The 72,089-nt window shown below is 38.1% G+C and overlaps 3 protein-coding genes across 4 annotated transcripts; 1 reads left to right on the top strand and 2 right to left on the bottom strand.

Moving 5' to 3' along the window:
* Window positions 1-16,383: 16,383 nt before the first annotated feature.
* Window positions 16,384-50,982, bottom strand: LOC134745722 (transcriptional protein SWT1-like). Its single transcript, XM_063679818.1, has 12 exons — window positions 50,738-50,982; window positions 50,422-50,569; window positions 49,346-50,055; window positions 48,754-48,919; window positions 39,454-39,612; window positions 39,130-39,233; window positions 37,423-37,608; window positions 21,212-21,398; window positions 20,817-21,015; window positions 20,009-20,146; window positions 19,384-19,530; window positions 16,384-16,723 (listed from the first exon to the last, which is right to left on the bottom strand). Exons 1-12 carry the CDS (start codon window positions 50,864-50,866, stop codon window positions 16,639-16,641), a joined length of 2,358 nt encoding a protein of 785 aa, XP_063535888.1. The 5' UTR covers window positions 50,867-50,982; the 3' UTR covers window positions 16,384-16,638.
* A 109-nt stretch (window positions 50,983-51,091) lies between these two features.
* LOC134746275 (acylglycerol kinase, mitochondrial) lies at window positions 51,092-52,755 on the top strand. 2 transcript variants are annotated; one of them, XM_063680632.1, is made up of 3 exons: window positions 51,092-51,364; window positions 51,459-51,700; window positions 51,908-52,755. In XM_063680632.1, exons 1-3 carry the CDS (start codon window positions 51,255-51,257, stop codon window positions 52,729-52,731), a joined length of 1,176 nt encoding a protein of 391 aa, XP_063536702.1. In that variant the 5' UTR covers window positions 51,092-51,254; the 3' UTR covers window positions 52,732-52,755. The 2 variants fall into 2 exon arrangements, with proteins under 2 accessions (XP_063536702.1, XP_063536692.1); XM_063680622.1 differs by having other exon boundaries at window positions 51,459-51,757.
* A 5,291-nt stretch (window positions 52,756-58,046) lies between these two features.
* On the bottom strand, window positions 58,047-68,562 carry LOC134741629 (uncharacterized). Its single transcript, XM_063674486.1, has 7 exons — window positions 65,658-68,562; window positions 64,615-64,677; window positions 63,753-64,089; window positions 62,996-63,673; window positions 59,588-59,742; window positions 58,884-59,057; window positions 58,047-58,472 (listed from the first exon to the last, which is right to left on the bottom strand). Exons 1-7 carry the CDS (start codon window positions 68,390-68,392, stop codon window positions 58,325-58,327), a joined length of 4,290 nt encoding a protein of 1,429 aa, XP_063530556.1. The 5' UTR covers window positions 68,393-68,562; the 3' UTR covers window positions 58,047-58,324.
* Window positions 68,563-72,089: the final 3,527 nt, after the last annotated feature.

Below are 72,089 nucleotides of genomic sequence, written 5' to 3'. Positions count from 1 at the left end.
TCCTTCTTCTTTTTCATAGCCTTCCGGTATCTGCATGTACAGATCTTCAGTTATCTCTCCGTAGAGGAAAGCAGTTTTTATATCCAGTTTCATGATATGGTATTGCTTATTTGCAGCAATAGCTAGCATAGTTCTGATAGAACTGTTATTAATCACAGGACTGAAAGTCTCTCTCACCACCAATCGAGCTTTGTACTTTCCATCACTTTTTTGTTTCAGGACCCATCTATTGCTCAAGATTTTTCTTGTTCCAGCTTCAGCTCTATCAACAAGTTCCCATACTCTGTTGTCTTTCAATGATTGTTTTTCAGAGTTGATGGCTTTTATCCATTCTTCTTTTTCAGAACCGGTTGTGGCTTCACTGTAGGTAAGGTAAGTGAAATAGTCGTTTAGTTTTGCTGGCTGTTTTCTTATTCTTCCAGACCTTCGAATTGTTTCAGGTGTTTCTTCTTCGTCAATGGTTTCTTCTCTTTTCTGGAGGTTTTGAGTTTTGCTTCTTTCTTCTTTGTTTGGCATTTCTTCTCTTCTTTCTTGGTTTAGAGTTTCTTTTCTTTCTTCTTGTATTAGGTTTTCTTCGTTTCTTTCTTCTTCTCTTCTATCTTGGTGTAGAGTTTCTTTTCTTTCTTCTTGTCTTAGGTTTTCTTCGTTTCTTTCTTCTTCACTTATATCTTGGTTTAGAGTTTCTTTTCTTTCTTCTTGTCTTGGGTTTTCTTCGTTTCTTTCTTCTTCTCTTCTGTTCTGGTTTATTACTTCCAGTTCTACCACAGGTTGTTGTTTTATATTTTTAGGTTGGAAAGATCTTTGTATTAGATTTGAGAAAATTACATCTCTTCGCTCTACGATACGTCGCTTTTCTTCATCCCAAAGACGGTATCCAGTAGGGGAGTATCCGACCATAAGGAATTTCTCAGATCTTTTGTCTAATTTACTCAGGTTTCCAAGTATTTTACTGTGAGCTTGACTTCCGAAGTAGCTCAGATTCTTCAGATCCGGTCTTTTACCAGTCCATAGCTCTGAGGGTGTAACCTCTTTTCCATCTGTAGGTAGTCTGTTGATTATATATGTCGCGGTTCTTGTCACTTCACCCCATAGATATTTAGGTACGTTATTCTCATACAGCAATGCTCTTACTTTTTCCAGAATTGTACGGTTTAATCTTTCACTCTTCCCATTAAGTTGAGGTGAATATGGGATTGTGTAATCCAGTAATATTCCCTTTTGTTTTCACCATTCTTTTATGTTATTAGAAGTGTATTCTCCACCATTATCACATCTTATCATTTTTACTTTCTCGCTGTGGGTTCTTTCCGCTTCTTGTATATATTCTTTCAGGTATTCAAACGCTTCATTTTTACTTTTCAGCAGGTATATTTTTGCAAAATGGCTATAGTCATCCATCACAGTGAGTATATATTTCTTTCCATCCCAGGTGTTGGGTGTTATGGGACCACATATGTCTGTATGTATAATTTCCAATTTTCTTTCAGCTCTTTTTCTCTGGGTATTAAATGGTAAACGGGTTTATTTGGCTTCTAGGCAAACTTCACTGTTGATGAGTTGATCTATGTCGTTTTTAGTTATATTTATGCCATCTACTTTGTCTAGCATTTTTTTCATTGTTTCTTTGCCCGCATGACCAAGTTTTATATGCCAGTTTAATGCTGTATCATTTTTATGTGTTAATAAAGATGTGTCTTCTTTTTTAATTTGCAGTTTTATGAAGTACAGGCCATTTTTATTTTTCTCACCGGTTAACACTTCCTCATTGTTTTTAGAAATTATTACTTTGTTTTTAGTGAACAATACTTGTCCATCTTTTTCGGTGATTTCATTTACAGAGATCAGGTTTTCTGGTAGTTCAGGAACATATAGTACTTCTGTCAGGTTTACATTCTCCGAATTAATTACACCTTTTCCAGTGGATATTATCTTCTCATTTTCTTTAGCAATTTGGATGCTGGTTTCTTCTTTTTTAATCTCGGATAACATATTTTTGTTTTTAGTCATGTGTGAAGTACAACCTGAATCAACGACGAACTCTTCGACGTCAACGGACTTCGACGGACTCGGATCCGGACCCAGACCCGGACCCGGAAATGCTACTAGAAAAGTGGGTTAGTTACTGGGTGGGTTTTGAACTGCGATTCTCACAGAACAGAACTGCTATCAGAAAAGTAGGTTAGGTTAGGTTAGAGCTGTGACCCTTATAGAAACGATTGACCCTTACAGAAGCTGTCTTTTTCATTTCATTGTCTGGAATCTAAGAGTGCACCATCAACAATAAGTGAACTTTCAGCGGCATTAACCCATTGAAGTCGGTTTTTTTTCTTAAAAATTATTATCTATAAAAGGCTATAAGTACGTTGCCATAAGTGTCAAGTCGGTACACATTTTTAGCTTGGTCGGAATCTATCAGTAAATTCGTAATCGCTCGTTGGGTCTCTTTCTAATAGCAGCGATACGTGGCTATCAAACTGATGCGAATTCGCACATCGCATCGTGCGTATATAGCGATGTCCCACTCACACACCGGAGCGGTGTTCGAACTCGCTTCCAATGTGAAAGCCGCCATAATAGTGATAGTGCATTAGTCAACCGACTTTTTTCATTAAGATATGTTAGAAATCGTGTAGTATACCCTTTACATGTATTGTCTATTAATATATACAGGCAACACCTACTTTGTTACTCTATGCTACCCTCATGCTACCGCTCTATGACCGTATCCGGTTTGTCTTTCGTTGCCCTTCTTTCGATATGTAGCTCTGCATAAGTCTTTCCCAATTTTAAAAGTACTTATTATAATATGTGACAATTTCTAATCTATTTTAATCAATCGTTGACAAGAACGAAATGTAGTGTGATTTATGGCAAATTAAAACTAGGTACATATTTGTTAAGCACAAATACGATTTTAGGTACCTTCTTTTCTGTAGGTAATTTAACAAATTTTCAACCGGGGGGAAATGACTATAGTAGATTGTTTTGAATGATTCACGGTTAGTTTCACTAGACTTATATTGACCGGGATATAGACCGTGATTACCTAAGCAAAACAACAAGCAAAAGGTAATCACGGTCTATATCCCGGTCAATATAAGTCTATAGTAGATTGTGTCACAAGGGAGCAAAAAGACATATTTACGGCGAAGGCGTATATTGAATCCCGAATGAAGCGAAGGATTTTAAAATAGAATCTTAAACGTAGTGAGAGATTCAAGTGATAACGCCCAAGATAGAAAATTTTGCTACCATGTGACACATACCGTTTTTCACATCACCTATGAGGAAATTATTATGTTCCTAAATATTAATTTACCAAAAAAAAATAGTATGCAAAAAAGAAAAAAAATCGTGTCCTAGAACAGAAAAGTGCCACTTTGATCCCTCCTAGCAGGAAAGAAAAGTGCCACTTTGATCCCTCCTAGCGGGGAAGAATAAGCCCTTTTTTGAACAGATGATGTGAAAAAAAATTGTTCTCAGCTATTGCGGAAATATTGTCTTTTTGATAATAGACTGGGAAACATCAAGTTGTAGGTGCTTCCATGTAATGCGCCGGCAATGGATTTTCATACAATATTGCTGGCCTAGGCCGGCCACTGGAAATGGCTTTCGCGGGGATGAAAGCTGGTGATGGCTGATCCAGAACATAGAGGCAATTGACGTTACAGAGGCTCCATGATGACCATTTTACAAGTTATCACCTTTGATGGAATGATTAACGGAATTTATACGAGGCCCGGGATCTATAAATAAGGTAAAGGGTCAGCAAAACAAAAAAACATTCCCAATCCTCTTCTGTTCACATTTATTTACGCCATATAGGAAGAATATTGGACGCTTTATGAGCTAACATTTAACATTATTTTTAACATCTTTATACAAAATTTTACAAGGGAAATATGTATCGAAAGCATAAAGAGTGTAGTTTGGTGGATAGTTCATTACCAATAGACAAGTGATACAAAACCCAAAAAAATTGTGAGGTTTTATAAAGTTTACTGCCCAAAAACAACTCGTGCTGAAGTTGCTACAACGAGATATAGCCTGTCAAGCCATTTCCGTCAATAGAAAAAAGCGGCAAATTTAAAAAAAAATTAGACGCGAAGGGTATCCACTTATCGTCCCATAGTAAATTTGATTTTGCGCCTTTTTCTACTGGCAGTTGTTTGACAGGCTTTATTAACTTTTTTTTATCATTTAGGGTTTAGGGACACAATATTGTGACTATGTGGTTAACAGAGCCCAATTACAAAAAAACGGTCCAGACATAGCCTAAAGGGGCCCACTGACTATCAGTCCGCCGGACGATATCGGCCTGTCAGTTGTTCGGAATTGTCAAATTTTTGTTCTAACTGACAGGCCGATATCGTCCGACGGACTGATAGTCAGTGGGCCCCTTTAGATACGGTATATATGGTCGACCTTCACCTATACGTCTGACGGATGAAACTTATATTTTATGAAAGAAAATACGTTCCTGAGCATAGAAAAACAAGGTTGCCTAAAGAATTATGGTCAAGGCTCTTATTAATAAATTTTAGAAAAGAAAAAATTTTTTTTTTTTTTCAAATTTCACCGAATTGCCTGACGAACGAAATGAGTTCCAATGGAAAGTATACAACTTGTACAACATGAATCAATTAGGTTGCCTATCTTTTTCCGGTCACTATTATGTGGTTGCCGTGTTTAAACAGGTGAGTTTTTATCGATAATTACACTCATATGTCTGACGCTTGAATTATATATCAAAATGATGGTAATTTTATTGCGAATACAGTGGTATAGGGTTGCTTGCGAAAATCCGGTCACGAATAAGAGTTGCTAGGCTTTTAAAAAAAATAAGAAGGGAACTTTTAGCGATAACTCAAGAACGGCTTAACTGATCAAGTTTGTTTTATTTTTATTTAAATGTGTTTATTAAGCACTATTATAAGCACCCTCCCGTAGCCTTAAAGCTTTCCATTCCCCCTCATCGCACTGGTTTCCTGACCAACTCCTATACTGTTCAGGCGACACGCCTGTGGAACGACCTTCCACTCAATATCAGAAAAGCTCAAAGTAAATTCACGTTCAAGCGTATGCTGCGCAAGCATTTGTCTGAAAGATGTAAGTAATGTTTCACAGTAGGTACATGTATAAGTATATATGTAGATATGTATGTAAGTGTATCATACAAAGTATATGTTTAAGTTTATGATTTAAATATAATAGGTATACTATAATTAGTATTTAATTTGTAAATAGTAGGTAGTGATATCGTTTAATTATTTTCAAATACAGTACAAAGCCTGCACCAACAAACGTCTCTTTTTGGCCCAGTGGTTGACTGGTAGAGAATGCCTTAAGGCATTAAGTCCACCATTTGTACTTATTTTATGTGCAATAAAAGTATTAATATTATCATGATATTTATTTAAAGAAAAAAAAATTTTTTTAATTATTAAACAGCCTTGACCATATTTCTTTAGGCAACCCTGTTTATTTATGTTCAGGAACATATTTTCTTTTATAAAATATAAGTTTCATCCGTCAGACGTATTGGTGAAGGTCGCCCATATATCACGTATCTCCTACTAACAGAAAACAAAAAATAATACATGCAGCAAGAAATTTCATTGAATAGTATTACTGTTATTACTAAGCCATAGATAAGCATGAGTAATGATATGAACAGAGAGAAAGCAAATTCATTTAGGTGTTTTCCAGACTTTCCAGTCAATCAACGGGTGTGTTAATTAGTAAACTTTCTCTACGGATTTTACACTTATTATCTATTTTGCGACAATGCCATAAACTACATTATTTTAACTAAACCAAAGTTACTCATGTATACCGTATACCTTATTTTAATCATCCCGGTAGCATTTTGTAAATATCAATGCGCTGTGGCTGTAGAAAATGTTAACATTGTAGTAATATTACTTGTTTACACTATAAATAATATATACTTACAGGTCAATTCATACTTGGCTTTCGTCTAACACCTTTAAGCGTAACATACAAAAACCAGTATTAACAAATTATTTATTAATTGGATTTGTACAGATTTTACCAGTTTTATTTAATCTAACGGCATCCACTGTCCAGTCTGAGATTTTTTATATCTAAAGTATCTAAAGAAAGTTAATATTATTCACAAATATTTACATATTCTATATCAAACAGTTCTTAAAAGTCCGCAGCAAGCTCGGTTTTCCATACAAACGTACTTACGCTCTCGGTTTAAAACGACTAGCTAGATTGCTCTGAAACTTTGTACTTACAATGGGATAAGGTATATCTATGCCTGTAATTAGTTTATTTAGCTTCAGTTACCATAGTTAAAAAAATACAGCAATTTTAAGTTTTTCATACAAAGCTTGTTTTTGCTCTATTTTGTTTGTTTTATAAGCTGGAGCTATATAAACTAATTACAGGCATAGATATACCTCATGTCATCGTATGTGCAAAGTTTCATTACAATCCAACACGTAGTTTTAATTTGAGAACGAAACTCCGCTTGTATGGAAAGGTGAAATTCGACCGAGCTTGCTGCGGACTTATATAATAAGTAGCCTTATTTTATCTAAATTATTATTTTAAACGTGTACTCCGCATAATGCGTAGGTACTGTAATAAATTAATTTATGATTTAATTTTATACCTATAATACAACAAAACATATTACAGTTGTCAATGTTACATTGACCTCTTTGATATATTTGATGCAGACTGTACAATTACCCGTAACACTGATATATTCAATTTATATATATTTTAATGGGAAATTCAGTAGTAGGTACTAGACTTTACTTAGATAGTATAATAGTAGTTTATGTGACTGCTACATAATGCCTAATTATGTACAGTTACATACACTGCTTTATCTACACACATATTATAAACTTTTTATGATATATTCACTAACCTCATATTACAGCCGATATTGGGGCATAGTTGCTCTCTGGCGGAATTCGCGGATATGAGGTGGCGTCTCCGAAATATCTTTATCGCACATTTTACACGAAACTTTTACTAGGTACTTTAAAAACAACAAAACAAATTATTTTTTACTTAAAACTAATTAATAGACGTCTGCACGTCAAATGGCGGCAAAGAAAACTTTTTTCACGCATGTCACGCATCCGTAGTTTTTTTTTTATTCTGAGACAAACTAGAGTGGGGGTCGATTGCCATATCGTTCGATACCAACTAACCATGGAGACTGTATAAAGGAGCCAAATCTCTATGTATGAAAAGTTTCCATCAAAAAACAGTAATTAGGCGGCGCCACCATACACCGAAATACTACCAAAAACAACCTACGTAATTTGGTCGGGTTATTTGTTGCCTTATATTGTTCATGTTATACTCATGTCCCAGAGCCTAACTAGCGCCACCGGAGAGATTAGGAACTATTATTTAAAGCTTAACGCGGTCACTTTTACAACAATTCTGCCATAAGAGATTGCGATCCTTTCTATACCATCCATACAACTAACAAGCAAGATTTGTCAAATTTGTATGCAATTGACATTTCATTTCGAATAAAACGTCATCTCGACTGATATTAGAATAGAGGTCAAATCAAATTTCTTTGTTTTTCAGAGATGTTCGAAATTTGAATAAAATAATATTATCGAAATCGATGTTATTATTTAGCAATAATAACATTTTCACAGATAAAAAATTTGCTGTAACAAAACAGTTTATCTTAATATTGGCCATTATTTACGGATTTTGAAGGCATCATAGAGGGTTTATGATATGTGTGTAGATAAAGTATTTTGTACAAAGAACAAAAATCGCCAAAACATTAATCGTACATACATTTTGATATTTTCTCTGGAATCTGAAAACACGAATAGCACTTCAAAATATGTAGTGGGAACAAAGGTATCAACTTCAATGATGAATACCATGATAATCGCAAAAAATACCTACAATGTTATTTACCACATAGTACAGATTGTGTCCTTCTCTTCTTGGTATGAGATTAATAAGCAATATTATTTTATTTCTTATAATTTGCCAAAATTTGTTGGTACAGTCGCCATCAGATATGTACTCGTAAGAGTGACCAAGGTATTCACTAATATTTGAACAAAACCTCTATTGTCAAGACGTTAGAGTGCTTGTTCAGATATTATTGAGCACCTTGGCCGCTCTGATATATCTGATGGCGACTGTACATACAAGCGTATAAATAAAGTTTTTAATAATTGTAGAAGGTATAATATAAAGTCTAAGAAAAAAGAAACCAGTTACCAAAAAACACATAGCGTAGCGCCATCTGGTTCGGCTGTCACGGCACGGGGCACGTTTTTTTCTTATATTTAACACCTAGTATTATCAAAAACTTGTTGATAAAGTTTTTGATAATACTCATAAGCATTAGAAGATACAATCAGAAGGCAGACGAATGTTTATTCCGTTTGATTGTTTCGAAGTGCAGCGTAAATTCCAGACTCGATACTATACGAAATATTTTAGGTACTAGAGTAGAAACTTTCTAGTACCTAAATTATTTTTAGGCTAAGTATAATATACTAAATTTCGCATTACCTGGCAAAGCCTAATAGGAGAAATGGATTTTCATAGGGCTATATAAATAAATGTTCATAAAAAATACGTATTTTCTTGCTTGCCTCGTCATCAAACCCCAGTGGTTTGCAGTAAAGTTACTTAGTGATACAGTTACAGTTACATATAGAACATTGTGATACAAGTGTGCTAAGTAGGTTATTACACACGAGGCGATATTATGCGCGCGAGCTGTTAGCGAGCGCGCAATAAGAAAACCGATGTGTGTAATGACCAATGCACACGCGTTTCATACGACGTTTTTCAACACACTTGCACACAAAAAAAGAAACTTTCATATAAATCAAATTTTAATTGTTAAAACAGTTAGTAAAAGTCTTGCATCTGTCATACTGCCGGCTGCCCCTCGCCCCGGCCGCGGGCGGCGGGCGGTCGGGCGCGCCGGTGCCCGCCAGTCCGACCAATTAAAGAAGGCTCCGTTTACATGCATATTATTAGCAATCAGTTACCTTCTTAACTCAGTCGGATAATATAATGAAAAAGCACGAGTGTTATAATATACTGAAAAATCACGCGTGTTTAATATCTAGGATTATGAGCCAAAAATCGGTGGAATAAAAACGTCGTTTTGAGCAAGTGTGTTGAAATAGTTATTTATGATACAAGTGCGGAAAAGAGGAAGTGGCGATAAATTAAAACACGACCGCAGGGAGTGTTTTAAATCGACACGAGTTGCGAATTACCTATTCGCACGTGTATCGTACAACGTTTTATAGTACATATGGCCCTTTAAACATTCGACATATGCACGAAAAGTGCTCTTTTACGCACTAGTGCGAGAAAGTAGCACCATATGTACTGTAAAAGTATTTTATTGCACTATTCGGCATTAATAAGTAACGCTCGAATAAGCAAAATCTGAAATAAATGTCAAAATATAACGATTAGTCAGTCTTAGAAGACATTTTGAAGTACCTTTCATAAGTTTTAAGCAAAATTTTAGTCGTTTCAGATTTTTTTAGTACATCTATGTAATTAATAATCCTTTCTGACACTATCTCAATCTTACAAATAGCATATAGTGTCTTCTCACCATTATTTTTTATTGTACTACAAGTGTAAAGTCTAAGACAAACACGTGCTTCGAATTTGACTACTAAAGTAGATGGCGTTGTACAGCTGAATACATTATGCTGTAACTTTGGCTATCAAAAGTTGAAGTTTGACAATTCAACTAGGGAACAAATCAAATTATTTTATTATTCTATTTTTTGAAGACGCGGGTTTGATTCCCGCCTCGGCCACCAGTGGACTTGGTCACTTTTTCTTTAGTGTATGATATCTATTTCAGTTTATAATTTGACAATTTAGTTACGACAAAACATAATATGTTTTGTGCTATATTGCTATATTATAGCACCTGCAGCGCCATCTCCTGTTGTCAAACTCAATTTATATGAATCCCTTACTCATAAACGCGTTACAAGCCTCAATTACTTAATTTATATTGTATGCCTTCCTTACAATTGAATAGAAACAATAGAAATATTTAATATTGTCTTCGGTTACCGCGATAGTTACTCATGAAATAAAACTATGAAAAACGGATTATATCGCGTATATTAAATTTATAATACATATCGACGTTTCGAACCGTTTACAGTGTTCGTGGTCAACGGGTGACAGGAAAAACTACAAAGTGCAAAAATACCATACAAGTTTATAGTCTATGATGGTTCATTATTTTTTTGTATGTGGGTATTTTTGCACTTTGTAGTTTTTCCTCAGTCACCCGTTGACCACGAACGCTGTAAAGGGTTCGAAACGTCGGGAACTCGGGATGTATTATAAATTCAATATACGCGATATAATCCGTTTTCATAGTTTTATTTCATGAATAAAAATATTTTTTTACTTTATATTTTTTTATTTACATAACAATCAGTTCTTATAAAATTGTTAGACAACACGTGCTGAATAGATGCAAAATATTTACAAATACATTAAGTCAAAATGACAGATTAAGATTAACTAATTGATTATTAGCTAATTGAGGCTTGTAGTGTAGCGCGTTTATGAATTTATGAGACCCCCTTGGGTTAGACTTTACACAATCAATTAATCTTCGGTTCCCACGTAAGTAAAATTTACAAATGTAATTCCGGACTAACTAATATATTGTATGTACTAAAACTTATAAAAGGAATCTTCAATATTTTGTTTATACTTCCTATATTGATACAATTTTGTACAAATTGCGGACTAGACTTAAGTACAGTCGCGGTCAGAGTTACTTCATTTTTATTACAAGAATGCAATTAAATTATTTATCTAATCATTACAACGTTAATTAGACATTTAATGATTATCAACTATTGTATATTTCTTCACATACTGAGACTTAAAACCAAGCTTGATAATATCCGAACGATTAGCTATGAATCAAATATAACTCTAGTATAGATTACCGACGAACGTGCAACTCTTCATGATCTATGATTAAACCAATTACTGGGATTACAGTATAGAATAGTCGCATAAAAAAGTTATATACAAATTGTATACTTACACAAAAACTAAATGCGGCCGTAAAAATAAGTGCCGTCAAGGCGGGCTATTTGAAAGTATTGGGATCAAAAGCTTTAAGTTCGTATATTTTATATTATACCATCGCCATAGTAGAAACAAATGTTATATGTATAAAGCATTTATTATTAACGTGCGTTTAGATCTGGCGAAGGCGCTTAACAGGCACTAGCAAATACAGCAATAAACAATTCGTTTTTAATACAAATACCTCGGCCACAAATCGACGAGTGGCATGGGAGGGAGTGGCGAGGGAAGTAGGCAGAGACGTAGTGTGGCCGCGCTACTCGTCATCGGCCGCCATACTGCCCTGCATCCGCTGCTCCCTCACTACTTCCCATACCACTCGTCGAGTATGTGGCCGGGGTAAAAGAATTTACGGAGACAGTTTATTGTTGAAAATACATACATTACCCTTAGTTTCATAAAAATAAGAACGGATATTTGTCTTTTAAAACTTTCGCGTTTTGAACACATATTAAATCACATTTAAAATCGGGTCTATCGCGAATTTATTTTGTTACCTTTATTTACCGACGTTTCGACACAGGTTTCACTGGTCGGACGTAGACCGACGTGCACATTCTCACCCCAAACAAGCAACACAGGAGCTGTCTTCTCATGCCTGCGAGCTCACTCAGCACAATCGCTGTCGTTAACGACTATGCGTAGGCGGGTGGCGTCACTACGTAGGGGTAAATGTAGCTGGGTGCGAGCAAGGGAGCACTGCGAACCACCCTAATTTTTATTTCTTCCCACACAAACAAATAGTGCATGGAAAGTTTAAAGTTAAAATCCAACACCGCGCAAGCGGCGAAGCGACCCATCAGGGAAGAAGTATGCGAGGGCGGGAGATCAGCTAGTGAACCCCCGACCGAAGTATGGGAGGGGTGGAAACCAGTTGATGGACCCCCGATCGTTGAAGGTGGAACTCTGAGCTCTGATAAGGAGGCGCAGAAGAGGAGAACAAAGGAGTTAAGAAGAAAGGCTGCGATTGCTGGGGAAAGGGTTGGTGTCCCAGTGGGTAAAACCAAAGGGGATGTCAAACCTGGCCCGAGCAAACGACACCAACATACAAATGTATGCCAAGTAAACCTCCAACACTGCAAGGATGCAATGTCCGAGCTTGGACAATATGTTAGGAGAGCCAAAGTTGATATAGCACTGATGCAAGAACCTTATGCGTGGAAGAATCAGGTGGCAGGCCTGGGACATCTGGGGGGAGCTCTCTACTACGACAGGAATGGTGAGCTACCTCCCAGATCATGCATATATGTGAGCAATAATATAAGAAACATGGGTACTGTCATGACCATATGTTACAGAGACCTCGTTGTTGTGGAGACACACTTCATGACGAAAAAAGGGATAAGATACAAGGTGGCGCTGGGGTTCTGCTACCTGCCGGGCGACGGGGTGGCACCTACAAAAGAACTAGAAGATACGGTACTGATGTACAGAGGGAAGAGAATACCCCTAATTATTGGCTGCGACGCTAACGCACATCATGAGGTGTGGGGTAGCACCGACACTAATGAAAGGGGCGAGTCCCTAATAGAATTCATAATTAGCAACGACCTAGAAATTATAAACACAGGTAACACACCAACGTTTATAACGAGGGCAAGGAGAGAAGTGCTTGATATTACCCTAGCAACGAAAGAGATGCGCGACAAGGTAAAGAACTGGAGGGTGGATGAGGGGGATAGCATGTCTGACCACCGCAGAATACTCTACAGTATCGAATGTCGCTTAGAGAAGATGAGGGTAAGAAATCCACATAAAACTGACTGGACGAAGTACGAAGAGGAGCTAAGAGAATCAGCTATCTCGGGAATCAGATATGAGAATGTGAATGACCTAGAAAATGGGGCACTCAGACTGAAAGAGATCATAATAGGAGCATACCACAAGGCGTGCCCGGAGAAACTAGTACAAACAGGGAAAGGGCAGCCTTGGTGGAACAGAGAATTGCAGAAGGAAAGGAAGAAGGTGCGTAGGGCAATGAGAGTAGCAACAAAAAGGGATGACTCTCAGAGCTGGGACGCGTACAGAGAAGTCAGGAACAAATACACCAGACTGAGAGAGAAAGCTAGACTAGAGGGCTGGAGGAGGTTCACGGGAGACATAAACAGCTATTCAGAGGGAGCGCGAGTAGTGAAACTGCTGGCGGGAGACCGAGCGTTCCAACTGGGTAGTCTGAGAGTGAATGGAGACTTAGTCACGGAACCGGAAGAGATACTAAGCGTCATGCTGAAATCACATTTTCCGGACTGCGAAGAGGTGACGGAAATAGAGGAACAGGAAGGTCGGGAGGAGTCCGACTGGGCGGCGGCATTGGAGGTGGTAGAGGAGGAGAGGGTAGAATGGGCGATTAGCTCCTTTGCGTCCTTCAAGGCTGCGGGCCCTGACGGAGTACTGCCGGCACTACTGCAGAAAGGATATAGATACATAAAAGATGACCTAGTGGAATTATATAGGGCAAGTATAGCACTAAGCTACATTCCAGAGGTATGGAGAGAGGTAAGGGTGGTCTTTCTGCCAAAACCGTGTAAGAAATCGTACCAAGAAGCGAAGTCATTTAGAAGCATAAGTCGGACGTCGTTTGTACTAAAGGCTTTAGAGAGGTGATAGATAAGCATATAAGAGAGAAAGTGGAAAGCAGCGGAGACCCGCTACACGGGAATCAGCACGCTTACATGGCAGGAAAGTCAACGGAGACAGCCCTACACAACCTAACGGCAAGGGCGGAAAGGACATTAGAAACGAGACAATTCGCATTAGGCTGCTTCTTTGAAGTAGAGGGGGCCTTTGAGGCCTTTAAGGCAACCTTTGAGGCCGTAGAGGAAAGCCTGAAGAGAGAGGGTATCCGACCGACAATAGCGCAATGGATAGAAAGAATGCTCAAAGGCAGATCCATAACGGCGAAGTTGGGAGGAGCAACAAAGAAGATCAGTCCAAGAAGAGGGTTCCCACAAGGTGGATGTCTGTCCCCCCTGATGTGGTGCCTACTGCTAGACTCAATGGTGAAAGGGCTCAACAAAGGGGGCGTGTACATGCAGGCTTACTCTGATGACGGAGTGCTACTAGTGAGAGGGACGGTTCTTAGCGTCATAAGAGATATAATGATAAGAGGTCTCAGACAGGTTCTGGGGTGGTGTAGAGAGAGAGGATTGGATCTCAATCCGTCTAAAATAAAGCTAGTGTTATTCACTAATAGAAGGATAAAGGAGATAAAACCCATAAAGATACAAGGTATGGAACTAGAAATGGTGGACGAGATGAAATATCTGGGCGTTACTCTAGACAGTACACTCAGGTACAAAACTCACATCAAGGAGCAGACGGCAAAAGCTATAAAAACACTGTTTCAATGCAAAAGGGCAGTGGGAAAGAACTGGGGGCTGAAGCCAGGAATGATCCACTGGATCTACAAGGCGGTAATACTACCCAGGGTGCTATATGGGGCCGTGATATGGTGGCATAGGGCACATATTAAAGAATATCAAAAAGACCTAACCAAAGTACAGAGAGAGAGAGCGGAGAGATTAGCGTGCCTCATGATGACAGGGGCTATGAGAACGACCCCGACACATGCAATGGAGGTTATGCTAGGTTTGAAGCCACTCTGGATTGAGGTGGAGAAAAGGGCCACTGAGCAGTGGTATAGAATGAAAGCATGCAAGGAATGGAGGGGAAGCTGCGTGGACAAGAGACACGCGCTGATACAAAGAGAGGCATTATCAAAATTTGAGATGTTGATGGCCAATAACGACCTTATAAAGAGGCAGGAGATATCTGATAAGAAATATAGAGTACATATAGGACAGAGAGACAACTGGAAGGTGGAAGTCAGACACCCGACGACTATCTGCTTTACGGATGGCTCAAGAAGAAGCTCGTCGAAACTAGCAGGAGCGGGCATAGTGATCCCTAAACTGGGAGAGAAAGTATCAATACCACTGGGTAGATATGCTAGCGTGTTCCAAGCAGAGGTATGTGCTATATAGCGCATTGCGCACGTATAGTAAAATAGAGTGTGCAGCAAGAGGGTGCTGTTGTAATATACACAGATAGCCAAGCAGCACTGAAGGCACTAAAGAAAATATCGGTTACCTTCCTCTCTGGTGAGAGAATGTCGAGAGGAGCTTAACTCGATAAGCAAGTAAAGAAGCGTTACGGTGGCATGGGTACCAGGACACCAGGGAGTAACGGGAAATGAGAAAGCGAACGAGCTGGCGAGGATAGGGGCGGAGACGGGATATATAGGTCCGGAACCGGCTCTGCCCATGTCAGCGGATGTCACGAAGGGAGTCATAGAGAAGGTAAAAGAGATAAAAGCACAGAGAGTATGGGAAGAAGAGGCTGGATGTAGACAGTCGAAGATGATGATTAAAGGTATAGATCACAGGAGAACCAGGTATCTTTTGAAACTAGGTAAGAGCAGTCTAAGACTATTGACAGGTATCATTACAGGTCATAACACTCTCAACAGACACCTTAAGATAATGGAAATTAGCAGAGACGCCTCCTGTCCACATTGTGGTAAGGAGGAGACTAGCTTTCACTCACTAGCAGAGTGTATTATGTATGCGGCATCGCGATATAATACATTCGGTAGAGACACGCTGAGAGGGAATGAACTAAAGGACGTCGAACTTAAAGATGTCCTTCTGTTCTGCAGGAAAACAAGAAGATTTGAGGAGAATAGTGTGGGAATGACGCCGGGACAGTAACCTGCAGCTCCAACTTCAGGGAACTGGGCTGAATGAACGCGACACGTGATCGACAGCCCGCCTGCCTCCGGCCGGGCGTCCCTACACTACATCTACATCTACATCTACATCTACAAATGTGCTCTAAGAACAAATTAAATTATTTTCTATGAAAATATTTTAATATGTGGTTTTTCAAGTAGACACACTACTATTTAAACTATAAACCGAAATAAATGTCATATACGAAGGAAAAAATGACCAAAACCTCCAGTGTCCAGAGCTGGAATCGAACCAGCGTACCCCGTTTACCGGACAGGTGCCTGAACCGCTCGGCTATCCGGTCACGGTGGCATGGGTCGAAATTTCCAAGCCATTTGCCAGGGGGCGCCACAAGCCTTCGGGAATTGTCATATACTTGGAAATTTCGACCAATGCCACCGTGACCGGATAGCCGAGCGGTTCAGGCATCTGTCCGGTAAACGGGGTACGCTGGTTCGATTCCATTTCTGGACACTGGAGGCTTTGGTCATTTTTTCCTTCGTATATGACATTTATTTCGGTCTACAAATGTGATTTAATATGAATATTTATCATTGTGTCTTTGTACATTACTTTAATGTAACGTGCAGCTCGCGTGCATTAAATGAGAAGTTTGAGAATGGCGCACTAGTGTCACACCCGTCAGATCTGAACGCACCTATGCGATTGCCCTGGCCCTGGTGAGTCGTGAAACATCCAAATAGCCCACCACGGCGGTGATCTAACACGCTAGACGGAATATTCGAGTAACTGACCACGACATTACGTTCTACTTGCACGCGACGCGCTCCTTGCACAGGTCGAGCAGCTCCTTCAGCTGCGCGAACTTGGTGTGAGCCTCTTCCAGCATGTTCCTGTCAAAATTTAAGACAGTTTCAAACTGCTGATTGGGTTGGTGATACATACCTAGTTATACCTCATAAATAATAAAACTTTATACCTCAAGGTAAACAAACAAACCAATTTACCTTTATTACTTCGTAATCTCGCACTTTTTAAGGACAACCAAATTAATATTTCAGAGAAAATAACAAATAAACAAATTTGTTTACATTATTATCAATCTATATTAACCTCCACTTTATGTATCTAAAGTAAAATGCACAGAAAATTATCGTATGTATTTTATACTATACTACAAAGCTGTCAGGCATTTATTCCACAATTAATATTGCTACTAGGTCAAGAATCAGTAAACCTCACGATGTTTTAAGCCGCATGGTTTTACTATTATATGATTGATATACAGTAATGTGACGTCACGGCCAATCCACAACGATAAAATATCCTCAGATTGTGCATGTGCATCTGACGACTGTCGCGGTTGATAATACCTCACGGAGTCTTTGAACAGCACCATCTCCCAGTGGAACCAGTGCTCATCGCTCGGGTCTGAAGGGAAGTACTCAACGTATGTATACCTGCACTAAATGCAGAATTTCTTTAAGCTGTGCGTGTGGATCTGGCAGCTGTTGCGGCTGATGAGGTTCAAGGAGTCTGAACACCATCTCTAGATGGAACCAGTGCACATCGCTCGGGTCTGAAGGGAAGTACTCAACATATGTATACCTGCACTTGATGCAGAATATCCTCAGGCTGTGCGTGTGGATCTGGCAGCTGTTGCGGCTGATGAGGTTTACGGAGTCTGAACACCATCTCTAGATGGAACCAGTGCCCATCGCTCGAGTCTGAATGGAAGTACTCAACATATGTATACCTGCACTTGATGCAGAATATCCTCAAGCTGTGCGTGTGGATCTGGCAGCTGTTGCGGCTGATGAGGTTCACGGAGTCTGAACACCATCTCTATATGGAACCAGTGCCCATCGCTCGGGTCTGAAGGGAAATAGTCAACATATGTACGTATATACATAACACTTGATGCAGAATATCCTCAGGCTGTGCGTGTGGATCTGGCAGCTGTTGCGGCTGATGAGTTTCACGGAGTCTGAACACCATCTCTAGATGGAACCAGTGCCCATCGCTCGGGTCTGAATGGAAGTACTCAACATATGTATACCTGCACTTGATGCAGAATATCCTCAGGCTGTGCGTGTGGATCTGGCAGCTGTTGCGGCTGATGAGTTTCACGGAGTCTGAACACCATCTCTAGATGGAACCAGTGCCCATCGCTCGGGTCTGAATGGAAGTACTCAACGTATGTATACCTGCACTTAGTGCAGAATATCCTTAGGCTGTGCGTGTGGATCTGGCAGCTGTTGCGGCTGATGAGGTTTACGGAGTCTGAACACCATCTCTAGATGGAACCAGTGCCCATCGCTCGAGTCTGAATGGAAGTACTCAACATATGTATACCTGCACTTGATGCAGAATATCCTCAAGCTGTGCGTGTGGATCTGGCAGCTGTTGCGGCTGATGAGGTTCACGGAGTCTGAACACCATCTCTATATGGAACCAGTGCCCATCGCTCGGGTCTGAAGGGAAATAGTCAACATATGTACGTATATACATAACACTTGATGCAGAATATCCTCAGGCTGTGCGTGTGGATCTGGCAGCTGTTGCGGCTGATGAGTTTCACGGAGTCTGAACACCATCTCTAGATGGAACCAGTGCCCATCGCTCGGGTCTGAATGGAAGTACTCAACATATGTATACCTGCACTTGATGCAGAATATCCTCAGGCTGTGCGTGTGGATCTGGCAGCTGTTGCGGCTGATGAGTTTCACGGAGTCTGAACACCATCTCTAGATGGAACCAGTGCCCATCGCTCGGGTCTGAATGGAAGTACTCAACGTATGTATACCTGCACTTAGTGCAGAATATCCTTAGGCTGTGCGTGTGGATCTGGCAGCTGTTGCGGCTGATGAGGTTCACGGAGTCTGAACACCATCTCTAGATGGAACCAGTGCACATCGCTCGGGTCTGAAGGGAAGTACTCAACATATGTATACCTGCAATTGATGCAGAATATCCTCAGGCTGTGCGTGTGGATCTGGCAGCTGTTGCGGCTGATGAGGTTTACGGAGTCTGAACACCATCTCTAGATGGAACCAGTGCCCATCGCTCGAGTCTGAATGGAAGTACTCAACATATGTATACCTGCACTTGATGCAGAATATCCTCAAGCTGTGCGTGTGGATCTGGCAGCTGTTGCGGCTGATGAGGTTCACGGAGTCTGAACACCATCTCTAGATGGAACCAGTGCCCATCGCTCGGGTCTGAAGGGAAATAGTCAACATATGTATGTATATACATAACACTTGATGCAGAATATCCTCAGGCTGTGCGTGTGGATCTGGCAGCTGTTGCGGCTGATGAGTTTCACGGAGTCTGAACACCATCTCTAGATGGAACCAGTGCCCATCGCTCGGGTCTGAATGGAAGTACTCAACATATGTATACCTGCACTTGATGCAGAATATCCTCAGGCTGTGCGTGTGGATCTGGCAGCTGTTGCGGCTGATGAGGTTCACGGAGTCTGAACACCATCTCTAGATGGAACCAGTGCCCATCGCTCGGGTCTGAAGGGAAATAGTCAACATATGTATACCTGCACTTGATGCAGAATATCCTCAGGCTGTGCGTGTGGATCTGGCGGCTGTCGCGGCTGATGAGGTTCACGGAGTCTTTGAACACCATCTCCAGGCGCGACACGTGCTCGTCCAAGCTCGGGTCTGAAGGGTCTATACTTAATGCGCTGAAAATAAAGGAATAGCTCTAATTCTTGTAAAATATTCTGCTACTCTGTTTATGTCTTAGATTATTAATGAACAAGGAATACACACTAGGAACACAGTTATAGAATGCAAAAATTACATTGCCTAAAAGGCAAAGCATCATCGTTCAGGAAATTGCTATCCTTCTCAAATATATAAATTTGTCATTATTAATGTAAAATGTAGGTTTGGTCTAGCATGTCAGAAAGAAATACGGAGGTCGTCTGCAGTAGGTTGTCCTCCTTCGTAGAAGATACACCTAAAAATGGCTAAAATACTAAGAAAACGCGATGGTAGCAAACAGCCGCAAGGCCAGCTTTCCATAAAGCGAAAGCCTATGGACGCTTGCAGAGGTTTAAAGAGCACGCAGAGTGCACCCTAGGAAACTGCTAACGTTACTCAACATCAGCAAGGTTAGCAGCAGGCAGTTGTATGTGTATTACAAGTATTACAACTTACCCTTTGATGGCCATGGTGAGATAGTTGACCTGGTTGCTGAACATGGGCAACTTGCTGGTGATGACGTCGAGGGGGTCGTCCGTCGGCAGCTTGTCCTCTATGCTGTGCGCCACGCCCAAGCCCGTCGCCAGCTTTGCACTGATTAATTACGAAAAAAAAATTATGATTTCCCCATAGAAGTAGTTGGCAAGGAGAAAAATAATAAAATAATAAATATTTGTCATTTAGTTAAGTTTAGTCTAAGCCTTCTTTGCATGCTTTGTTAAGCAGAATGTATTGGACATCTTTATATTGTAAGAACTTGTTTTGTGTACTACATTCTTGCAAATGAATAAATAATTTAATGATTTAAGTAGCAATGAGCGAGTTTTTTATATAGAGACTGGTATTAACACAACTATCATAATTATTTAATTATGCATCGCTTTCATTCTCATATATATTCCCTTTATTAGTGAAAATAATAATCATCTACATCTATTTGTAAGTTTCCAAGCAGGGAGAATACGCAATCGCTAATCACTTTTATTACAATATATACAAGGCAGGTTATAAGTCAGACTCGTCATTGTAGAATGTTCGCGATCCCAGGACGCCTCCCCAAACTATCCCCAAATGGCACATTGTGGAATCCGTGGGAAAAGCCATTTAGTGGGTAGGCTCCACCCCCTCTTTCTTAGTGGAAAAAGCCGGGAGGTGAGAGTCCCACATATCCCCTCAAAATGAGCCGACCTCAGGCCCGAGGGACGATGCATATTTGCATAACATTTCCACACCGTCAAAAAAAATGGTCATAAGTCAGACTCACCAGTAGCTAGAGAACACAGTCCAGATTCCCTCAAAGGCCTCTATAACGGGCAACTCTGGCCGGGGATCACGCTTCTCCAGCCGCTCCACGGTCATCTTTGCTAGCTCCATGTATTCGGGAATTATTAGGCATTTACGAGCTATGTCCAGGCAGAGCTCTTTGAAATTCGTTACTTCCGACTGCGACAGAGACTTGGGGTCTGTAAAGAAATTGGTGTGGAAATTTGTTTATCAGAAAAGCTGCTATAGTATAACTAAGTAAACTTATTACATGTAGAAACTTCGGAGTTCACTTCTGATAGACAATGAAAGCACAGAATTCCATAATAAAAAAAATACGGTTTGTTTGGCAAAAAGTGCAAATTAAGAGTTATTAAAATTGCTAATTTAGTGTACCTTTGCTCTCAATAGAAGCAAGAGAATTCTTCAAATCAGTAATTAAATGTTCTATTCTTGGGAAGACCTCGTTGAAGACCGCCACCCAGTGCTTGAGCAAACACTGCAGCACATCTGCAAGCGTCCAAGGAGGTGGTTTGAAGAGCACATGCTTCCATAAGTTGTTGTATTTCGCTCGCATTTCATTCTGAAAACATTCAATAAATGTAGGCTTCACACGAAATTAGGGAGTATTACTGCATTGTTCTGCCGCCAGAGTGCAGCACTAGTGCACATCCTAAACCATAGAGTAACTTGTACATAACATGCCTTAAACAAGTTTTTGACAAGTTTTCACTGTGACATTGATGCGTCAAAAGGCGGTTTGTTTCTCAGAATAATAACTAAAGCAAAGCCGGGCAAAAATAAGAGCTTGGTAAAAAGTATCGTATTCACAACACGCTAGACACATTTACATTGCCAGACATATTTACAGAAATAAAAGCTCATACAAATTGGTAAACCAAACTCAAAGTTACTCGTTAAGACGAAATCTCCATCTAGCACTACCACGGTCGAATTTTGTTCAGTTCAAAAAAAGCATAACCCTTCGGGTGGCAGCACTGTTACATCAAAAAGCTGTCAAGTGGCGGCGCCATTTTGCGCGAAAATGCTTAAGTGTCAGAGGGTCTGACGTAGTCTGACGGGTGGTCAATAAGAAATTGGCGGGTGTTACAAATTTGACGATTATTGTTTATTTTTGTATGAAGGTTACACATAAAACGCATGGCGCTATAATAAGTATGAGATAGGCTATTAATTACGTTGACAAACATATATTTTCGATATATGTGCAATTCGCTAATCCTCATTTAACCTAGGCCGAGCAAAAGTTTTCCGGATTTTTATATAGAAGAGTCTAGAAATACAAAATAAAAGCACTATTTCAAAGAAAAAGAATTTTATTGACAGTATTACACATGTATATACAAGGAAAGGTAATAAAATTATACCTTTGCATAAATCTTTTATACATTACAAGCATGTCAAAGTTGGATCTGAAATCTGTCAAGTAAAACATCAGTCAAAAACTGAGTAATCTTTCAAATCTTGTTTTGTTATCATTTATTAATCAAGCGTTTCAAATTATATATTTATTTTGCAGAATGCCTCATAAAATATGCATTTTCACCGACTTTTGTAACAAAACTTCCGATTTAAAAAAAAATGAGTCTATTAATATGGCACTTGAAAGCTAAAGTAGAAAGATGACCTTCGTACATTGTTTCATAATACCAAGTTCCTAAAGTTGTTCAAATTACAATTTGTAGGTTTTACAACTACATTAAATAACATTACAAAAATTAATAAATACAATGCCTTTTTTTATTAGAAAACTGCATAACACTGTGACAAAAATCTAAAAAATTATTACTAACACTTTTTTACCAGGGCTACATTAGTATGGATACGACTTCTGATATTTTTTTATGTTGAATGTGAACTACTAATAAGAGGTAAATTGTACAAATTTTAGCCCAGCTTAATAAAAAAACCAGTGGTTAGCTAGATTAAAAACAAATATAGCCAAACTGAAACTTTTACGTTTTAGTTAGTTAGTTAGTTAGTTAGTATTGCTGGGCATTTTCCGCAACTCGACATCCATTGTGCCTATTTTGCGTGAAACGAGGTAGCGCTACTCTAACCACCCCAGCTCCTCCACGAAGCCGAGCAAAGTCTTCAGGTTGCTAGTTGCCTCCTTTAGTGTGCATGGATTCCCTAGGTATTTGCTCCAGTACTTGTTGTGCAGTTGTCTGTGATGTTGTTCTAGCTGGTTGTGTATGTAGGATATTGGTAGGGGCATGATTGGCTCGGTCCATATGTGTTTCTGAACCTTTCCTGGCCAGTTCATCCGCTGCATCGTTTCCTCTTGATCCACTATGCCCCTTTATCCATTGTACTGTTACTTTGTTGCCTTCTTTGCTCACTTCAGTGAGACTCCGATGACATTCAAGTATAAGCTCTGAAGTAAGTTTGTCGCTGCATAGCGCTTGTAGTACCGATTTACTGTCTGACAGTATTAGTATGGTTTCGTGTTTCACTTGTCGTCTTGTAATAGCATTGCAAGCTTCTATTATTCCTACACATTCAGCTTGGAATACCGTATTGTGTTCACCAAGGGATTTTATGATGTGTATGTTCAGGTCCTCTGAGAAGACACCACATCCTGTCCCTTCATTTGTTTTTGAGCCATCTGTAAATATTCTTAGGTTTATTTGGTTTAGTCCTTCTTTCGGATCTTCTGTTAACGATATGGCGTAATCTCTCCAAAAGATCATAGTTTTTGGTATTTTGTCGATAGGCGCTTCCAGCATGGGCAGTTTTGAGATCGTATTTTCATAGATCTTCTTGTGCGATGAGCTGAAAGATGTCCATAGGTTTAGATTTTTCAAACGAAGAGCTGTGGCAGCCGCTTTTTTCTGCTTTTACGTTTGTATCTGCTAGTGCTTTAAATTAAAGTAACCAAACGCATGCAAAACTTTTACATGTGTGTATCTAATAGGGATTCAAATTATACAAAGAAACGTACAAAGATATGGTACACGTCCATCCATACTTCCATTCCATACTAATATTATAAATGCGAAAGTGTGTATGTCTGTCTGTCTGTGTGTTACCTCTTCACGCTTAAACCGCTGAACCGATTTAGTTGAAATTTAGCATAGAGTCCCGGAGAAGGACACAGGATAGTTTTTATTCCGAAAATCGTCCCATAAGAGGAAGAGGGTGAAAAGCGGGGTGTAATTGAGATAATTAATGAATTGGCTGATAATTCGTTTAAACAATTAAGCATACGCTCAAATTGAATGATTGCTATTAGACTATATCCAGGCGCTATTCTTACTCTAGCTGTGGTTACTAAGTCCACGCAGACGAAGTCACGGGCAAAATCTAGTAATATATGCATAAATGATACTTACACTAAAACAATGTATATAAGCTAAATACTTTATTTTAGTGTGTGTAAGTAGATACTTACAAAATATAAGTGTAATACAAAATATAAGTAATATATTTACAAAGCAAGGGGAGAAACAAACAGGTTTGTTGCAGCCCACACAGTACATAGTTGTGCGCTTTTTTTTGCATACAACACACACTAGTCGGTGGCGTCCTTTACTATGCGGTATGAACGGGTATTCAGCCAGGTGGTGTTGTCGCACGCTGTACACCTTTGTACTGGCAGAGCTGGCAGGTGGTGCATGGATCGGAAGACGTGGGGTGTGGCAATCTATTACTTCTCTGATCAAGTGGCATCGGAATTCTCTATGAGGTATTTGGTTATTGGCTTTGAACAGTTTTAACAATATGCAGCAATACGCAGCATGTGCTGCCCCCTCTACCACCACGAGTACGCACACCTCTACTTCTGCTTCTTCCTCCTCGCGTGCGTGCACTTCATTAGAATCAAAGCAAAGCAAATAAACATACATGCATGTTAGTACAAGCCAAATCCCTTTAGCATAAAAAAAAAACTTTAACCAAATCAAACGAGATAAAAAAAATAAACACTAAACAGAAGTATTATCCATACTTTTCTATCTTCTTTTAAAACTGAACAAAATGGCCACACTCGCGACCTTGAATCTTGAGTGTCGGTATGTCGAGTATGGCACTTTTAAATGAAATATTATTGAGTTTTCAATTAAAATATTTTAGACTATCGTTGCCAAATAGTTAACCCAGTGATTTTAGTTTTACTTTAGGTTATTAGTATTATATATACCTAAATAAACGCCCAAATCCTCAGAACCAAACTCGTTCATGGCCCGATTCTTAGAAGTAAAATACCAAAGTAATATGTAAAAACATAACAAATGGACGGTAAAACTATTGTAAACTGTTTATTACTTACCCAGGCATATCATATTAAAACCGCATACACTTCTTTAAATAGATAAACACTTAAAATCATGTTTTATTGAGCACCAAATATTTGATGATTGCCCTGTGTCCACACGCTTTATAAATCAACGTGTTTCTACGAATATTTATATTAGAGACACTTGTTTTTATTGCTAGAAATGTTTCTTGTGTTTTCCATAAGCTATTGATAAAGTTTACATAGCTTTAGCTGCGCGCGCAAACGTTGAATTTCCCGCCAAATATGCAATGACCAATTGTGACCGCCCAACGTGTGACGTCATCACGCTCTGTCGAATTCGCGCCAAAAATTATGAGCGTTTCAACCGCTCAAAAATTTTCAACATTTTAAATATTTTTTAATAAAATAATGTTAAGGTTTACAATAGTATTTTATACAATCGTGATATAATAGAGAGCTTTTCAGTCGAGTATCGTGTTTAAGCAACGAAGCTTGCTGAGTTGCTTAAGTTAAGGTACGAGAAATAAAACTATGAAAACGGATTATATCGCGTATATTGAATTTATAATACATCCCGACGTTTCGAACTCTTATTAAGGTGAATATTAAGGTACGAGATTGAAAAGCTTGATTATAGTTTTGAATGATTCACGGTTAGTTTCACTAGACTTATATTGACCGGGATATAGACCGTGATTACCTTTTGTATTATTTGTGAGCTCCCGATATTTCGACGCAGTTACATGCATCATGTTCACGGGTGACTGAAGATAGCGGGTGGGTGTCAAAGTTGTGTAGACAGCGCTCTGTCTACCCTCATTCTTGCGCGTCGGCTGCGTTCACTTTCAACGTTACCAACGGTCGCATTCACACTTGTTGGTCCGGTCGCGTTCACACTCCAACGAGTGTCCAAACACACTACACTCACGGTGTCACTACGCGTGTTTGATTCGGATATCTCTGGTTTTTTACACAAACAAATCACAGGATTCCACACATTTGACAGTTTAAACCCATCTTCACGATTAAAATTTTTGTATTTGTGAATTTCAACGGCTTCTCTTACCAATCTTGGTATATAGTGGCGTTCTGTCGAAATGACCTTGGGACTATGCAACTCGATCCAGTGATTTGTACCCGACTCAAGGAGATGCTGAGCAATAGCTGACTTGCGAACATCATTGTGAATGCGACCAACAAGTGTGAATGCGACCGTTGGTAACGTTGAAAGTGAACGCAGCCGACGCGCAAGAATGAGGGTAGACAGAGCGCTGTCTACACAACTTTGACACCCACCCGCTATCTTCAGTCACCCGTGAACATGATGCATGTAACTGCGTCGAAATATCGGGAGCTCACAAATAATACAAAAGGTAATCACGGTCTATATCCCGGTCAATATAAGTCTAGTGAAGCTTGATTATATCACTATTGTATACAATACTTTTTCTACGAGACAAAAAAATAATATTTTCAACTAGTAGAATCATATACTTAAGTAAACAAACCAAAAGTATACAGCTAAGATACGCGAGCTGCCGCGACCCGCGATACCTTCATACTCGTACGCGCACCGGCCGCCGGGCCCGGCGCCCCCGGCGGGTTGGTCAACGACACCTCCTCGTAACTCATGAGACCCTGGTACCTGCTCCGCGCTAAATTCAATTTTAAGACAGTTTTTTTCTCGATTTTGGCCACCGTAGCCTATGGAGACTAACAAGCAACGCTAAGCGGTTTTCGTAGGATATGGATGTTGCTATATAAAGGGTGTCACATGCGCGTTTATGACTTATGAAGCAATTGTTGGCCAACCAATCACAAAGCAGATACGACGCAGCAGCGTGTTTAAGTAGACTAATTTGCATTGAATCGAGTCTCCTTAAACAAGAAATATTTTACTGAAATGTATGAAGTTCTATTTTCAAAATTTTTATAATTGACTAAACCGTATCGATAAAATTCTTATGCTTGAGTCGGAAGTGCCATAGACTATCCAACGTTGAAAAGAGTAAGGTTGTAGTGTTGCATGTGAAGTCGAAATACACAGATTATACTCGACGAGTAGAAAAAAGTATTTTCTCAAACATGCTATGTAATATTGATATTACGTTCTTTATATTAGGCTGGGAAGTATCACGACTCCGGCGCGGCTAGACGAGGGCCCTGTAATGAAATTTCATACAAAGTTGCAGGCCTAGGCCGGGAAGTGGCTCTTTTTTAATTTCCATTTCACATATATTTGTGACACAGCATCATGGCATTCAGCCAAAAAAAAAACTATAACCAATATTTGCTTATGGTTCGGAATGACATTCTGCCAATACCCCTTTAAAAAAAACAATAAACGATAATTAATATATTTTGCAGTTTTATTTGTATCGAATTTACAAAAAATATATAAATAAAACATTATTAACAAATTCCCATAATATTGAATTGCAAATTTACCTACAATACAGATTTAAAATATAGTTGGTCAAACCAGTTTGTCAGTAAATAAGAACAAAAAAACTATACTCATCCTTTTCTTTTGGGTAAGACAAAGATAGTATGATTATCTCTGTCTATGTTTGAAATGAGACAGTCCTTTGACAAACTATATTCTATTTAAATATTAGCGGTAAAAATGTCTACTCAAACACGCGTAGGTGTTTTTTAAATCGTTTTGGAGGTAAAGTTGAACATTTTTCATTGTGTATCTTAGCGATGGGACGAGTCCACTTTTTTCCAATTCGAATGATTCGAATTGATTCGTCTGCTGATTCGAATTGAAACTCGAGTTGATTCGACTCGACGAAAATGTTTGGTTGGCGGCCGTAGGATCGAAGGATCGTGATTCGCGACACGGCAACCGGGTCCAACGTGCACGGATAAGGCCCGCAAACTCGAGTTGTAACGGCGAGTCAAGTGGTACACAGAGATATCAGATTAAGTAAAAGGGACATCGCCAGACCTAACAAGGTCAAGGACATAGTCTAAGAAACGATAACTAATTTTTACGTACCTTCACCTCTTAATTGATTCAATCTAAGACGTATGTTATGTGTAGTAAGTATGTTAGATAATGTGTGGACTGAGAAATTGTAGCTCCATGTGGTTAATATATAGATAAAGATCCTTATATGTGTCTCAAAAAGTATACATATATAATATGTGTGCAATTGTGATCCGCAGAGAAAAGTTTACAGGTCATTTTTGTTCATTTTGATGAATTTTTCATTATTTTTCTCCGTAATAAGAAACTAATCAAAATAGAAACGATAAAAAGGAAATTCCCCATTTTGGGCCGTATTTTATTTCGTTTTTAAAATGTTTCTTGTTATTGATGCATTTCTTATTACTAGAAAATATTTTTTTGTTTACGCCATAGTAAAGAAAGTGTCCAAACAAACAAAATCTTTTCACCAATGTAAACCATTGCAGTGATATTTAAATGTTTTTTTTTTCGATGTAATCATTTATTTGCTTAAAAACGTATAATAATGCATAACGGATGAGATGAGAGAATCGCCTTACTCGGACTCTCCGACTATAGTCAAGTATTTTCAAAATTCGTGTACCTATCCTATCGCCATCACTATCACTTCCATTAGTAGGAGCGAGAGCGACGGGGCGACGGCAACAGATAGTACGCTACTAATTCACTAAAAATTTTTCTCGTCTGTGAGCATAGCCAGTGTTGTTTGACACCTCTTTTCATAATATGTATATGATCAGAGGAGTCACTTAACGCTGGCCAGTTGTAAGTGTAAGGCAAGTAGGTAAGTTTTCATTTGTGAATTGGTTCGATCCGATTCGCATCTAGCCCGGCTCGGCGAGTTGGCGTTGGCGATTCGAACGGCATCGCCGACTCACCGGATCGGTTAACAAATGTTCGTTGTTCGCGCGTGGAAATCGCTACGTCGAGTTGATTCGAATTGCACGGAGACTTGATTCGAGTTGACTCGCCTGTAATGTGATTCGAATCATTCGAATCAGACAACTCGACTCGCCCATCGCTAGTGTATCTGTAATTCTATTTTTATTGGATTTATTGTGCGTTGTTTATTGTGTTATTTAATATGAGTTCCGACGAAAATATTAAATGAATACCTGTTAATTATACTCCATGTTTAAGGCAACGATGTATGTGAAGCATAATATCAACATAAAAAACTATGTAATCTTAGTTATGTGGCTAAAACTACAGTCAGAAGGATGCAAGGCGAAAAATCAAAAATACATAAATATACTTTTGAACATTTGTGTAATAAATTGATAAACTACATGTGTAAAATATACGACACGTGTGATAAAGATAGGTACAGGTGGTAGTTATATTTTGTGCCTAGTTTACTTTTAGTTTCTTTAGAATTAAAACTTTGATTTCGTGGAGATTTCTTTATTTATTTCATTGCATGTTTGAGAAAAGCACTATACATACATCGGCGTGAAAAGGGGTTGTCGGCCTCATAACTATCCGGCCTCACTACGTTCGGCCGTATATATGCATTCAGCCGGCAACCCCTTACTTCCCGGCCTCTTTTATCATTTCCGGTGTTCCAACGATATAAATTATGAATCCAAAAATAAAAATAAATTCATGCATGGAGCTAATTTTGCATGATACTTGTATCTTAAGAAAGCAAATAAAGAACTGAACTGAGCTATTACATTTTGTCTATGAGTGAGTGAGACAACAATCGCAAGTTCTTTCATTTTTTCCAGTATTGTCATAAGATGAACTGAGGAAAATGTCAAATGGTGGTTTTTGGTGGTCTTTTAATCCAGCCAAATAATCAATCAATCTTTAAGTAGTATGGCTCCATCGGTACTGTCGATGATTTCGCCAACGTCAAAGTGGGATCCACGTGGGATCGAATTAATATTTCTAGATTTTCTTCAGCCAGTGTACGGTAAATAAAATTATGGGCCTCTAGGGCTCTAGCCAGACACGGTTAGAGGTAGAAATACCAAATGCTCTTAGAGCACGACGTTGTTCGGTAGTTCGTTGTTGTTGTCTCGTAAAACCGATAGCTGGATTTTACGAGAAGCACGTGGACTACCGGCCGTTGACTCCAAAATGGTGGTTAAACACGCTTTGAGATTAATTCTCCATTCACTGCACACTACCAAATTAGATTACTGTATAATAAAGCTATCGATATTACACTTTAAACAATATTAATGAACAAAAAATAAAGGAATTAATCACGAGGCTACTATCAAGATGGCGTTCGAACCGGAAGTCCCCAGCCAAATAAAAATATGTTCGTTATTTGACAGGTAGGTGTCAGCTGTAACAACTTGACATGTCGTATTATTTTAGTTGAAATATTTCGCGGAATTTCAGCGGTCATCTTGTTATATTGTTGCTATTCCTGAAATATTGTTGGAAAACGTGCTGAGTTTTTATTTGTAATGGTTTGAAGTTCCCTATGTGATAATGTCTTGTGTGATCGAGGGCCGTAAATCGCATACAGGAGGAAAAGAAAATACGCACGAACCGGTAACCTTTAATCGGTGAGTTTTGTTCAATTTTGAAGAAATTAATTTATAGCAATTGACCCTAAACATTGAAATCGATATGTTGTTTATGTAATTATTACTTGCATTCAAGTCTGTATAGATTTTTGCATATATTTTCGAAATTTTTTGCTAACTATAAAAGGTTATATTTTTGGCATAGTGATGTACTGTGTATTTATCGACCTCAGATCAATAACCTATCGACATTTACAGCTTTCTTATAGTTTGGCCCAGGACTCTCATTTTGATTGATGAGAACAGTCAAGGGCATAGATATATATACATTCCCAACGTCTCAAAAATATGTGTACGCTCTTACACCTTAGACAATAAAGTCGTGTTCACATATTTTGAGCCATTTGTTTGGATCGATATTTTTGCCTTCGACTGTACCTATAGTTTTCTTTGTTCTTACTTACTGACAGATTGTGTTTGCCAGACTATAGTATAATACTAAAAACCGGTCAAGTGCGGACCAAGGGTAGCGTACTTTTTAGTATTTGTTGTTATAGCGGCAACAGAAATACATCATCTGTGAAAATTTCAACTGTCTAGCTATCACGGTTCATGAGATACAGCCTGGTGACAGACAGACAGACAGCGAAGTCTTAGTAATGGGGTCCTGTTTTTACCCTACGGTACGGAACCCTAATAAAAAAAACATTAATGATCATTGATGAATGTTCCTTTTATTAATATTGTTGGTTTACCTATCTCACAAAACTTAACTTTTTATTTCAGATTTCCAAAGGACGAGGAATAGGGGATATTACTGCAATGTTCTGCCACCAGAGTGCAGCACTAGCCTTTTTTAGTAAACCGTAGAGTAACTTATTTATACATATTGTACCTTTAACAGGTTTTTGACAAGTTTTCAGAGGACCTACCGGAAAACTCGAATCCGAAATTTCATTATCTGCCTCTTTATCGCTCGAATACTCAAGAGGGACAGAGATAACGAGAGTTCGATTTTCTTGTTTCGCGATAGACCCTCAGATTGTGGTAGTGGCGCCACCTACGCCGAGTTTCGCGTAATATTCCCTATTATTAAATTAAAGAAATATATTACACGAACGTTTTTTTTTTTCATTTCCTATTTGGTACATGATTAGAAACTATGCTTAGTTTTTTTGCATAAAAAAAAGGTAAACCATTTGCACGTGTCTTTTTATTGACAAGTTTTTTTTAATAAATATAGCAATATTTTACTTATGAAAGCAAATAGCGACATTTGGGATTCGCGTTTCCCGGTAGGTCCTCTGTAAACAAACCGCCTTGATGCATCAAAGTCATATTTTATTATCTCTGAAAATTTGTCAAAACCTGTTAAAGGTACAGTATGTATAAGTTACTCTATGGTTTACTAAAAAGGCTAGTGCTGCACTCTGGTGGCCGAACATTGCAGTAATATCCCCTATTATAATAAGTCGATTAGTGTTTAGGTAAACTGCCTCAAAAGTGATCAAAAATATCTTAACTGTTTTACCGGTGCAAGTGCAAAACTAAAATAGTTAAGGAGAAATAAACGTTTGGATGAAATTTATCTTATTAATTGTAAATTGAATTAATTGTGAAGTTATCTATGAAGTCGGACCTTTTGTCGAGGGCGCTTACGCCGCACTGCGTAGCGCAACGTTGTATTTATATAGGAGCATCGTTGATAATGGCGTTAGTGCCATCGGCAATAAGGTCCCTTTCCATAATAAAAGTTATCAAAAATATGTATATCTCTGTTTACACTTTATATAAATAATATTGGCGATGTACTTGGCAGCAGTCATCACCTGTTATATGCTGATGATGCAAAAAAATTAAGATTATTAACACAGTCAATGATTGTTGCGAGCTTCAAGCCGATATTAATTCTCTGTCTGACTATTGTGAGAGTAATCAACTATTTCTTAATCCTGATAAGTGCAATATTATCACATTTACACGTAACAAAAATCCAATAACATATAATTATATATTAAATAATCACCACATAATCAGGGTTGACAAAGTCCGTGACCTTGGGGTTTTAATAGATAATAAACTTACTTTTAATAATCACATAGATATCGTTGTTCAAGGGGCTTACAAACAACTTGGTTTTATTTTAAGGGTTTGTAGGCCTTTTCAAAACGAAATGACATACATGATATTATTATACAACCGTTTAGTCAGATCAATCCTAGATTTTGCGTGTATCATTTGGAACCCTTTCTTTAAGTGTCATATCAATAGGATAGAACGTGTACAAAGGAAATTTCTCAAGTCTATCGACTTCCGTATGGGACGGAGTCGAAACTCATATAAAAATAGTCTTGTTCACTATGGATTGCTGACACTTGAAGATCGTCGAGCACAGTTTGATATAATGTTTCTCTACAAAATCATTAACAGCTTTATTGACTCCCCCTCACTTCTTGGTACGTTGTTATTTAAGATACCTCAACGCACTGCACGCCATAAGAAATTATTTTCTATTCCTTTCTCTCGTACAAGATATTGCTCAAATTCTTATTTCAACCGTTGTCTCAATTATTATAATATAAATGTATCCCACATTGATCTTTTTTCGTATAAAACCTGTGAAAGTTTTAAAAAACAAATTATTACTCACTTCAAATCGAAATTGTAAACAATAACAAACTGTTTATTTAAGAAGTTATAATTAAACTTTTGTAACAACTTCTATAATTTAACATTGTAATAGGTAACTTATGCACAAATAATTTATAACATTCTTTGTGTACCCCTTGTGGATGTATGTACGGGTAAGCAACCTGCCCGTGCATCCATATACATGGATGAATGAATATAGATACACTTCAAGTTACTGATAAGTTTGTTAATTAATGATAACTTTGTTTTCCGCTTACTGCTCCTACACTAGCTACTTTAGATTAGAAATTATTTAATTAAGGTAGGGCACTCAAGGTCTATTAACACATTGCTTATTATTACATCATTTTTGTATATGACTGTTTGTTGCCTAAAAAAAAAAAAAAATGTCGGTTATTGACTGATGTGTCGTTCGTATCATGTTCGTATAATTGTGACGTTATACAATTTATTAAGTTATATTTTATCACTTTCAAGGCAGTTTACTGAAACACTAATCGACTTATATAATTATTGATTAAGGTGGTTCGACTAGGTTACCCAAAGCTTAAACCCCGCTAGATGGCGTCACTTTCGCAAATTTTCATGTTTTATTTTTTTGTGGATTAGTGTTGGTATCTGTATACTTAAAAGTATGTTTAGCGCACGTTTTACATAAATATTGAACTATTATAATAAACATTGAATACTTCATTAGTGTAAAAAACACTTTTAAAGTCGACAGAGTGTTTCTGTCATGCTATTTCCTACTATTACTCACACATGCAAACAGTGTTTCCGTGATTGCTTGTAGTAGACAATTTCATGCAGTGTAAGTATGCTGCAATGGCGTTGCGGTATGTTCGTGGAAATACGTGCAAGAGGATTCGGGTTCGAGACTGGTACGTCAGGGGTACTTTTTTTGTCCTTTTTGTGTTATCTTATGTTTCTTATACCTTTTATTCTTCGAATTCTTGTCCGATTCCGATATAACCGAAATATATTTCAGTGATATCGGAAACGGCTCTAACGATTTCGATGAAATTTGCTGTAAGGGGTTCGATCTAGCTAGGTCTTATCTCTGGGAGAACGAGCATTTTTGAGTTTTTACTTATGTTTTCTTTTCCTCCCAGATATTCAGTATTATTAATAAATTAGTTTATAACGTTTTATAAAAATATGTGACGTTTTGAACTAAAAGGTACCACATTGTCGGTTGTCGATTAGGTTGATTTCATTTTGAAGCTTTATGGAAATATGACAACAATAAGTAGGTACCCGTTTGGTTGAAAACGCCACATATATTGAAAACCTGACTTTCACAAATCTCACCTTTTTGGGTTCTTCCAACTCAGAAAGGATGGAGAATACTGACGATTCTTAGTAGCACTAGCCCAAGGAAGTCCAGGTTTGTAAGTGTCAGGTATCAGTTTTTTTTTAAAGCGCTAAATATAGTTCTACAAGTAAAGCAATCCCTTACTGCCCAGCCTCTATAGTATTTTTCAAACTGGAAGGGTACGATGATAGATTTCATCTCCATACAATTTATAACCTAATAATGCCGAATGTTGCAAAATTATATTGAATTGAGATCTATCATCGTACCCTTGTAGTTTGAAATAGTTATTTACGATACAAGTGCGGAAAAGAGAAAATTCGAAACGAGTGGCGACAGATTAAAACACGACCGCAGAGTGTTTTAAATCGACACGAGTTGCGAATTACCTATTCGCACGTGTATCGTACAACGTTTTACAGTACATATGGCCCTTTAAACTTTCGACATATGCATGAAAAGTGCTCTTTACGCACTAGGGCGAGAAAGTTGCACCATATGTACTGTAAAATACTTTTTAGTACATATGGTGCTACATATACGTTACCGCCCTAGTGCGGTAATTAGTACAATACGTGCATATGTCGAAAATGTAAAGGGCCATAATTATGTACTGTAAAACGTTGTACAATACACGTGCGAAAAGGTAATTCGCAACTCGTGTCGATTAAAACACTTCCTTCGGTCGTGTTTCAATTTATCGCCACTCGTTGCCAATTTCCTACTTTTCGCACTTGTATCGTAATGTACTAATAATAAAGTAGTAATTGTAAAATAAAATTAAAACTTTTTTTATATTTATTTTTTTAGATTCAAGTAGGTACAGTGAGTAACAATATTGCATGGCCTTCTAATTATAACTATTATAGAAAACGGGATATTTATCATGTTTATTTATATTATTTATTTCTCGATATTTTGGCCGGTCTTGCAAGACCAGTCGTTGTGGAGATCCCTGGGGAGGCCTATGTCCAGCAGTGGATGTCTTGTTGGTGTAGATGGATTCACACAACAAATGAAATAACATTTTTTCATATTTGTTATCCGTAGTTGTCCCTGTACCTGAAAGAAAAATAATATCATGATAGCACAAAATCTCTAATGTTATAGGAAGAAAGATGAAGCAACAATATGGATTCTAATAAAGTTATCATTTACTTACGTAGTAATAATTGTGTTTTTCATTCATAGACAAAATTCCATAATTTTCATCCCCAGGAAATGTTTTATTTTACTTTATTGCAGTGAGGATGTCCTGATTTTTTCTGGCTAATGAAGGAAAACATTTTATTTCCAAGAATGCCTCTTCATTTTGCACAATACCTAAAAAAACCTAGAGTTAGTGACACATTGACTATTCGGCAACCAAAACAGTAATAATTACATTATACAGGTATTGTTCACTGCTTATATCTACCATTACGGAAGAAGTGAGAATTATTTTCTAAAAAGATCGGCACGAGAAAATTACAATGTACAATGAAGGAATGAAACTGTACCTACCTTACGAAACTTCACCATCATGAATTCCGCTTCAATTGAGTCTGAATTTTTCTGGATTTTCGCGGACCAGAACACCGATGATTTTTGTAACTTGATTTAGACGTTGCTACATATATTATTATACTCTTTGCGTTGCTATCATTTTCAATTTATACAAACAAATTGATGTCACAATAAACATGACCCTATGTGTCAGTGTCAACACTGTCAAATAAAAATGCACTAAACATGACGGCACTGCAAATCCTGCCAGGTCGGCCAGGCAACGTCGCCAACGTCATAGAGTGGCAACGCCGCACGCAACGTATTTGTACACGACATTTGTGACACACACATACGTAAAATTGATGAAAAAATTACGTTGATTTATGTATGATTTCTGTATGAAACAAAGTTTTTCTATTAATTTAGCGCAAACGAATATTCGAAAGTAGATAAATGAGCAAATATTTGTGTAGTAATAGTGTGTAGTGCCTTAATTAAAGCAGATTGAATTTTGTATGAAAATCGAACCACCTTAAAGCACTATATTTATACTGTTTTTATTAGTATTGAACGCTAACAAAATTTTGGAGGTAACTACTCGGAAAAAAAATCCCACCTTTTACCAGTGGTAACTACTGGGATTTTTTTCCCCGTAGTTACCAGTGGTCAAAGGTGGGAAAAAAATCCCAGTAGTTAACACTGGTAAGAACTTGGTGGTAAGTAGTGGGAATAACCCACTCAGACCTACACAAAAGTAGCTAGCCATACACGTACGGATTTGTCCATCGGATCTGTCTGAAAGATGTGTCCGGCGGACACATCCATCAATGTATGGCGAGAAATTGACACAGATTTGTCCGCCGGATGTCTGTCCGCTGTCCGTGCTCAAAAGCAACGGATCGGACACGGAGCAGACAGATCGGAGAGCGGACTGCGCGTGTGTGCGTAGTAACGGATGTGTCCACCGGATCGCACCTCACCTCAGTACTCTCAGTACAGTAGCGCTCTAACGCTACGGCACGGCAGTACGCACGCGCTCATTTAAAATGGTGTTTACTGACAACACAGTGTTTTGGACAAATTTATAGAGCTTTATAGTCTTTACCATATTTATGGTAGCTCAAGGACAAGAAATTGTACCTAAACAAGGAACTTAAACAACAAGCTTACGATCAATTAGTCGAAAAATGTAAATTCTTTGACCAATTGATCGTCAGTTTGTTTCCTTCTTCGAGACATATAAAAACCGCCACATATCACAGCCAGTTTTTGTTTAGACAGAAACATTGTTGCAGACAACCATTACTAGCTAAATCCGGATTACAACTGATGTCCGTCGCCGTGTGTGGCGTAGTCGCGGATCAGATCCGAGACGTGTCCGGTGGACAAATCCGTATGTGTATGGCTAGCTAGTGATCCAACAGCTACCTCCAGTATGTTGGCCAGCAGCTGATGCATGGTGTCGCGGTGCCGCAGCACGGTTTGCGCTCGGTCCGGGTCGGGCGCCACCTGCGGCTTGCTCTCCAGGAGGGGCTTGAGCTCGCTCAGGCCTATACAACGCAGTCCATTCACAACCGCCTTGTTGCATAGGTTCTTATCATTTGATAGTAGGATCTGAAAGTGTGATAAAATTTGTTATTATAAAAACTTTCCTGTGAAAAGAATAAAAATCCAAGATTATGGTTTGAAATGGGCTACTCGTATTTAAACTGCCACTGCTAGCACTTTCTGCTTATTCTGGATCATCAAAAGGCTTCCCATCCCTATCAATCATTTCCTAATAAGGAACCTATACCTAGTCGGCTCATAAGTTCTGTCACTGGCCTTTAAAATTTAAATTTGGAACTCCTAAAACAAAAACCGTTCTGCATTTGAATTTCGAATCTTTATTAAATATTTGAGTAGTATAATTTTGCAATTTTCTGTTTTCTTCAACATGGAGTGGACGCTTAAAGATAGCCGTACCGCAATAATTGCACTATATCGTTGTGGTCACTCGCCGACCAATTTTTTTAAGCTACTTGAAAATTTAAAATTCTCTCTAAGATTTGTGTATCGTACCATAGAAAGATACAGTGAGGTCTCTAGTTTAAATGACAAGAAAAGAAGCGGTCGTCCGCGTACAGCTAGGACTCCAGCGGTTGTACAAGCAATTAGGGCACGCATTGCCAGAAATCCCGCTAGGAAACAAAAAGTTATGGCCCTCCAGATGGGTTTGAGCAAAAACACGGTGAAAAGAGTGCTTAATCAAGACCTGAGACTTCGTGCTTATAAACGAAAAACTGGCCATCTTCTCAATGGTCGGCTTAAAGCTTTAAGGCTTAAAAGATCTAAAGCTTTATTGAAGAAGTACGCTAAAAATAAGCACCGTTGTATACTGTTTTCGGACGAGAAAATTTTTGACATAGAAGAAAACTGTAATAAACAAAATGATAGAGTGTACGCTCGCAATAGTAAAGAAGCGTCTAATAGCATTCCCCGTATTCAAAGAGGTCATCACCCTTCATCTGTGATGGTTTGGCTGGGAGTTTCTTATGCGGGCGTCACTAGTATGCATTTTTGTGAGAAAGGAGTAAAAACTAGTGCCAAAGTGTACCAAGACACGGTGTTGACTAATATTGTGAAACCACTATCCCATACGATGTTTCTAAACCAGCATTGGGTTTTCCAGCAGGACTCTGCTCCAGCCCATAAGGCAAAGTCTACACAAGCCTGGCTCGCCTCCAATAAAATCGATTTTATACGGCATGAAGATTGGCCCTCCTCTAGCCCAGATCTTAATCCTTTAGACTATAAAATATGGCAGTATTTAGAGGAAAAGGTGTGCTCAAAACCTCATGCAAATCTAGACTCGCTGAAAAAATCTCTTGCTACGGCAGTGGCCAATATCGACATGAAAGTGGTGCGTGAATCCATTGACGACTGGCCACGAAGACTTCAAGCCTGTGTAGATAATTATGGCGGTCATTTTGAATAAATGTTATACATTTAGATTCTCTAGTTTATAAGCTTTCAAACGCTGTACAAATTATACGGAATAAACTTAAACTTTTGATTTTATTTGATACTATGTATATGACAGAACTTATGAGCCGACTAGGTATATTTTTATTCTATCACTATGAATGTACTAACCACAGATTTACCCCTCCCAGCTTGTTGTAACGCACAATTCAGTATTTCATCGTCTGGAAGCTCACACGGATGTATATGTGAATTCGCATCTCTAAGAGACTGTCCTGAAATAGAAAACATTTTTCATGTAGGTACTCTTGTACAGTATTCAAATCAGTTTTATTTACTTTTTTATAGGTATTGTTATTGTAACTCGACACTCGACCCAATCTATTGATATGTGTTTTTTTTTTAAATATAAAACAAAACATAAAAATCATAGGTCAGACTAGGAAAGATTACCCTACCCATTCCTTAAATTCTATGTATTTCAATATAGCATACCTTTTATCCTATTATTTTCCGGCAGTGACTTGTAAAGGTAGTCCATAGCGGCCCTCGCGCGTTTGCAAATGGCGCCGTTACCGTTGTTGTTGTCTTTCAGTCTGTCCAGTTCATTGATTACCCGCCAGGGAACTAGGAGCGTTGGCTGCTCCTTGTAACCTGAGGGTGGAGACTAGATTGTAACATATACGTAAGTTGGTAATATGAGAGTCAGCCTTGATGAGCCTTATACTGCAGTAAGCTGTAGAGATAACTGACCCCCCTACATAGAAGGGGGGGGGGTCAGTTAACTCTGCAGCTTACTGTACCTACATGAATAATTCCGTTATATTGTTGTGAGCTGTTTGTTTAGAACTGGAACCTAAACTAGTAACCAAAGATCTATTGATTGAAATGAAATCATTTGAAATAATTACAATCTTCGGAACATAAAAACAAAAATATATATAATTCACGCATTCCTACAAAACTTTGCTTATATTTATAAAAAAAAACCGGCCAAGTGCGAGTCGAACTCGCGCACGAAGGGCAAAAACATCACGTTTATGTTTTTAGTATTTGTTGTTATAGCGGCAACAGAAATACATCATCTGTGAAAATTTCAACTGTCTAGCTATCACGGTTCATGAGATACAGCCTGGTGACAGACGGACAGACAGAGGAGTCTTAGTAATAGGGTCCCGTTTTACCCTTTGGGTACGGAACCCTAAAAACGGACAAGTGCGAGTCGGACCGCCCATATCCATACATTTTTTTCAGATTTTTCCTGTACCTACTTATTATGTACCTACTAGAGACCCGTTGCGGCGTCAACAGCCGCTAGAGTATGGTTCTAAAAGTTAGGTTGCCTGTCCACTAAAGCGGAGTGGTAAGCGGGAAAAAAATCCAGCAATAGAATTTCATTAAAATTTCAGAGCGGAGATTTTTCCTCGCTCATCGCTCCGCCACCTCGCTCCGCTCCTGTGGACAGGCAGCCTAAGACTTAACGCTTAATGAAATTAGGAAATGTGACGTCTTCAGATGAATCACTGGCTGTCACTATCTATTTGATGCCGACTATACCCACAGAATATGAAATCTTATATAATTATCCATATAATCCATATCCATATAATATTATAAATGCGGAAGTCTGTCTGTCTATCTGTCTGTGTGTTACCTCTTCACGCTTAAACCGCTAAACCGATTTAGTTGAAATTTAGTATACAGATAGTTTGAGTCCCGGGGAAGGACATAGGATACATTTTATCCCAGAAGTCACCCCTCATGGGGGTGGAAATTTGTATGGGGAATCGATAACCGCTCAACCGATTTAGATGAAACTTGGTATGGGGATGGTTTGAGCTGTGGGAAATGATATAAAATAACTTTTATCCCCGAAATCATCCCTTAAGGGTGTAAAAAATGGGGTGGAAATGTATAGTGTGGACCAATTTGGGGGTGAAAAAAGGATGGATTAAAAAGCAGATTTGTTTAAGAATTAAGATACCCAAATTACTAATTCCACGCAGACGAAGTCGCGGGCAAAAGCTAGTTTCTTATAAAATGGCGACACGTTTGTATAATTTTAGCGTATTATATTTCGGTCGCGTAGCACCTACCAGCATGTTTTGTGATCGTTAGTTTTGATGCAAAAAAGACATAATTATTGTCTATCTTTTCGCATCTTTCTAAACTAAAAATCATGATACGCGACCGCGATATGATACGGTAAATCAAGATTTCGTGGATAGGATGCCTTCTTGTCATTTGGCTCTCATGCCTAAAATTTCATAAGGCTAGAGTATAATTTATATTTAATTCTCTTTTTCCTATTATTCATGAGACTGAAGTTTACAAACATTTTACAAACATTCCGTGACATTCCGTGTCTGGGCTATACCGCGAAAATCGAAGTTCAAATTGCGGGCATCTTTCTCTGTCACTCTAATTACGCCTGCATTGGAGTAAAAGAGAAAGATCCCCGCAATTTGCGAATTTCGGTTTTCGCGGTAGACCCTCTGACCTAATAATAGACTTAGTATGTAAATACTAGGGCTCGCGGTCGAATCCGTGTTTCGTTTACACGTTTCGAATACCCGTTTCCGAATAATACGTAAACGGTTTTCTGGCCCGTTCCGCACGTTTAATTAAGAAACGTGTAGTTAAGACCTGTGTACACGGATAAACGGGTATTCGAAGAAACGTATCTTATTTATCCGTGGCTCCGGACACGTCCTTGACGATAGTAGCGAAGGAACGAACGCCAGCTACAAATGAATAGACAAAAGATTCATGACGAGTTTCTGTCATATTTAACCTTATTCCGTTGGTCATAGAGACGAAATTCAATAAACGGTTTAGAAACCCCTTTCTTGGGCAGGTAGTTTTTGCTTGCAATAGGTATTACGAGTATTCACGCTTCTTATCAATGTATAGTATTTTATATAGCACTTTAAATAGCTACTTTTTTTACGTTGCTGGTTAGCAATATAGGTAATAAAAAAACCTGCTAGTACCTATTTAAAAAAAAAAAAATTAGAACCATCGAGTTCAGTATGTAGATGTAGGCAGGAAGTCAAACTAATGTTCGAAATTGGCATTAAGTATTTATAAAAAAAAATCAATTTTAACTTGCTTCTTTATTTTTAGTTTAATTTAAGAACATGATATGAAATTGTATTTCTTGTTATACCTAGTCGGCTCATAAGTTCTGTCATATACATAGTATCAAATAAAATCAAAAGTTTAAGTTTATTCCGTATAATTTGTACAGCGTTTGAAAGCTTATAAACTAGAGAATCTAAATGTATAACATTTATTCAAAATGACCGCCATAATTATCTACACAGGCTTGAAGTCTTCGTGGCCAGTCGTCAATGGATTCACGCACCACTTTCATGTCGATATTGGCCACTGCCGTAGCAAGAGATTTTTTCAGCGAGTCTAGATTTGCATGAGGTTTTGAGCACACCTTTTCCTCTAAATACTGCCATATTTTATAGTCTAAAGGATTAAGATCTGGGCTAGAGGAGGGTCAATCTTCATGCCGTATAAAGTCGATTTTATTGGAGGCGAGCCAGGCTTGTGTAGACTTTGCCTTATGGGCTGGAGCAGAGTCCTGCTGGAAAACCCAATGCTGGTTTAGAAACATCGTATGGGATAGTGGTTTCACAATATTAGTCAACACCGTGTCTTGGTACACTTTGGCACTAGTTTTTACTCCTTTCTCACAAAAATGCATACTAGTGACGCCCGCATAAGAAACTCCCAGCCAAACCATCACAGATGAAGGGTGATGTGATGACCTCTTTGAATACGGGGAATGCTATTAGACGCTTCTTTACTATTGCGAGCGTACACTCTATCATTTTGTTTATTACAGTTTTCTTCTATGTCAAAAATTTTCTCGTCCGAAAACAGTATACAACGGTGCTTATTTTTAGCGTACTTCTTCAATAAAGCTTTAGATCTTTTAAGCCTTAAAGCTTTAAGCCGACCATTGAGAAGATGGCCAGTTTTTCGTTTATAAGCACGAAGTCTCAGGTCTTGATTAAGCACTCTTTTCGCCGTGTTTTGGCTCAAACCCATCTGGAGGGCCATAACTTTTTGTTTCCTAGCGGGATTTCTGGCAATGCGTGCCCTAATTGCTTGTACAACCGCTGGAGTCCTAGCTGTACGCGGACGACCGCTTCTTTTCTTGTCATTTAAACTGGAGACCTCACTGTATCTTTCTATGGTACGATACACAAATCTTAGAGAGAATTTTAAATTTTCAAGTAGCTTAAAAATTTTAGTCGGCGAGTGACCACAACGATATAGTGCAATTATTGCGGTACGGCTATCTTTAAGCGTCCACTCCATGTTGAAGAAAACAGAAAATTGCAAAATTATACTACTCAAATATTTAATAAAGATTCGAAATTCAAATGCAGAACGGTTTTTGTTTTAAGAGTTCCAAATTTAAATTTTAAAGGCCAGTGACAGAACTTATGAGCCGACTAGGTATAATGTAGGTACACCTTATAAAACAAATTCCCCCGCCGCGTCCGTATGTCTGTCTGTATGTTCGCGATAACCAGACCTCACCTATGAATGAAGTTTTTCTTTGGGAATGTTTATGTGTATATTTTGTTAAGGTTTTGTTTAAATTGGTAGAAATATGACGATGTTTGCTAATGAAGTTAGAAAAAATCACGCTGGCTTAATCGAAAACGCTGCCCAATATATTTGATCTCAATGTATGGTGGACTTGTCTCTCTTTCATTGGTCTACAAAAAAGTTAAATGTTTGTTGTTATGGCGGCAACAGAAATACATCTGTAAAAATTTCAACTGTGTAGCTATCACGGTTCATGAGATACAGCCTAGTGAGTGGTGACAGACAAATGGACAGTGAACTCTTAGTATTATTAGGCTTCCGAAGTGAATACTTGTTACAGAATGTATTTTATTATGCTTGACTCTCCATGCGAAGCCGGGGCGGGTCGCTAGTTATTAATAAACACTTTAAATCAACTTGATAAAATTGCACCTTTAGGTACCTCTTACCACAGTAAAACGCTTTTTAGTGCGGTGTAGCTACAAAACAATGGAAAACATTTTCTTGTGCAGATGTTTTGACCTTATTACAACGACATAAAGCTTATAATTGGCGGTGATACTTGTGATAATAGTTTGGGAACCTACATGTTTTCGACGATGACAAACAAAAGGATATTGGAATACAATGGATGGATGGACCACCGGTCGGCAACGTGCGCATTTAAGTTTATTACCTGAACGCTAGTAAGAAAGTGACCAAAGTGAATTATGAATGATTACCAATTTAAAGATCTATCTTAATGTAATTAGCAATATTATCGCAAGTTATCCAAGGTAGTATGGGTTTTTATGGTTCTTGGGTAAAATTCTGTTTTTCATTTGAGCATGATTACTCGAAAATCCCGCTTTTGTGTACCTACTAATAACTTTTTTGCGCCGTTGGCAGGTTTGTTATTTTCGCAAAGCAGTAATAGATCCGAGATAAAAATAACCACGAAATAATTAAACTGTTATTTTGAATTAATATTGTATTCTGTCTGCACACCTATTATTAACGAAAATAATATAATTTATTATATAATTATAAAAAAAAACTATGATCGATATCAAATTTATGTAAATAGCTTAGAAGCAATCGGTTTTATTAAATGATATAAATAGTTTAAAATTAAAACTATGTATACCTACTATTAAACATAGGAAGATGGCTCAGTACCTATGTTTTATCAATACGGTTAAAAACAATTTTAAAAAAAGTAATTGTGCGGTTTTATGAAACCACGATGCAAGTGAAACTTTTTTCGGATTGTAGGCATTTAACTAAAAAAAATCGGAAATTAATTCGATTTACGGTATTAAAATCGCGGTTTTAATCTTAACTTAATAAATTGGGGCAATAGAATAAAAGCTTCACTTTAAAAATCGTACGACAAACGAATTCATCTGAAGTCAGCATAATAATAGTGGACCTTGTTACCATTGTACATTGGCTCAAACTGGTTCGGAGTATTTGGACCCGTTCGGAACGGTCTTAAGTACCCGTGTAAACGGAGATACATGTCTGAGATACGTTTCTTGGGAACGTTCCTTCGAAACGTTTTCGAATCCCGGCGGTTCCGTGTAAACCGGGTTCTTAGTACCGCCGGGCTTAAGAACACGGGTATACGTTTCGGCGTGTAACACGGATACCGGGAGCCCTAATAAATACACGTAGTTATAGACATGAAACCGAGCGACCAGGGGTAAGAGAAAGATATATTCATGTATTGACAGTTTCATGTATGGCAGCATAATCCTTTTTAGGGTTCCGTACCCAAAGGGTAATAACGGGACCCTATTACTAAGACTCCGCTGTCCGTCTGTCTGTCACCAGGCTGTATCTCACGAACCGTGAGCTAGACAGTTGAATTTTCACAGATGATGTATTTATGTTGCCGCTATAACAACAAATACTAAAAAGTACGGAACCCTCGGTGGGCGAGTCCGACTCGCACTTGGCCGGTTTTTCTCTTTCACTCTTATAAATTTCGGTATTTCGCCATCGCCTCCATTTCATTCGGCATTTTTTCATGGTCGGGTTCATAGCAAACCCGACCATGAAAAAATGCCCGGTCGGTGATAACGATAAAGCATGGCACTATTTTCTCTTTCCTCTTATAGGAATCGCAATAAGACTATCTTTCTCTATCAAAGAGTGTCAGGCCCTTGAACCTAATTTAGTTTTTTTTTAATTTACTTTTTTGAAAGTATATATGTACAACGACTGGACGGCGACCTTGGTACCGTCAAAATATCTCTTTCTCGCTCTCGGCGTACGGCAGCCCACCTTAAGCGCCTAACACATTACCGCACCGCACTGGTCATTGTGCGATGCAACTATAAGTAAGAGATATTTCTCGCTCTTATGGGTGCGTCACACAATGACCTTGGTGCGGTGCGGTAACGTGTTAGCCGCTTTATAGCCGTATTTAACAGACTATCTTAAAAGTCGTTAGAGACTACCACACCTCACCGCGACCTTGGTGCGGTGCGGCGCACGTATCGATAGTGCGCAAGGTGGTCACCGTACGTACGTTAAGGACGCAGCTATAAGTTAGAGCGAGAAAGAAATATTATAGCCGTATTTAACAGACTATCGTAAAAGCCGTTAGAGACTACCACACCTCACCGCAGCCTTGGTGCGGTGCGGCGCACGTATCGATAGTGTGCAAGGTTGACACTGTACATACGTTAAGGACGCAGCTATAAGTTAGATCGAGAAAGAGATATTTTGACCGCACCAATACGGCTTTTCGAGATATTCTCTTTCTCGCTCTCACTTATGGGTGTGGCGCACCAAGATCGCGGTGCGGTGCGGTAGTCTGTTACGGATTTTACACACGATCGCACATACGCCGCACTGCACCAAGGGCGCGGACCGATGCGGAAAATGGGGTTGGCCGGTCGAAATAATTAACGAGGGCGCCAGCATCGCTTGCCCTGTCAATCCCTAGAATTGTGTCAAATTTTTGTTTTTTTAATGCCCTGGATGCCAGCCCTTTAAGCCAAATCTTATAGAAAAAGGGGCAAGCTATGATGGCGCCATCTCTGCAAACCTTTGACAGTTGCCAACCCCATTGGCTGACCGTTTACCTTAAAGATCCGACATCATTTAACATCCTCATAAGAACAAACCTCGCCGTACGTGCTTTTTGAAGTAAATATAGATGCTTTTCCCCACCGATTTGTATGGTTTATGGTGGCCTGGTGGGCTACAAATTACGTCCCTCACGGGCGCACGCGGTACGCTACTTCTATAGGATCCTACCTACGTGCTAAAGCAACAATAAAATAAACATGTGTCATTTTGATGAGTATGATGTGGATGACACATGTCTGACATGTTGTCAAACATAATAATAAAATTTTTCTACTCGTCGAGTATAATCTGTGTATTACGACTTCATATGCAACACTACAACCTTACTCTTTTCAACGTTGGATAGTCTATGGCACTTCCGACTTAAGCATAAGAATTTTATCGATACGGTTTAGTCAAGTATAAAAATTTTGAAAATAGAACTTCATACATTTCAGTAAAATATTTCTTGTTTAAGGAGACTCGATTCAATGCAAATTAGCCTACTTAAACACGCTGCTGCGTCGCATCTGCTTTGTGATTGGTTGGCTAACAATTGCTTCATAAGTCATAAACGCGCATGTGACACCCTTCGTATAGCAACATCCATATCCTACGAAAACCGCTTAGCGTTGCTTGCTAGTCTCCATAGGCTACGGTGGCCAAAATCGAGAAAAAAACTGTCTTAAAATTGAATTTAGCGCGGAGTAGGTACCAGGGCCTCATGAGTTACGAGGAGGTGTCGTTGACCAACCCGCCGGGGGCGCAGGGCCCGGCGGCCGGTCGCGTACGAGTATGAAGGTATCGCGGGCTGCGGCAGCTCGCGTATCTTAGCTGTATACTTTTGGTTTGTTTACCTAAGTATATGATTCTACTAGTTTAAGTATTATTTTTTTGTCTCGTAGAAAAAGTATTGTATACAATAGTGATATAATCAAGCTTTTCAATCTCGTACCTTAACCTAAGCAACTCAGCAAGCTTCGTTGCTTAAACACGGTACTCGACTGAAAAGCTCTCTATTATATCACGATTGTATAAAATACTATTTATGGTGTTTTAATATAATTTTTAGTGTGGTGTATGCATGTTACAATCTCAAAACAAATATTTGAATGGATTGGATACCTTACATACATTATTTGCTAACCCACTCGTAGATTACAGCCAACTACAAGATGATCTAAATGCAATAGCAAGCTGGTCAAAAGAATGGTTAATAAATCTGAATACTGCCAAATGTACAATACTTCACATAGGAAATCGGAACCCCCGCCTGACTTACAACTTGGAAGGCGCTCCACTAATGGCTGTAAAAACACAAACTAGGTGTTAAGATGTGTTAAGATCTCGGAAGATCTAAAGTGGGAAGAGCACATATCTACAATGGTTAAGAAAGCCAGAAGCATGATTTACCTCATTAGGAAAGCTTTCAAGACCTTAACACCGGATATGATGCTAAAAATATACAAGACATACGTCAGACCCATACTGGAGTATGCGTTTCAAGTCTGGAGTCTTTACTTTGCCAAGGACATTGAGATGCTGGAGAAGGTCCAACGGAGTTTCACGAAACTGCCATGGCAACTTAAAAACAAGCCATATGAGGAGAGACTAAAGTAACTGAAACTCACTACCCTAAAGCACCGCAGAGAACGCGGAGACCTAATAGAGAGTTACAAAATACTATCTGGGCACTATGACCTCAAGGATTTTCAAGAGATGTTCAAGCGCAACAACAGCAATCGTCTGAGAGGTCATCACTTAAAGCTGGAAAGGCATAGGTCTCACAGTAACCCTTACAAACACTTTCTGAGCAACCGAGTAGTAAGGGCTTGGAACAAACTCCCGGAAGACGTAGTTTCAGCACAAAATGTGAACCAGTTTAAAAATAAATTAGACAAGCATAACACTACATCTAATACTCGTTCATGATAACTATATATCTTTATGATTACTGGATACAGGCCATATCAGTTGCCATGACTGCCTGCCTGCTTATTAAATAATAATAATAATTAATTTACTAACTGTATGAATTAAAGGGGGACGGGTAGTCTATGTCGCGGCGAGATACTCTCCCGCCAATCATGTGCTAGCCGCTGATATAAATATTATGGTGATGTTGTAAACTGTAAATAGCTCTTAAGACTTTTACCTTACCTTTTATGTGTGAATTGAGAACATTCTTAATAACATCTAATTCATGGATAAAAATATTTGTGTCAACAACTAGCACAACATCTTCTGTCTCATTCCCTGTACTTTGATTTGGTCCTTTTGGAGGAGGCTCATATTGGATAACTGGTGTGGGGGGTGGGCTCTTGATCTGTAAGTTATAAAAACAATATTAATGTGTCTGTTCTATAGAAAACAATGACATACACACAGTAGTTTTTTTTTGCGCGACTTTCAGGTTGGCCCTATAGTAAAAGATGTTCAGTATGACCTATCACTCTGTATCTTAAAGCCACGCCGATCGTGCGCGGTGCGTCATCGTCATCATGGACCTTGTCAGAATGCATGAAAGTTGAAATTTAAGCAGCCCTTACACACATTAAGTGCCAGTTGCACCATTCGCACTTGACAGACTGGTCAACGTCACCCGGCACGCCATGGCGGTTTACTATGCAACTTTCCATACAATAAAATTTTGCGAACTCTAACAATGACAAACAGTTTGGCGCAACCAACCCTATGTATGCTTGCTCAAATAATATTTGCAGTAAAACTAAAACCTAAAAATCATACTAACCTCTTTACAATCAACCTCCATGGCTTCTTCAGGGAATACAATATCATCCAAACAATCTTCCATTTCATTAATAGCTTCATTACTTAAATCATTTCTAAGAGTCTCCATCCGTTCCTTTGCACTAGCAAATGTCTTCACAGGCACCACAGGTTCATCTTTCATTTTGTAACTTAGTTTTGACTTAATAGCTGACATCAACTTGCTAGCTTCAGAAAACTGTGGAGGCGTTGCTGGATGCTTCATGAATGGGTAATCTGCTGTCTGATTACAGATACCCTGTTCAATATCCGCAAAAGTATCCTTTTGTACAGACTTATTATTATACTCCTCAGGTAATTGAGCCTTCATGGATGATAATATTTTGTTAGCCGCTAGAAACTGTGAGGGTGACGGAATGGACTGTAGACTATCACTGCCAGGTGAATGAGTGGTTGGACATTTTGCTTCACTGATTGGACTTTTTAATTCTGAAACTTTATGATGCGTTTCAGTCTGTGGTATTACTTTAGGAGTTATTCTTGGAGCTTTGGGTTTAGGGGTAGTGTCTGAACTTTCATGCAGAGCTTCTGATGCTAGTTGGGCCCTTAATTTTGCGAGTCTTGAATTGGCCGAGGATTTTCCAGAAGAGTTGCTTGATCTGCTCGGAACTGGTTTTTCAGGTGTCTTTTTTATGCTGGAATTGAGTTTTTGAGGTGTGTGCACAGGTGTTGCTAAAAACCAACGATCACATAAGTTGTCAAAATAAAGGCTACTACTGTAATGGATGGAAATGCAAAGTTGCTTAATTCTGCCTACCCACAGGCTTCCAGTACTTAAAACCTACAGATGGATAAATTTAGAGGCACGCAAAAAAAATGTTTAATTACTAATTTTAAAATGACTTTAGGTGCTGTAATCCAGTAACCTTTTCGTTTGTCCATGAGTTTACCATTTTTGCTTATAACAATATTGAATCATTGAACAATGCTAAATTTTGCTAATTAGACGAACTTCTAACACACCATATACACCTTTGCTGCGTATTATTTAGCCTGACATCAAATTCTTATAAGTATTTCACAACATCAAAAACAAACCTTGCTTCTGCTTTTTCTTTGGGGTCTCTGCATTACTATCACTTTTCCTCTTCAAGTATTTTCTAGTGGATTCTTCTTTTTGATTTTTTTCCTGTTTTTCCTTCTGCTTTTTACTTTTTTTCTTACTTTTATCATGTTCATCTTCAGCCTTGAAAAAAGGTATATATTGATCAATTTTGCTTATATACCTAGATCTAAATAACAGTTTAAGGAAGGTTGAAGTGTGTCTCACATTTGTATACAAACAAGCAATGCTAATATATATATAAACTTTTGTATTGTAAACAAGAATTATCTTAAAAATTGCGAAACATACCTGTGGTTGACTCCAAGAAGATCTGCCTGTTTTCTTATGAAAGTAATACTTCCTTCCTGGTATTGATTTTGACTTACATAATACCCAACCATCGGGTAACTTTCCTCCATCCTTTTTGTCTGAATTCATAGCGAATTACATTAAATTTACTAATTTACATTCGTGAAAAATTGAGAAATTCTATTTCTAATTTACGTTTTGTTGTCTATGATGCTTTATGTTTTGATTCCTAGCGATGAAGATGAAGCGTTTTGATACATTATAAAGCAAAGTATACACTTTACGCAGCATACCAAATGCTTGTATTGTAGCTAGAAATGGCTGCGTTCATAGATCGAATCCTTATATGTCAACCTGACATGACCAGAAAACAGCTGATTAACCTAAAACGTTTGTGAAAAAATGGAATTCAATAGAAATGCACAATGTTATTTGAAATGTTATATCATGTGAGCCATACTGAAGTAATAAAGGATTCCCTTATATTCAGGTCCCAGTAGGCTGCTGAAATCTAAAGATGGAGAAAATTGTTAAGTTTAGCACTACCATTCGGAACAATTGGAAAAAATCTGGCGTAGGGGCTTGCGCATTGGCTTATGGAGCCTCGGTAACAAAGGAAAAATACGAGTAAGATTTATCTGTTCGATTCTCTAAGTCTGGTTGAATACTGAATACATTGGGTGTTTTGTAATAATTACTCAAATTTGTATATTTCTTGCAGTATCAATATTCTTATGAGAGCTGCTTGCAAGGAAGCGGCTCTATATGGAGATGCATTAATATCAATGGAGCGTAATCCTACTGTTGTAACTGTGATCCTCAATCCCGTTGCCAATAAGAGATCAGCTAAAAAGGACTTTGAGAAATATTGTGAACCACTACTGCACCTCGCCGGTTTGCAAGTTGATGTTGTGCAAACAGCTTCAGAGGGGAATGCAAAGGAAATCGTGGAGACCTTGAAAGGTACAGAGGCAATCATTGTAGCAGGTGGTGACGGGACTTTATCAGAGACGGTTACAGGTAATTAAGAATAGTATTCACAACATACTAAGGCAGTTTTCACACAGGCACCACAAACAGATGGGGTTATATTTGAAGGAATTGTTTGTCTCTGGTTGAAATTAATAATTCATTATGTTTACATTTTATTATTTAGTTTTTTTATTTTAGGTCTTCTCCGCAGAAATGATGAAGCAAATCGTTTTCCACTTGGAGTCCTTCCTCTTGGCCGCACAAACAAGCTCGGAAACAGCTTGTTTCCTGGTGGATCAGACAATGTGGAAAAAGTCAAACAACTTATTGATGCTTCAATGGCTGTAATTAAAGGCAACACTGAATGGAAAGATGCTCTCAAAATAGAACAGATCACAGATGGCGAGGAAGCCCCAAGACCAATCTTTGCCATGAGTTCTATAGAATGGGGCGCTTTTAGAGACACAATGGCCAAGAAAGATAAATACTGGTTCACTGCAGGTTTAAGAGAATATGCCACATTTATTTTTAATGGTTATAAGGACTCTATCACTTGGAATTGCAGTGGCACACTGAACTACACGCCCCCTTGTGCTGGATGTGCTAATTGTGTGCAAAAAAAGCCTGAACCTAAACGAAAATGGTCATTCTTCATACCCAGCACGCAAGCTGCAACTGTAGACCCAAAAGAGATTAATCCAGAATGCTTAAAATCAGAGGAGTTGTGTTTTAAGACAGCAGAGTTTAAAATAGAAACGGCTGCAGAGAAGCAAGAGAAACCCTCTTTAAAAATAATATTAGGGAAGAGCAGCTATTCATATGCAGAATTTGTTAGTGAAGGTTGGGACAGACTGAAAAACAAGCCAGAGGATAAAGAAGTTATTTCTGCTCGAACAGTGGAACTTTTGCCTCAGGACCCAGGCAAAGAAGTCACCATAGAGATTGACAAGGAAGAATTTGAGTTAAAACCAGTTAAAGTTACAATACTGCCGAAAGTTGTTAAATTATTTTGCCTACAATAAATGGTCAAATAAAACTAGGTTTCTGCATGTTTAATTTATGAGATATGGAGAGCTTCTAATATGCCATCCAGTTAAAATGGAAGAAACTATTTGTTAGCATGATTTGCGTTGCGTTTAGGGAATTACCGGCCAAACTTCATAACCGGTTTCGGTTATGGTTATGCCCGAAAAATAACCGATAATCGGTTGCGGTTATTTTCGACATAAAATTATAAATTTACAATCAAGTAATTAAAAAAATACGAAAATAACGGTAACAGTATCAGGGTTCATCCATTAATTACATTACATCACACGAATTTCGAAGTTTTTTGACCCCTCCCCCCCATCCTTAACACACTTGGTCACATTCGGCAACCCCCCCCCCTCCCCCCCCCTGGTGTGACGTCACATTTTTTCAATGAAATCGGCAAATCGAATTAAGTATTATTAATATTATATCAAAATATTTTTGATTAAAAAAATATTAGCAATTTTATAACCCAAAACTGATTAGGAAAGAAAATTAAACGATTATTGTTCCAAATTTTTTTATTTAACTGTACAGCGAATAAAATAAGTTAAAGTGGCGTCACTCCCCCATCCCCCTTGTCACATTTTCTTGACCCCCCCCCCACCCCCTCCCCCCAAACCTGTGATGTAATTAATGGATGACCCCTTAAGGGAATGTGAGTACACTTCTTCGTTTTTTAATAAAACACACAAAATACAGTAAAAGTGAAAATATGACCTTGGACGGTGATATAATATTCAATCAAAATATTTCATAAATAAGGGAAATAAATTTGATATATTTTCGTTATTAAAGTATACGAATGACAAAAATTACAGTCAGCTAAAAAGGCAGGATTTTGCAGTCATTAGAAGATCAATTCATAGAATTAAGTCATAAATAAATAACAGAAAATAACCGTAACCGGTTATTTGAGATTCCAATAATCGGTTATGAAATTTTGTCATAATAATCGGTTATAACCGATTATTACGGTTACGGCTAATACGGCTATAACCGATTTGCATTCCCTATTTGCGTTCTCGCGCGCGACTCCATACTTGAACTCGCGCTAGATGTATGGAGTCGCTAGCCGGTCAGCCCATATAACCATTCCGGTCGCAGAATCATCAAAGTAGTAACTAAATGTCAGATGTGTCGAAACGGTGTCGTAACCGTTACTACACTTTGCGACTGTGTTCAGTTTTGGTAACTTAGTGTGGTCGCCGTGTGCACACAATGTGAGCAGAATTGTTTCAGTAACTAAGTGTCGTCGCCGTGTGTACACTTTTCGGTAACAAGGTGTCGACACATTGTGTACACTTTGCGTTCAGTTTGTGACCAAATCTCTACACAATGTGTCGTAACGGTTACTGAAATGTTTCGAAACATTGTGACCGCAAATGACAATATAAAATACCTCTTGAAAACGAAGGTTTGTCAAACTGTCCATTAATAGCAGTGTTGCCAGATCGTCCCAAATAGGACGAATTTCCGTCCTTTTTAATGCCACACCGTCCCTTCCGAACTACCGTCCCTTTTGGGCATCGAGCGTCCAATATAAAAGATTTAATGCCATGTTGTCAATGATTGACGTTATGAAGTTCGGGTCTCTACCTTCTCTTAGCGCCTATCCTTTTGAAGGTATGCTTTACAGTATTAAAAACCTGTTACGAAAAGGGGACCAACCATTGGCGCAAGTAGCGAATCGCATACAAGAACTGTCGAAATTGAATATAGACTACTTGGAACAAATCAGATCCCGCCCTCAAAAACGAAATTTTACTGGAAACTGGTGAAAAAGTTTTTAAGACAGTCAGAATTAGTAACAAATACTCGATATCTAAAAACAATAAGTTAATTTTTAACAAGCAGAAACGTCTGCGATCGATGCTATTAAGCTAAGAATAAATTTAAAAGTGGAAAATTTACTGCCTTGGGTGAGACTTGAACTCACGGCCTCTGGATAGATACTCCAGCGCTCTGCCGAGGCATCCAGAGGCCGTGAGTTCAAGTCTCACCCAAGGCAGTAATTTTTCCACTTTTAAATTTATTCTAAGCTTAAAAACAATAAGGACAAGTGGTTTCTAACTACTGACAAAAATTTAACAGAAATGCAATACGCTACTTGTGTAGAAGGAAAAATAAAAGTCTTCGGCGGGAATATAAAAAACAAATATATTTTTTTTGAGTTGCCATTTAAATCATCAAACATAAACATATATGCCACAGCGCTCATTTATGAAAATGAAGAATTGAGAGAATATAATTTAGACGACATTAAATGCAAAGTTTTTGCTATGGATTGCAATACCGAAATGGTATTCTTTCCAATATTATCAACGCTTCGATAAATAAACCTTAATTATTAACATTCTCTAAGCATACTTTTTTTAACCCTTATCTTGGCAAGGCTCAAAATATTTTAAAGTTTAATATTTGTTCAGTGGTTGACCATACTAAACTATTATAAAATAACAAGAAAAAAAACCAGGGTTTTCCACTTTACGCGTTTTCGCCCGGGAGGCTATTGGTTATTAAAATCGGTTCGTGGCTCGCAGTCTATTTATTATATCACAACCATACGTTTGTACTTATTTAATACTTATTTAAAACTTAAACTACTAAAACAAATTGCTGAGATCATTATACAGGATAATTAAAAAAAAATTAACGACTTAATTATATTAGGTATTCTAGTGAGATCCTCATAAATAAAGAAAACATATTTAAAAAAATGCAAGAAATGTCACGGAACGCTCACTTTTTGTATGTACTTTATATGTAACAATGTGTGAAAAATAAAAACTTTTATAAAAAAAAACTTCCGGACACAATTTAAGAATCACCAATATAATACAATGTTTTGTATGAAAAAAAAAAGCTTTAAATTATCTAAAATGATTTCAAGAACAATATACTAGAAATTGATTTCGTCTAACTTACACTACTTCAGTCATAATAATAAAAATTTAGTCTGTAAAAGGTAGAGTACAGGATATGTGTAATACAAAATTACTATTTTTAGCAGTCCAAACTTTACGAAGTTTACAAATAAATATGAGCAACAAAATCAGTGCTTTACGCGCGCTAAACGTCCATCTGAAAAAAAAACATTACTAATTTAGAGTCTGTTTTCAAAAAATTGATCTGCAAAACTGCAAGATGAGAAGACGTGCTAATAGAAACCAGTACTTGTTATTTCTATTAAGTACGTATCAAAAGGTGTACAATTTCTGCGACGTAATCTAACAATTTTACATTTTTGCGACTAAAATCGATAACAGGCTCTTACTAAAACGACTTGCTGAGATCATTATAAATAATAATTAAAAATTGACGACTTAATTATATTAGGTATTCCACTTTACGATTTTTCGCCCGGGGAGGCTATTGGTCATTAAAATCGGTTCGTGGCTCGCAGTCTATATATTATATCACAACCATCCGTCTGTACTTATTTAATACTTATTTAAAACTTAAACTACTAAAACGAATTGCTGAGATCATTATACAGGATAATTAAAAATTAACGACTTAATTATATTAGGTATTCTAGTGAGATCCTCATAGATAAAGAATACATATTTAGAAAATGCAAGAAATGTCACGGAACGCTCACTTTTTGTATGTACTTTATATGTAACAATATCTGAAAAATAAACTTTTATGCCAAAAAAACTTCTGGACACAATTCAAGAATCACCAATATAGTACCATGTTTTGTATGAAAAAAAAAAAAGACCGTAATTACCTTTTGTATTGTTTTAGAGCTCCCGATATCCCCGATATGATATAATGAGGGTAGACAGAGCGCAGTCTACACAACTTTGACACCCACCCGCTATCTTCAGTCACCCGTGAATAAGATGCATGTAATTGCGTCGAAATATCGGGAGCTCAAAAACAATACAAAGGGTAATCACGGTCTATATAGGTAGTGAAACTAGCCGTGAATCATTCAAAACTCTTATAAAAACTTTTATGACAAAAACAAAAAATCTGGACACAATTTAAGAATCACCCGATTGCGTCGAGGAATCATTTGTATTTTTGTTTGTTTTATTTCCTTCTTGCTTCTTTTCTTTGTCATTTGTATTCTGTAGCAATTGGTTAGATCTGAAAATAAAGATAACTTGCGGTCACGTTGGGCAAAAAACTATGTTTAGTTTGTTTTTCTCAGGGCAAAAGGAACAGTATTAATATGCAAAATAGTAAGGCACAGAAATACCAAAACAAAAAGTCACAAATTTTTACGCAAATAAATCGTACTTTTTTGGTCTGTCACTATTATTTCTACGCCATTATAGCATATTTTTGAACCGCTCATACGAAAAGTACGTAAAATCGTACTAAAATGTGCGGTTTAGCCAAAAAGTACGATTTTAGTACGGTTTTGGGCGGGGTACGTTTTAAGTACATATGCTATTCAAAAAGTACGTAAATAAAAGGTACGATCTGGCAACACTGATCTGAAAACAAATGAGTACAAGGAGCCATTTTGCAAATCCAGTAACTTTGTTACTACTTTTGACATATGTCTACACAGTGTCTACACAGAGTCGTAACATTGCGACTACTTTGTGACTGGAATTTTTCTCAGCCTTAAACCATATTTTTACATCATAATTACCAAGTTTAGTAGTATGTAAAGCGTTATTTTTATTATTTAGGTATAGTATATGCATCGGAGCACTTAAATTGCATCAAATAATGTAGTTATGAACACATGCACTGAGAAGTAAATAATTTCATTTCTGGCTAAACTAAAATAATGAGGTGGCGCGTTGATAAAATTACACCTAGTTAATCAAATCACTCGAGCAGTTTAATTTCCCATAGTATTTAAAACCATAATGTAATATAAATGCAAACAATAAATACTTACGTCTTGTAAATCCTTCTTATCGATGGCGTTTGTCACTTGTTTATTTTTATTTAAGTATATTTCCATCTGACAGTTCCCATTTGAAACGAACAAAATGAACGAATGATTTTGGGATAACTAGTCGCAAACTGGTAACAATGTGTGCACACGGCGACGACACTTTGTGACTGAAATGTGTCTGTGTCGAGCCTTCCCCATTTTGGTAACGACGACGTAACGGCGACCACACTGCGACCGTTTTGTGACCGGAAAAGACGGTGTCGACGCAAGATGTGTCTACACCGTGTCGTAACGGCGACCGAAAATGGTTGTTAGGGAGATAGTCACTTTGGACAACAGATACTAGAACATGTTCATATTCTTACGTCTAACTCGTCCTCTATCAGTATAAGAATATTAATCAATAATCAGAATAGGAAATAAAGTAAAACGATATTTAGAACACAAAACAATATATTTTTTACCTTAAAAAACGAACAATTGTTTGACATTATGCCCACGGCCAAGCTGCAGTTAGTTTTACCTGTTATCTATTTAATAGCCGTCATATTAGGTAGTGGCTGGTAGTGGGAATCGACCTCGAGATCTAATAGCTCTATGGACGCTTTCTCACTGGTAGCCTTTCATTTTTTTGCATACCGCAAAAACTAATATATGTATGGAAAACTTCACAACAGTGTCACAGTAGGTACTTTCATATAAATTAGTTGCCATCACAGGAAATTTTGCCTCGCATACTCCCACACAAATATGGCTGCCGTGACATGCACGTTAAGAGACCTCACGAAGCCCTGTTGCGGTATTTCCACACAGAAATCCATCATCGGTAGTAAATCGCATGGAATGCCCTCTTTTTCGTGTCTAAAAAAAAATAGGAAATCAACTAATCTAAGGTTTGAAGAGCTCAAGTAACGACTCAAATCGGTCACCCATCCATTGATCGGCCCCAACCGACGCTGCTATTCATAATCTGAATTCATAATAATCATAACGCACGTTATGAATTCAGACTATGAAGTCAGACTGTTAATTCAGATTCGGATTCAGACTGTGTAAGGCCGGCCTCAACGTACATCAAACAGTATGGCAATGTAGGTCTTCTAAACGAAACAAAAAAAAACCAGGTCGTGCGTATTCAAAGTTATCAATCTATCATCATCTCATAATTTTTTGTCCCCCGCCACACATTCCGATATCATAGCAATCGACTCCGGTACGTACTTATGATCTGATTTATTTCAACGTAAAAATGAGACTAAATAAAATACATACCCTAAGAGGAGTAAGGTTTTCCTAGGAAACTTGAACGATTGTAACTGACAACTGGAGGAAGTCTGTTCAGCTGCTACTACGGAGTATCCCTCGGACTTCTTCCGAATGAGGTACTCCTTGAGGGGGGCACCAGGCCGCACTTCCTCGATGTCGACCCATCGCTCTGCCGACACACTGGAAAACGTTGGAACTTTAGCTTTTAAAACACCTATTTTTTAGACAAATTTAACAACCAAAAACATTTCATGTAAAATGTTGCCAAGACGAAACCGTAAGGCTCGCACTGTCAAAAAATATCAGATCCCTTGTAGAGCCAAGCTTCTAACTCTACAAGCCCTATCTTCACAAACTCTACACCTTCTTAGTTAAAATATGTGTCATCTTCAATAAAAAGGTACCACATTGTCGCTTATGGATTCCGAGATATCAATGATTTTGCAAATCAAGTCGAAATTGTCGAAATTTTGTTTAGTTCAGAAACAATCTCTAGACACTTAAAATAATCATGTGTATTGTACAAAAGTCGCAAATTCCATCGGTAACTTGGAAAAAACACGCTGTACCTCATTGTCAGTCGTCCTTGCCATCGACAATCAAGTAGCCTAGTCGTTAAACTTTTTCTTTAGAAGACGCGATATAAATAAATGTGAGGTTCAGATTCAGACTGCACGAGCATTACAACAACACCTATAGGTATATCTTACCTCAGTCCCTGAAACTGTTTATCCTGCAAATGTCGCAAACTATCCACGACGTAGGTCTTCACGCCGAATACTTCGCTGGTGCGCGCCATGCCTCCCAAATTCGGTAATTTGTCGATAAGAGATGCCACCACAATCAAGTCACTAGGGCTTTCTCTCTGAAATTGCAGATTTTTTATATAGCGGCTTAAATTTTAGTGGGACTTCTGTAATTATAATAATTACGGTCATTAAAGGTATTCTAAGAGCAACAAGATTAATTCTACTTACAAACAATTTGCTTTTAGCTTTTAGGTAATCACTAAGGAAGAGCGGTGTTCCTTAACACAGGTATTTTATTTACTTAATAAAAACTTTTATAAAAAAAAGATAAACCGACTTCAAAAAGGATGAAATAAAATATTATCCTTTTTAGGGTTCCGTGTTTAAGTATATGCGTTACCAACTGATATGTTTGAAGTCAGTGCCAAGCCAAATTTTAAACCATATATTCATAGTGATTTTGATGCAATTCGATAAGGATGCGGCTATATAAGTATGTACGTTGGATTACGTAACGCAGCGTACTACGTAGGCGAACAACACGCGAATGCGAAACGGTGCGGCACGGCGCCTTAATTAATCCTTTGATACCTATAGGTTTATAGAAGTGTCCTACGTGGGCGATCTCGTTGCGAACGCGAACGCCTTGGGCCGGCCGCGCCGTGCCGCGTCGCTTCGCTTCGCGTTCGCGAGTGTTCGCCTATGTAAGACGCAGCGTTACACGACGACAATAAACGAACTTTCTGTAGGTATTTAAGAACACACCTCAGAACAGAACACACCGCCGCCAAGATGGCCGCCAAAAATGAAGAGAAAAGGCCAGCAACGTAAACGCTGGCCCAAACAGACCGGGCTGTAGTCACAGCCCGCGACAGAAGCCGCCAAAATGGGCCTAGCCCAGTAATGGCCTCCTCACACCCCCCATAGTAGGGGAGTGCAAGAAGACAAAGTACTACAGAACACACGGTTGAACCTTCTTGGCGCAGTTCGTACCATGCTTGTCGGCACGTTAGTGTAAATCTAATACGTTTTGTCGTCGTATTTTTTTAAAGAGCATTTCTTACTAATTCTTGAACAGTCATAGCACGCAAGTGTGGGATTGGGACTGAGTTATTTTCTGTCGCTTATCCAGAGGACTACATTTCAAAATATAAAATAATTCAAGGAACCTTCATGCAAAATTTCAGCTAAAGCGGTTCAGTTGTTTAGCCATGAAAAGGTAACAAAGAGGCAGACATAATTACTTTCACGTTTATAATATTTGTACAGTTGTAATGGGACTTATAGACATAAAGCCGATTATTTTTGACTGGTATTGTTACTATTTGGAGTACTTGGCTTGGCACCGACTTCAAACATATCAGTTGGTAACGCATATACTTAAACACGGAACCCTAAAAAGGATAATATTTTATTTCATCCTTTTTGAAGTCGGTTTATCTTTTTTTTATAAAAGTTTATTTTTCCATTTTTAGTTTTAAGACATTGTTAAGAGCGTGACGCGTGAATGAAAAACATTATCATGTTTAACTGTAAATTCGTAAACTTTATTAAATAATCAGAATTTTCCTCTAGTCCGTCTGGGAAATCATTCCTGTCACTAAATCCATTTTCCGCCCCGCCACTGACCCAATCCCTCAAACCCCCCAATCACTCAACCTTACAGCACATCAACCCCTGATCACTAAACCCCTCGACCCTAAACCACCAACCCTTCATCCGCCTTTCCCCGACCCCTAACCCCAGACCCCTTAACTCCTAACCCTAACCCCCCAATCCCTTAACTCCCAACCCCTCAGTCCCCGACCCATCAACTCACCTCCCCTCAACCCCCAACCTCAAACCCCCCAAACACTAATACCCTCTACCTTCACCTCTCAGTCTCTTTGGTTGATTCCAACACTACCTACATAAAAAAATCATAATACACATACGAGGGAAGTTATCAGTAGCCTTACCACGAGTTTGACATTGATATATTCGCTATCGTGTGCGTAACTTACTGTTTATGCATGCTCGTACTGGCATATTAGTGTACAAAGTAAGTTACGAAGAATATTTAGTGTCAAACTCGTGGTTAGGCTACAGTTGCACTACATCAAATTGGTGGTTTTTGGGAGGAAATGCTTGAGTTACTTTAGAAAACACCGAAATCACCATACACGTGCCTTTAAAAATTGAGGAGTTCCCTCAATTCCTCACGGATTCCATCATCAGATTAAAACCAAAAATATTACGGAAACACCTTGGAGAGGTAACTTTTTTCAAACAGAAAAAGAATAACTCAAATCGGATCATGGGTGCCGGGGTAATCACTGAAATCATTATCATCAAAACAATCATCATCATCATCAGCTCCACTTCATCAAATTGGTGGCTTCGAGAGAAAATGCTCAAGTTGTTTAAGAAAACGACCGTATCACCATACATGTGCCTTTAAAAATTGAGGAGTTCCCTCAATTCCTCATGGATCCCATCATCAGAACAGCACCAGATTAATGTGGGACCACCTTGGAGTTAGTTCCTTTCAAACAAAAAAAGAATTGTTCAAGTCGGACCACGGGTCTCGGAGTAATCGCCGAACATCCTACATTAAAAAAATCATCATCACTATCTTCAAAACAATCATCATCATCAGGTCCACTTCATCAAATTGGTCGTTTTCGAGAGAAAATGCTCAAGTTGCTTATGAAAACACCCAAATCACCATACATGTGCCTTTAAAAATTGAGGAGTTCCCTCAAGTCCTCAGGGATCCCATTCTCAGATCAGAACCAGATTAATATGGGACCAACTTGGAAGTAGCTCCTTTCGAACAAAAAAAGAATTACTCAAATCGGACCACGGGTCTCGGAATAATCGGTGCATACATAAAAAAAAAAAAAAAATAGCCACAACCGAATACAGAACCTCCTCCTTCTATGAAATTGAAGTCGGTTAAAAAGGGACTCCAACCTGTATTTTGTTAAATCGCTTGTTGTTACTACCTATAAATATATATTTTTTTAAATAAATTCTATATTAAATAATATTGTCTTCGGTTACCGCGATAGTTACTCATGAAATAAAACTATGAAAACGGTCACGGGTGCGGGGTGACTGTCACCCGTTGACCACGAACGCTGTAAAGGGTTCGAAACGTCGGGATGTATTATAAATTCAATATACGCGATATAATCCGTTTTCATAGTTTTATTTCTATATTAAAGTTATACCAAGGTGACTGCAACGATTTCGATAGCACACGCAGTGAAAGTGTCATTTTATACGTCATAATTTCATAGAAGTTTGACTAACACTAACAATAACACTTGCACTGCGTATGCTATCAAAATCGTTGCAGACTTATCTTGGCCTAACTCTACTTACCTTTTTATTGATTTCATAAACATCTATATCACTCATGTTTTTCCAAGGCACATATTTCTTCTGGATCGTTCCTACTTCCGCATTTACGGCAACTTCGTTGACCTCTACATTCTTCGACAATTTCAGATTGAATACTTCATCATCAGATATGCAACTTGCCATCCATTCCTTTCTTAAGTCATCATCATATTTTTCTTCCAATAATAGACTTTTTACATTATCTAAAACAGTTCTCACGTAGTCCAAATCGACATTTTCGTTATTACTGACTCCGCAGCATCTCGGCACAAAGTAATATATAAAACAAGGAGTCAAATTTCTGACTATATCAAATTCATTGGCAAAATAATCATTTTGAAGCTTTAGAAAGTTTTTGTCTTTCCGACTTTCGGTGAACGTATTTTCGATGATATTGAATACGTACCCGTATTCTTGGGGTTTATTGCTGCACAGTTGATAAAGTTCCGAAGCAAGATATTGAGACAGGAGGCGTATACTGAACACTTGACCCATAGTGTGAGACAACAGGGTCGCCATGACAAACTCGAACTCTCCTGACTTACACGTGCTGTTTGATATTTTGTGTTTTAAAATCCAGTACAGAATCATTAGTTGGGATGCGAGCGGAATTTTCTTGGATTTAAGGATACTGAGTACCTCTTGGTCCATTTTAGGTTGCTAGAACAAAATATTATTTAAATATTATTATAATTATCTACATTACAAACGACAACACAGTGATTGACTACAGGCTTACCTTAATGTATAAATGCAATGTTGTATACCACTCCAAACAAATCCTAACGCTTGGTTGATGAGGCATCCTTCCCAACAAGTTCATGCACCAATCGGCTGTTTTTGTGAAATCCACGCCTTTCGGTTTCGACACCAATATCAGCAATAAATGCTGCACAGCGTTCATCAGGGTCCTGTGCGGCTGGGAGTGGCCGTGGTACATGCATTTGTTTACCAGCATATTGTTAATTTTCTCCATGATCAAGTCCGAAACTACTCTGATAATTCGAGGATCTGAGATCTTGCAAAGAATTATGATCAGGTTAAATTGTATTTGGAAGTTGAAATGTATGCCCGTCCTGTAAGAAGAAAATGACTTAAAATGAAATAATTTTACGGTTTAGACTCACTTGTTTTATTCAAGGTCTCCTTTCTCAAGCACTAAGACTCAATGTTACGCATTGTTAGTGCTTGAGAAAGGAGACCTAGGCTCTCCGAAACATGTCGCGCGAGTGACTAAAACAAGTGAGTCTAAACCGTAAAATTATTTAATGTTAGTTTAGTATGTCTCACAACAGTTTAAATTCGAAGAAAATGACTGCATAAATAATAAGTACTTATCTTCATTTCAAAGGATTCTTAAGAGCTGGTAACTTTAAAGATCCATCAAATACGTAATCACTAATCGTAATGTTAAGTTTAAGTAGGTATTAACTTGAGAAGCATTTTGAGTTTCTCGTTGTGACCCTGTCGCTATGGCCCTGAGAACATCTCAGGGCCATAGCAGTTACGCCTAGTCTAAATCAATGAGGATTTAAAATAGACATATACACTATGGTGCTCCTGCACTGTCAGTGGGGAGCACCATAAGCTAATAAACTTACTCATCTTGATTCACTGCATATTCCGGGTTATGGAGAATGTCTACAGCGACGTTTTCCGCAATCCTAAATTCAGAAACCGTTAGTGAATATGAATTATATGAATATCTGACAAATTAAGAGTAAACCATTTCTAGCTCTATGGTTCTTATTATTAACCGACTTCAAGATTTCAAAAGGAGGAGGTTATCAATTCGGTTGTGTTTTTTTTTTAATGTTTGTTACTCCATAACTCCGTCATTTCTGGACCGATTTTGAAAATTCTTTTTTTGATTGTAAGTATATACATACAGATTGGTCCCGTTTTTGTCAAAACGCAGTTCTGATGATGGGATCCATGAGGAATCGAGGGAACTCCTCAAATGTTAAAGGCTTACATATAGTGATTTTTGTTTTTTTATCAACAAATCCAGCATTTCCATTTTAAAAAGTGACATTTGATGAAGTGGAACTGCTGATGATGATCAGAATGGAACTCTTCAATGACGCATAGTTCACGTTTGGCTATTTGTTCTCTTCCTTATGGACCTAGACCCAAACTTGGACCCGGACTCGGACCCGAACCCGGGTCTGAACATGGACCTCAACTCGGACCCGGACCGAACTCTGACCCAAACTTCGACCCGGACAGCCGGACACGGACCCGGACTCGGATCCGGACCCAGACCCGGACCCGGAAATGCTACTAGAAAAGTGGGTTAGGTACTGGGTGGGTTTTGAACTGCGATTCTCACAGAACAGAACTGCTATCAGAAAAGTAGGTTAGGTTAGGTTAGAACTGCGACCCTTACAAAAACGAAATGCTACTAGAAAAGTGGGTGGTTTTACCTCCTTTTCTACATTATTAGGCAATATTATAATAATTAGGCAATTAGGCAAAATTAGGCAACAGATGGATAATTAGGCAAAATATGCTGTCTATTTCATTTCATTGTCTGGAATCTAAGAGTGCACCATCAACAATAAGTAAACTTTCAGCGGCATCCCCCATTGAAGTCGGTTTTTTTTTCTTAAAAATTATTTTCGTATTACAACCAGGTACTCACCTTTGGTCTTTCCGCGGTACTGGTGAAAACAGCAACATTTCACATAATACATAAACTATCTGACCATAGTCAGAATTAATATCTTTAGAGTTTAATGTCCTTACTAAGAAGTAAAGCGGTGTGTTTTTCATTGGACCATATTCGACGACTTTATTACAATAGAAGAGAATGGTGTTATTGTAAGCTGCATTCTTTAACAGAACATCTTGCGTTATCAAGTCAATAAACTCTTTCATGCATGGTGCATACTGGTTATTAGATTTGAGTTCTCCTATTTCCTTCCACGCATTATGAATAAATTGCGTAACGTTAAAATTGACTGTCTCTTCTGATAGAAGTGGTAATAATCTATTTACAATCCTCAATGTCCACTTGAGACAGCCATATCCACCACACTCAATAACATTCTCTACAAACTGATCTATTTCTTTCAAATTTCTTTTAGCGTCATTATCATCTTCAATTAAATAATGTATGATTTCACAGGATTTTTCGTAAATCGTGTTTTTTAATCTGCCATTACTTTCCTTGCTTTTATTATTGCCAAATTCAAATTTGGTTACTATTTCTAAGATTCCCTTAAGATCGAACATTTCATGTTTGTAGTTACTTTTCAGTAGCAAATTGTTAGCCATATTTGCTACAATAAATGTACACAATACCTTGCTATTCAAGTCAGATCCTTTGTTTTTTAATACTACAACTGAGGTTTTGTACAATTGTAGTAAAATATCTTTCAAATCGTCTTTATCCTCATTTTGTAATAATGAATTCAATTCTTTAAAAAACTGTTTGGTTTCATCTATTGTTAATATGACGTCATTTACAATTAGAGTCATAACATACTGTAATATTACCTTTATTTCTTTAGCTATCATTAAATTTATAGTTTCTCTGGTTTTATTTTCTTTGTCAACAGTTTTTCTGTAGAGATGTGAAATATAATTTGCTTCATTGAAGCATTCAATTTTATTGGAATACTGTCTGTTAGCAATATCATTTATTCTTGATATTTTTTTATTAATTATTTCAAGAAACAAAGGTAAATCTTCGTAATGGTTATCAAGGTACAATAATCCAAATTCAACATTCATATGTGAATCACCCACCAGTTTGAAAAACGAGATTTTATTGTCATGTATTGAAAGTTTATTTTTTATACCTAATAATAGAGGGTTCTTCTTCTTAGCCTCATTCGACATTAAATCAAATTTAAATGCAAAGTATATGTTTGCGTAATCTTGCCAGTTAAATCCTGTACATGATCTTCCAACAAAATGGGATATATTTGTATGTATAGCTTTTCTAGCAGCCAAATTGTTACAAGGTAATTTAAGTAGCTCATTAATAATCTCAGTTACTCTATCAGGGAGCATTGCCTTAGTAACATCTTCAATATGTAGCTCAGCTAATATGCGACTTAAATAAAAGAATGGTACAGGTGACCATTTCAATAAAGGCAATGCTTCAAAAAAATAACAAAATGTATTTAAGTCTTGTGTTTTGTCAGCTAGTTTAAAATTCAGTTTTTCATATTCTTCTGGATGGTCATACAAGTTCAAATCATTTAGGGCCTCTAAAAGAGTATATGCTTCTTTAGTATTGTTGATCTTTACATCCAGTCTATACTCAATACATTTTAGCCTAACTTGAGCATTATCATGTTTAAGACCCATATTAAACACACAATCTAACCAATGATTGCCAATGTCATTAATTTTTGCAAATAACAGTAAAGAGGGCAGGACTATATTACTCTGTTTTTCCTCTAAACTATCTATTAATGTCAAATAGTTGTTCCACATTTGTTTCATGCGGTTCTTATCTTTCATTTTCCATAAAAATAAAACTGTTTCTCCTGATTTAACCTCAACATTTGTCTTCATGTTACAGATACAATCTATGGACCGTTTCATCAAATAAACTGAGAGTTTGCGTAAAATTGCATCATTTGACATCAGCCCATGCAATATCACATTCCAGAATTCTAAATGATGAACAATTTCTGATTCATATTTTAATTTTCCTTTGTTGTCAACCGTTGGCAAGTAGAAGTTTGATAAACAACTTAAAACTTTTAGGGAGGTTTGCTTTGACTCATTCTTTAACTGTTGTAAATAATTCCATATTCTGTCTAATATAGCATATCCAGTAACAGCCTCAAAGAATCTTGGCACTGTATTTGTCAAGAAATAGGTTTTAAGCTTTTCATTATTACTCAGCAGAATATTTTCTAAAGGTGTTTCCAGAAAAGGCAAATAGAGTTTTTCATTATTTTCAATAACTGCATCAAGTATACTATCACAAAGCTTTAAATATAAATCAAGCCTGAGTAATTTACAGTCTTCAAAGTTATCTTCTGTGCTGAAATTCAAATTTGAAGGGCTCAAGTCCAAGTTAGACAGTATTTGCTGCAATAAATGTTCTGATTTGCTTGTTATGGAAGTTGGATTCAAATTTAGTACAATATTCGTTATTGTACACACACTTTCAATAGTCTCGTCTTTAACATATTTTATTAACTTTGCAACAAAGTCACTTTCCATTTCGTTCTCGCAATCTGTCTCCTCCTTGTTATTTATAAGTTGCTTGTATTTTAAAAGTTGAATTGCCCAAGTTAAATGTTTTTTGGAGTGATTGTCTCTTACCATAATTGTTTTAAGACGCTCGTCGACTAATTCTTCGTCTAAATCCAGTAAATCCATAAAGGACAACACTTCATCGCCGGTATTCATTTTGACGAAATTTCTTGCATTAAAAAATTACACTTATAGAACTCCCATGTCCGTAAAAAATTCGTCGGATTAGAAATAAAATTTTGATATATAGTGTTATTTCTAAATATGTCACATTTTATCAGTTACAAATAAGAACATCTGTGACAAACCAAACCTAAACTACAAACAAGCGCCGCCACGCGGATTTGAAGTTGACGTAAAATTTATATTGCCAGCGTATGCATGTTCAAATATGGGAACAATATAAAATTCGTTTTTTTTTTCTTACCTGAGTACTAACACAGGTTTGGGCTCTTTTATTTAGGTTGGCTAGGGAACATCGCATTTCAAACATGACAGAGAATCAGACTGTTTTTGTCTGACGTTAGTACTAGCACCTAAAAAACCGGCCAAGTGCGAGTCGGACTCGCGCACTAAGGGTTCCGTACCATTACACAAAAAACGGCATAAAATCACGTCACCCTAAAAAGGGATGAGTACCTAGGTCACAGAATAAGTTAGGTATAGTTTTTTTAGGGATGCTATGAATACCGAATATTCGGCCACACCACACAGTTTGTGCACCACATTCTATTCAGCAGCCGAATATTGGGTAAAACATGTGTACGTACATTTTGAGTCACATTTAATATGAAAACTATAAGGAAAACAAAGAACGTGTTTGATAAGATTTAAGTTTGGTTGTTCTTTGGTAGTATGTATGTATGTAGTGAGAATTAAGCAAATCTAGACTATGATAGAAATTAAATCATTTGCGAAGAACAAATGCTCCAATCTCTTCATTTATAACAACTGCATTTTAAATGTTAAATATTATGGTTTGCGGTACATTTTATTTGTGATTTTTTTCTTAATAAGACGGACTTTTTCTTAGTGGGTAATCTAAGATATGACGGCGTGCTGCGCACCCGCCGAAGGTAGTCGAATATAATTGTCAATGTGATCGGCCGGTGTTTAATTTGTCTCCGATTTCGGCTCCCTTTTTCGAGAAATAACAATTCGGTATTCGGCCAAATAGTACGCAATATTAGGCTGAACACCGAATGCACGGCAAAGTGACTGAATAGGCTGAATACCGAATAGTTGCCGAATATTCGTAGCATCTCTAGCACTCTTCTTATTTATTGACAAATTGGATTTGCCAGACTAAACTAAACTTTACCGTGGGCGTGGTCGTCCAACGTGGACGATCCACGGGAACGACACGATTTATCATCACAATCAAGCGGAGACCTAGTTGTATTTTTGTTTGCTTTTATTTTACCGTCTATACTTATGGAATACCGAGAACGGTATCATCTACCATCTACCTCTTAATATAAAAGCGTCTATAATCTCACACATTTGTGACCCTTGATCAATAAACACCCCTATGATGGACGTGGCACTAATAATGACACTTATAACACCAATCCTGTAAAATAAGTATTTAGAGTCAGACCAAGCTAACTCGACAGCGATTTTGATAGCACAGTGTATATACAAGTGTTATTTTAAACGTCATAATTTCATAGGTTGACGTTTAAAACAACAATTTCACATTCTGTGCTTCACATTAATTTTTGTTTATTTTAAAATAAATGGCGTCATACTGCCCATGACTGGGGAAGAAAAATAGTTTTAAAAGTGTCTTTCATTAATTCATTAAACACATCGAAAACATAAAATACGAACATGACATTAAGCTTCTGTACCGTTATTCAAAGCCTATTAATATTTGAGAGAGGCAACATTGTTTGTCGTGACGTGACGGTTGCTGATTGCTCAATACCCCACTCCATTCTCCCCTCCATCTAGTTCCAGTTTCTGCCACCAGGGGTCGTAGCTACGGAGGGCGCTAGCAAGCGCGCGACCCGTCATTGGCGTCTTGTCTGTCGAGGCGTACGGTTGTTACAAATTCAAGAAATTTGTAAGTTTTTGCTGATAAAAAAAAAAAAAAAAAAAGTATAACGGTTTTACCGTTCGAGAATTTAAAATACTTTTGTATTAATACTGATTTATTTTTCAGAAATACTGTGATAAGATGTCGGCTAGTACATCTGGTACGAGTTCGTCATCGGAATCAGATGATGTTACACCCACTCCGGGACCGTCATGGGAGCCAACCCCCGGGCCATCGTCACAGCCGCCGCTACCTGTGGGGCCGTTACCGCCGCCAAATCGTGCGGGGGTAAAAAGAAAAGCAAAATCTGGGTCGAGACGCAAGCGGCAGCGTACTGACGATGCGATTCAACAGTTAACTAACCAGGTTAGCCAAATTCAACAGTGTATCAGAGACATGGTTCAATATCAATCCGGGGGTCCTTTAGCGCAGTCTGATAGCTGTGAGGATGAAATAGAGGGTAACGTAAGCGGAGAGTTGTATGAGGTTGAGGCTGAAGTTCAGCCTTCTAATGATAATGCTACAATGTTAAGATTTGCATTAAACACCGTTTTAAAAGAGCCTTCAGTTCCCAAATCCTCGGCCGCGCACGTTGACCTCGTATCCTCAGTTCAGCATTTTAATTCGGAGGATTGGTCAAATGTTCGATATTCGGAAGTTCAAAAACTTTACTGTTCCCAGCCGGCATTTACAGATCTCGAAACAAACGAGGAACTAAAGCCGTTTGATAAATTTTCAAATTTAAGCGTTATCGAACGGGGCTTTGCAGCTATTACGCAAGCACTAATTAAACAAGGCGAAGCCGCCCAAACATGCTTTGACGATCTAGTTGCTTGGGCCCGAACCACTTCAGAGCTGACCCCTCAGGCGTTGCAAAGTAAGGTAAAAGAACTTTTCATTGAGGGAAACTTTCAAAAAATTTCTAACGATGCCTTGCAGTTAACTTGTGGTCACCGCGCTGACCTTATTCAGCAGCGACGAGATAATATTCTGCGCTCGGTAAAGGATAAGTTCTTTAAAGAGTCGTTAAGAAAGATCCCCCCAAGCCCCCAATACCTTTTTCAAAAGGAGGCTTTATCGTCAGCAATTGAAAAACACGGGGGAGCTACAAAATCTTTTTGGCCGGTCCGTCCGCCACCAAACAAACCTGCTGCGCAAGCAGGGTTAAATCAATCAAACTTTGCTCAAAGGGCGCCTGCGCAAGGTGCTTATGACCCATCTGGCTATTTGTTAAATGGGCCCCCTAGATCCTACTTACCTTTGCCTGCGCAAGGCAATTATAACTTTTTACCAAGAGGGTGGCCGGGCGCATTTCGCCAACCGAGACCAATGGCAAGCTCCCAAGTTAAGCCTTCTCGCCAAAGAAGCGCACCAAGAGCTAGGGGCCCATATGCCTATCAGTCCAATGCTCGAACCCAAGGTCGCCAAGCAGGCCCAAATGTCCCGCGCAGGGATTATGATAAAAAGAGACGATTCTGACTTGCACAGTTTTCAAGCGGGGCAGCTAAGACATTTTGTAAGAATGTGGGAATCATTAAACGCCCCTCCGACCCTTTTAAAATTAATTCAAGGTTTTCGGATCCCATTTTACATGCTTTTGATGCCAAACTTAAGCTTACAAACCCCATACTCTGCCGAAATGCAAAAAGCCATCCAAAAACTAGTAAAAATGGGGGTCCTAGAACCGGAAAACCACGGTCCCAGCTTTGTCTCACCCATGTTTCTAAGCCCCAAAAAAGACGGGTCGTTTCGGCCAATTTTCAATTTGAAAAGGTTGAACCTGTTCCTACCTGTTCTAAAATTCAAATTAAT

The sequence above is a fragment of the Cydia strobilella genome, chromosome 1 (assembly GCF_947568885.1).
Source record: "Cydia strobilella chromosome 1, ilCydStro3.1, whole genome shotgun sequence".
NCBI lineage: Eukaryota > Metazoa > Arthropoda > Insecta > Lepidoptera > Tortricidae > Cydia > Cydia strobilella.
This window is presented reverse-complemented; position numbering and strand designations above follow the sequence as displayed.

What these genes read in the sequence shown, in the direction of transcription:
- LOC134745722 (XM_063679818.1), bottom strand. Translation starts at nt 50,866, where the DNA reads ATGAATTCAGACAAAAAGGATGGAGGAAAGTTACCCGATGGTTGGGTA. An exon ending in TGCTTCTATTGAGAGCAAAG is followed by an intron (nt 21,016 to 21,211) that starts GTACACTAAATT and finishes ATTTCTTTACAG; the next exon opens with ACCCCAAGTCTCTGTCGCAG. An exon ending in ATATTCTGCATCAAGTGCAG is followed by an intron (nt 16,724 to 19,383) that starts GTATACATATGT and finishes AAATTTTGACAG; the next exon opens with GAACATGCTGGAAGAGGCTC.
- LOC134746275 (XM_063680622.1), top strand. Translation starts at nt 51,255, where the DNA reads ATGGAGAAAATTGTTAAGTTTAGCACTACCATTCGGAACAATTGGAAA. An exon ending in GTAACAAAGGAAAAATACGA is followed by an intron (nt 51,365 to 51,458) that starts GTAAGATTTATC and finishes TATTTCTTGCAG; the next exon opens with TATCAATATTCTTATGAGAG. An exon ending in TTTATCAGAGACGGTTACAG is followed by an intron (nt 51,758 to 51,907) that starts GTAATTAAGAAT and finishes TTTTTATTTTAG; the next exon opens with GTCTTCTCCGCAGAAATGAT.
- LOC134741629 (XM_063674486.1), bottom strand. Translation starts at nt 68,392, where the DNA reads ATGAATACCGGCGATGAAGTGTTGTCCTTTATGGATTTACTGGATTTA. An exon ending in CATTGCATTTATACATTAAG is followed by an intron (nt 63,674 to 63,752) that starts GTAAGCCTGTAG and finishes ATTTTGTTCTAG; the next exon opens with CAACCTAAAATGGACCAAGA. An exon ending in AAAACCTTACTCCTCTTAGG is followed by an intron (nt 58,473 to 58,883) that starts GTATGTATTTTA and finishes ATTTTTTTTTAG; the next exon opens with ACACGAAAAAGAGGGCATTC.